At 50.9% G+C, this 71,551-nt stretch overlaps 1 protein-coding gene across 1 annotated transcript; it reads right to left on the bottom strand.

Moving 5' to 3' along the window:
- Positions 1 to 36,342: 36,342 nt before the first annotated feature.
- MAFB (MAF bZIP transcription factor B) lies at positions 36,343 to 39,815 on the bottom strand. Its single transcript, XM_079784219.1, has one exon. The coding sequence runs from the start codon at positions 39,351 to 39,353 to the stop codon at positions 38,382 to 38,384; it is 972 nt and encodes a 323-aa protein (XP_079640345.1). The 5' UTR covers positions 39,354 to 39,815; the 3' UTR covers positions 36,343 to 38,381.
- Positions 39,816 to 71,551: the final 31,736 nt, after the last annotated feature.

Raw genomic sequence — 71,551 nt, 5'->3', positions numbered from 1 at the left:
ACAAGATAGTCATGAGGATGTAAAGGACACCATAGGGAATATAGTCAATAATATTGTAATAACTATGGATGGTGCCACGTGAGTACTTGAAATATCAGGGAATCACTTTGTAAAGTATATGATAGTCTAACCACTATGCTGCACACCTGAAACTAATATAAATAATATTGAATGTCAATTGTATAATTGAAAAATTAAAAAATAAAAAGATGTCCATTTAGATTTGAATTTCAGAAAAACACCAAACTGAGTGTTAGTATGGCCCAGGCAGTATTGGGGGCATACTTAGACTACATGTAAAATTCAATTTTAACTGGGCATCCTGCATTTTGTCTGGCAACCCTGCTCATTAGCCACTCAGTGCAGGCACAGGTGATGTGCCCACATTCCTGACTCCTGTAAGCCTCAGCCTGGCCCTGAGAGGCAGGCACTGTGTTTTCATCTTTGGCCCTAAAACTAGTCTAAAGAAGGGAAGTGGCCTGCCCAGGTTCCCACATTCCACATCTGCCTAGGCTTCCCTGGAGTCTCCCCTGACACACACACACACCCACTCCCCAACCTCCAGTGAGTCCCCAATGCCCAGAAAACAAAATCAAAACCCCTTATGAGATCCTTTCCAGGCCCCACAAATCCAGCTCCCAAGACCGCTCTAGCCTTGTGTCAGCCCGTGGCCCCTGTCACGTGTGCATCTAGCTCCCACATTCCCTACTGTGTGTGTATGTGGTTGTATGGATGTGTATGTGTTCTCCAACTACATCAAACACCACCCATCACCAGCACATCTGTGCTATTTCTTGGCCCCATGCCTTGACACATGCTATTCTCTCTGCCTGGAATTCAACAAACTTACCTTGCAAAATTGATCGAGTCATTCATTCATTTCACTACTAATATTTCTTAAACACCATGTGTCAAGTTTATAAAATCCCACCTTCATGAAACCAATAGTCCAGTACAGAGGTCAGCAAACAGTTTTCATAAAGAGTCAGATGGTAAATATTTTAGGTGATGTAGGCCCTGAGTCTATGTCCCAACTATTCAACTCTTCCATTGTAGCATAAAAGCAGCCAGAGAAAATACAGAAATGACTAGGGATGGTTGTGCTCCAATAAAACTTTATTTACAAAAACAGACAACGGGCCGCATTTGGTCCACAAACCATAGTTTGCCAACTCCTGCTCTAATCTTAGAAGCGGGCATTGAACAAATAACACAAATACCTGATAACTATGAATAACAAACTCTTAAATGCTGTGAAGGCAAAGATGCTGCTCAGAGTTGGGAACCCTGGGCAGACCCCTGTCACTATGCAGCCTTACATCAGTGGTTCTTTCTCTCTGCTCCTACAGCCCCTAGGTTTAAAGAGACATCTGTGGTCCTCAAGGCAGGCTCCCCCTTTCCAACACAGAGCACCACTGATGCTGCACATAATCCTGCCAGAGACCTTCCCCTTCCAGATAACACCCCCCCCACACCCCACCCCACCCCGCATCACTGGCACCAGATACAGTGGGCCGAGTCTGGCTGCAGAAGGGAAGTTCTGCTTACAATTCATCCCTAAAGATGATCTTCTTACCACTCCTTCCAACTGCCCATCTCTGATTATTAACCTGGCCTGAGCAAGACTGGGAATCATATTTAAAAGAGAGTGCCTGCACTCATACATTTGAGTGGGAAGTATCACATTTATTGGCCAGGAGGAAACACACAACCATCTGCAGAGACCCCGGGGCCATATGAAGAGCCGATATTTTCAGCATCCAGGCTTTCATGTCCTCCCTCAGTTCTTCATCCTGCTGAGCCCCACGATGCTTTATCAGGACATGGATCTCTCACACACACACACACATGCATGCATACACGTGCATGCACACACACACACACACACACACTGAAGTTTTGTCCTCTATGCATTCAGCACACAAGCTCACACACACCTTAGGCCCATGTACTGGTATGTGTAAGAACATACATAAGCATACACAAATTCCTGCTTCACACATGTGCCAAGAGTATTCACAGCCAGCAGATAAACTCAGGCCCAGACAGACACATTTAGAGACACACAAACCCTGAATTCTTGACTCACACCTACACTTGCACACACATACATATGCATGAGTGTACTTGTAAACAATACACGTGTGTGCATGCACAAAAACTATACACATGTGTACACACTTGCATGTGCACATGTGTACTTGCGCACACTGTACCCATACGGGCATGCACACACACCCTATACTTCTATATACTGTGAAATCCAGCCCCACCGTGTGTCTTGCAGGAGAAACTGGCCAGGAAAATCACATCTTTGGCATATCTGGGCTGCCAGCTCTGTCTGGGTTCCTGCTGCCAATCTCAGCTCTGAGGCAGCCACAGGAAGTTTCCGTTTCCCTGGCTGCCAAATTCCAGTCACCTCTGACCCCCAGAGAGACAGAAACTGCTCCAGCTTCCTGCGAGGCCCTGAGCTCTGTGACCCACCACTGCAGCCACTGTGGTGCGAGGAGATAAAGCGGGACTCGGCATCCTCGCTGCTGGCAGCTTCCTTGGCCTCCCCTGAGAGTCTGGGCCTGGCATGCTAGAGCCTCCAGGGAAGGACGTTGGGCTGAGTGGAATGTCCCCATTATCTGAAGGATGCTGACAACTTTCCTGCCCTGCTTCCCAACACATCTCTCAGCCTTGAGGAACTCACCACCCCCAGCAGCATGATGCCTCCATGCAGCCAACACCCACTGCCCCTTCAACTCCCAGTGAGTGAGAGGTCAGGTTCCAGCCTCTGAGCCTTCCTGGTGGGAAGCCAGTAGCTCCAATGCCGATGACTGAAGCAGTGATTAGGAAGCCGGTGAACCAACTCCCAGCCTCTCCATTGAACTGGTCAGAAGGATTCGGACTCCTGCAGTGTCCTCACATCAATCATTCATTCATTCATTCATCCATCCATCCAAGACACATGTGCTGTGGCTACGCCTGGTACTGGGGGTTCCATGGTGAGTAGATGAGAGTCACTGGTCCCACTGTGGGATGAAAACCTGGGTGCCAAGGGCACACACTCTCATGGCTCGCTGCGGTCAAGAAGGCTTCACAGAAGAAGTGAAATGGGACTTGAATTTAGAAGGCCAGAGAGGAACATGTGTGGAAGAGCAAGCTAGACAAGCCAACAAATGCAAAGGGCCAAAGAGGCTGGGCCTGGTGCATAAAGGGTGCTCTAGAAATGTCTGTTGAATGAATGAATGAATGAATGAGGAGTCACTTGAGGCTTTCAAGTAGGCAAATGACATTGACTCATACTGATCAGTAATACAACTGTTGCTGGGACTCCACCTCTCACTGAGGGCTTCTCTGCCAAGGGTGGATGGCTCATCTCCCAGAGGTTCCCTTGCCCTATGGACTCCCTGTGCCCCATGACCACCACACACCTACATATAGACACCACATAGATAACTGTTGTCCATGGATGCACCTGTGCACACAGATTCTTGTGCCCATGTGAGAGCCACAGCTGAGCCACCACATGCAGCCCATGTCCCCATGTCTAAGAGTGAGAACAGTGGCAAACACTTTTATCACACTTCCCCATGGGCCAGGCAGCCAGGCACTGTTCTATCTCCTCTGCATTTATTTCCTCAGTTAATTCAGCCCCTAAGGTAGGAACTGTTCTGATCCCCATTTTTATAGATAAAGAACCTAATGCATAGAGAGGTGAGTCATCTGTCCAAAGTGATAGGGTTAGTAAGTAGCAGGGCTAGGATTTGAGCCAAGCCATCTGATCCCAGGGTCCATGCTCTTTATCACCAAAGCAAAGCGTCCCAACCTCCCGCCCCTGCCTCCCTGCCTCCCCTGACCTTCCACACTCCACCCAGCCACCCACATTGTAGTCCAGCCACACTCAACCCTGCTGGGGTCCCCCAAACACACGATTCCTTGCCACACTCATCTTGTTGGCACGTTCCCTACTGTCTTTCTCTGTGGTACATACCTCCTTCTGAGATCCGCTTTTTATGTTTTGTTTTGACCAAACATTTGTTAAGCACAGATTACGGTCCAGGCTTTGTGCTAAACATTCTACATGTCTCAGGGGAGGCCAAGGAAGCCACCAGGACTCTCTTATTCCGTTCTCTATGCAACCTTATGAAGGTTCTGTTATTATTAGCCCACTTCACAGAAGGGTAAAATGAGGCACTGAGAGGTTAGGGCACTTGCCCAAGGTCACAGAGTGCCAGAGCTTAGAATAGACTCAAGCCATCTCAACTCATGAATGTTAATCTCATCTTGGACTTCATCCCGCTCAGTTTTGGCTTCTGTAACTGAGAGGAAATTCTAAGGAGGAGGAAAAGGTAGGAAGAAGGAGGAGGAAGGGGAAGAGGAGAGGCAGAAAAATCAAAATGCAAGACTATTGGCCATTATGAATCCTGAATGTGGGCAGAACAGGTAGAAGGTCCTTGCAAATATTTTACTCATATTGTATTATGAATAGCATGGAAATATTTCGAAATATGGAAAAGTTGAAAGAATTGTGCCAGGACCACCCATAAACCCACCCCCTAAACTTGACAATTAGCATATTACTATACTTGCTTCATTGCCTATCTACCCATCTTGTTGGCCATCAATCCACTTAAAATGGCAAACCCTTGGCAGTTTTCAAATCTGAACAGGTGACTGAGGCTGCGCTCCCTTGGGAAACCCACTGAAGGTGACCCAGGGTATGGGGGTTTGGCTGGAGCCAAAGAGTCCATGCGTGGTTCACATGTACACACCAAGCATGCATGTGGGCAGGAGTGCATACACACGTGCACACAAACACGCAAGGAAGCAAGGACACGAAGACTGAGGGAAGCCCTGGGATTTGGAAGAGAGCCAGAGCACCCTCCGTTGGTCAGTCGGTCAGTTCCTGTCCACCCGCCATCCCAGCGGGGACAGCCAGGCCTCCGGGCCCATCAGGCCACCGGGAGCCCTGGGCTCAAAGTCAGCCTGGGAGGCGGGGTGTTGCCCTAATTGTCCCACTTGTCGCTCACCCAGCAGAGGAAACAGTGACAGGAAACGCCATGGAGGGCTACTCGGCCAGTAATTACTACTTTGAGAAAGGAGAAAAAAATGCTGAGGGGGAAACGGTTCCAACTCAAATAATCTCACTGGGGGATGGGAGGCTGTTTCAAGGAAAAGACATTTTGAAAAGCCTTCAATCAATCTGACAAGCAATTATCTGCTTAGCTGCTGGTACAAATCTCCCCTCCTCCCCCCCAGGACCAGTGGGTGTCCCTCCCAGAAAAACAAGAGCCCCACACTGACTCTCAGCCCCCCCCCAACCCCCACTCCATCCCCAGCAGACAGAATGGTGAACAAGAGATTGAGATCCTGCCTGGGAACCCTCAAGCTCAGGGGGCACCAGTGGCTATGCTGGAGTGGCTGCCTGATTCTTTCCTCCACCATTCACAGGCACATGCACACACACACGCACACACACACGCCCTCTACCCAGTGTGACTGCATGCCCTGCCCCACATTTTGTAGACTGAGCCGGTTTCAAACAATCACTGCTTGCCCAGGGAACATAAGCATGCTCATATTTCATTAAGTCATTCAACAATCATGCTCCTGAAAACAAAATCCACCAGGACATCGGCTGAGAAGTATGCGAGACACCCAGGGCCTTCTGAATGCAGCTGAGGAAGAAAGTCATCATCTCCTGCTTGTGGCTCCTAACTCAGCTGGGGGAAGCAGCTCCGAGGTACTGGCTGTGGCAGGCGAGTGTGAAAAGCAGGCCCCGGGGCCCCCTCAAGAGCCCTGGGAAGTCAGGCAGAGGAGGCCCTTTTCTCCTCTGCCTGCCCCAGCCGCAGCCCCAGCCCTTCTCCTCTGCAGCCCCCTACCCTGGGCTCTGGCCCTCACTCTTGCCCAGAGAATCCTGGAAATGCTCTCTGGTGCAGGACAGCTGGGACAGAGAGCAATCGGGCTGGCTACTGTCCTCCCAGGGAATTCTGAGCCTCCAGCATCACAGAGTGGGGGCCTGACAGGCTACCCCATCCCCACAGCCCTAGGCATTCCCCACTCAGTGCCCCTCTCTGTGGTGGGCCTTGTGCAATAGCACATGTATACAGACTCTGTGAACCTCCCCAACCACCCGTGAGGTACGAATATTCTACGGGGAAGGACACAGAGCTCAGTGGCTTTCCCAGAGTCACACGGTTATGAACAGAAGGGTTGGAATTTAAGCCCAAGTCTTGCTCACTCTAGTATCCGTGCTGTTAACCACTTTGAGATATCCACAGTCTACATGAGATACTCATTTACCCAGAACGAATGTTCAATACATGTCAGCTTGTCTCAATCTGTCATCCCAAAGAAGGTCGCACCAGCAAAGCTCAGGGCCCTGATGAGGAAGCCAGACAAGATGTATGTGAACATCGGTGCCCTTTGCTTTGCACTTGGACCTTGAGTACAATCAAGAACAAATTCCTCTGTCCAGTCAGGTGGGCCCCGCACAGAGTTTAGAACAGAATGACTCATTCCAGCTCCAACGTCGTGGGCCAGAGTCTGCTGGCCAGACACTCGGGCTCTGCCCAGACCTGAGCAGGGAGGCCGACGCTGACCCTAGCAGGCCCTGTCTGCCTTTGCAGCCCCAGGAGGTGGGACCCCTCCCTCCAGCGTCTGCTCCTTGGAAAGGAATTGAGCCCACCCCACCCATACACGTGGGCCCTTGCTCTACCCACCACATTCAAGATAGCTGCTCCCTATGCTCCCTCTGGGACTCACACAGGACACATTATCTTCCAAGGCCATCAGCCGGGAGAGGAATGCCTGTCCACGAAGCGAAATGATCCTGCTCGCCTGGCACAGGAGGGAGGCGGCTGTTCGCTGTCCCGGGACGTTTCAGTTTGCCTTTGGAGTTTGGCAAGACATATCTGATGCACTGGCAGCAGGCATGCTCCTCACTGTCCCCACGAGGACACACCCTCTAGTTTTATGATCAGAACAACTCAAGTACAAGACCTGCCCCACGTTACACCCAACCCAGTGTACGGCGAGGCAGAAACTCCACACCTGCCCCAGAACTGGGGCAGACATCCATTCATCTGTCCCTCCATCTATCCCTCCATTTCATCAGCATGTACTGGCGCCTACCCGTGCCAGCCCTGGGCTAGGCCCCAGAGATGCAGGGACAAGTAAAACCCTGCTCCTTCCCTTCAGAGCCCGAGGTGGAGACAGGGAAGACAATGCCATTAGAAGGTGCAGCCCAGCAGAGTGGGACCTTTGGCAACACAGAGAACTGGGTTCAGAGTCCAGCTCTGTCCCTTCCTAGCAATGTGACCTTAACACGTGATAGTCCTCAGCAAGCCTCAGCCTCCTCCCAGGGGAGTGGGGGTGATGTTGTTGGGGCGACTATGTGGAGAGCTGCTTGCAAAGTGCCAGGCACTGTGCCTGGCACATTGCAAATTTCCCGGTGTGTCAGCGGTGTCATTCATTATTGCCTTCTGTGAAACGGGTATAACAACACCCAGCCTTTACACTGTGGTCAATACCAAATAAGAGAGCAGGTGGGGGGAGTGGTCTGTAGATGGTGGATTGTTTATTTTATCACTCACTCATGCAACGAATGTTCCTTCAGCATCGGCCACGGGCCCAGGCGAGTGTTGGGGAGGGAGAGGGAGTCATGAGTGTCTGGCAGATTCCGCTGCAGCAGCATCTGGAAAGGAGGGTCAACCTCTGATCAAACTGTCCTTGGTTTGGAGAGATAAGAACAGCAATAAAAGTTTCCACACAGCGAGGCGAGGGTGGGGGGTCATTAGTGAACTGGAGAGGTCAAAGCAGGCCTCCTGAGGGAAGGGAGCTACAAGGATGAATGGGCATCCAGAATTCTGCAGTCTGAGTGAGACACATCTTCTCTAGTGAGAGAATCAGTGTGCCTTGGGTGACACAGAGGGATGACCCAGACAGGTGCTGCTCAGTACAGGAACTTGTGGCCAAATTCCCAGAAGCCTAGAGGCAATAACTAGACTCAGGTCAACCTTTGAATCAGAAGGAGAAAAAGGCCGTCTAAGGAAAGCCTCGTGCACATAGGAGATAGACCTGAGCAAACTAAAGGGCCGTGAGGGGCCAGGACATGCTGCCTGCGTTCCCTGAAGTCCCTCAGTCCACAGTGACATCTTCTGCAAGTGGAGCCAAGATTGGAACCACAGTCTGGCTGTCCGGGGCTCTCTGTGAGTCAAACCCACCCGGGGGTCTCAATCTGGGCTGGGTGATGGGCCCGGGCAGGATGGCTAACCTAATCACCTGGTGGCCCCGCCTCCAACGCTCCCTATCTGCATCTGTTCTACCTGTGAAGTTCTTCCAAATCATTCCTTGTCTGCTCCCTTTAGAAATCAGACTCTGTCCACCCACCCCAAACAGCACCCCCTCCCCACCCGGCAAGCATCACATCACCTCCCCACATCCCCAAAGCACTTACCGCTGTCACTGGGACCCAGTACAAGTCACAGGGGAAGCCCGTGGCGGACATCAGCCACATCAGCAACGTCATTAATTGGGGCAGGTTTGTGCCTCTATTGTCTGCTGTAATCATTTGTTTACTTCAACTCTGGCGCAGCCCCAGTTTATTACAATGACTACCGTCTGGCACGGCCGAGACACTTGCCTTCCACGAGCACAGCGGAATGGCATGCTTGTATGTGGTAGCAAAAGACTCACCTTGTTCAATACCACCAAAAAATCAGATCATGTTCAGAAAGGAAGACATACATCCATTAATCATATAACACATGTCTTTGAATCCAAAAGAAAAAAAAAACTAAAATAAAAGGGAATAACACTTTATCTCAAAGCCAACCAAATTATAAACAGTAATACCTAATGCTGATGAGGTTGCCCTGAAATCGCTAAACAGGAAAACTTTGCTGGAGGCAAAGTAAATTAGAACAGCCTTGATGGAAAGTAAATTGGAAAATATGTATCACAAGCCACAAAAATGTTCCTACCCTGAGACCCACGGATTCCACTTCTGGGAATTTGTCCTAAGGAAATGAGACAAATAAAGAGAAACACACTCTGTGGAAACAGAGAAGTTTTCGTTAAAGCATTATTTAGAATAAGGAAAACTTGGAAGTAAAACGCAACAGTACCCAGCATCAAGTTGATGAAATAATGGGTAGCCATTAATAGGATAATCTCTAAGACGGTGCGGCAGGCAAAGGGGCTTTTAGACTGTAACATGAAGTGGGAAAGCAGCGTGCACATTTCAAGTTTATTACCAAGTCCAATATACGCACACTGTGGATGAACATAAAAATCACAGCCCTGGCAATGCTAGCCTGATAGCCTTCTGGGAAGAGTTTTTCCCTCGTTTTCAAAATTTTCAGTTGGGCTGTATATTGGTTTTATAGTTTCTTTTAACTGGAGTAACAAATGGTCATGTTTCACAAAAGAACCACAAACAGCCCTTAATTAGACAGTGCTGCTTTCACAAGACCCTCGGTCTGTCTGGGCCTTATTTCCACCTTCCTTCAGATCATCTGCTCCATAAATGTCGTGTGGGAGGCAGACAGACCTGGGAAGGCTTGTTAGTCTTTGACTCGAGTGCTGGAAAGAAGAATGACTTTGTCCCAAATACTGACTAATGGTGGTTAAGCACTTACTACCCATCCACAACAATCCCACAAAGCTGATAGTATCACCCCCATCTCACAGATGGGACAACTGAGGCTCAGATGGGATGGAGATTTGACCCAGAACAGCACACGTGGTAAGAAGTGGAGGCAGGCATTCAAACCCAGGTCCTTCTGCTCCACGGTCTCTGTTTCATTGTTGTCATGTTTCTCCGTCCATGTGGGTTCTTTTTCTCAAATGGCCATATTTTAAAAGGAGCTGATTCATTAAAAGAAGTTGGAAGTTGTGGCTTGAAGGGAACTCAAGGCAGCCCATTCAGTCTGCCCGGGAGGCCTCAGAAGGGAATGTAGGACTCAGGGGTTGGCTGGCTCTGCTTGAAAGATGAGCAGCACAGCCACTGGCTGCAAAACGCATTGGGTCCAAGCATCTACTCTCCAAAGAATGTGCCTCCACCACCACAGAGACAGGCCCCAAAGAAGAAAAAAGGGCTGACGGGCCCCCGATTGGCTCCTGGTGATGTCATGCCCCACCCAGAATGCCCGTAAACGCTGCCTGCTTCAGGGCAACTTTATGGGGCACCTGGTGTGCACCCTCCCTCCTTGGCAGCCTGGCTGGCATGACGGCTCCTGTCGGCCAGCAGCACCCCACCCGCCCCCTGCATACCCAGCCTCCCTGTCCTGGGTCTCTGGCAGCCTGTAATTACCTGCAGTGCACCTCGGCTTTATGGGCTCCTGGAGCTGGGGACCAGGCAAGAAGAGGAAGTTCCTTGAAAGGGACAGGGGAATCTTCTTCCCAGCAGGGCCTCTCTCCTCCGCAGCCCTCTGAGGGGCTTGGAGAGCAGCCCCAGGCAGTGGCAGTGGCAGTGCCCAGCCTCTGCAGACCTGCAGCACCCTCCCAGCTCCTGGCCCCCCAACCGGCCCCATCAGCACGCACCACCCCCAACAACCCTTCACCTGCTGCCCACGGCTCTTAAAACAAAGTACAAATTGCTCCCTGTGGCCTCCAAGTCTCTGAGTCATCCAGGGTCTGCCTCACCTCCCCAAACTCCCCTGTCCCCCTCCACGGGTGACTACAATGACCTCCTCACAATTCCCCTCACTTGCCTCTGAGCCTCCTCACATGCTAGTCCCTCTGTCCGGGACACTTAACCATCCCTCTCTCTCTGCTCACACCCCTGCCCCCCGCCCCCCTTAGCTGGCTACCTCCCAATCACCCCTGAGTCTCAATTTAGATTTCTCTTTATTCAGGGATCTTTTCTGGACATCTGTTCCATTGGGCAAGGTGTCCCTCTTCTGGGCTCACAGAGTCCCCCAGGTTTGTCACATTTCTTAGTTACCAGGGTCCCCCCAGAAGCAGATGCCACAACAAAGATTCAGGTGCAGATAGTTTATTTAGGAGGTGATGCCAGCATACACTGGCAGAGAAATAGTGAAGCAGCGAAAAGAAGGCAGCCAATGGAGGTTGTGTGTGTTTCAGGCAAGTTACCACTGTGGACAACTGGGGGTTAAATTGGCTGGAGCCCTGGGCTTCAGTATAGAACCCACACCCAGCTGAGTCATCTCAGCCTGGGGAATGAGCCCAGGTATCAATCACCAGCCCCAGCAGTCACGTCTGGGGGCTTTTCCTGATGAGCATAGTTATTTAGCCTGCCTATGAGCACCAAGCACCGGGACCACCGCCCTGCCACCCTCACTACTCTCGCCTCTTTCTTGCTCTCTTATCCACAAGCTTCATGCAGGCAGGCATCATGTTTTGTCCGTGGCTGTATTCCCAGGGCCCAGCACAGTACTTGGCAGATACGCACATTTGGGGAATCCAAATTGTGTTCTACCTAAGGTGGGTCCTCAAGCCCACCAATGATTCGGAGGTCCTATCACAGTGGCCTCAGTTTCCCTAAAGGTCCAGGAGGACCAGCTGGGACCCCTAAAGGTCCAGGAGGTAAAACCACAAGAGAAACCTAGAACACCTTTCATTATTCTAAGCATTGGCCAGACTCCAAAGGTGCATCTTGCCCCTGTCAGTTCCTTAAGTGAGGACAACAGCGAACAGAGTCAGAGGCCCCGGTTCAAGTCTCAGCTCTATCAATTACTATGTGGCCTTGGGCAAGTTGCTTAAGTTTCCTCAACCATTGAAACTCAGAATAAAATGAGAATTTGGAGGTGATTCCAGTGATCTCTGAGTGTGGCACATGGCGGGTGCACAAGAAATGTTTGCAAAACCTAAATCTGAAAAAAAACAGTATGTTCCTCTCCGCCCTCAAGCCCAAGAATTTGATAGAAAAATGCAGGGACTGAAAAAGCCCCCAGATTGCTTCTCCTACTAGCCCCCCAAACTCTGGGACACATAGGAAAACTGAAGCCTATAGACAAGAAGGGATAGGCACCGTATCTTGCCTTGAGGTTGGGGTTGAGACGAGAACCCAGGAGCCACTTCTCTATCTGTCCCTCCACCCCTGTGGAATGGGGGTAGAAGTCCAGAGTGACCAGCTAACCATGTCCAGACCTAAGACCAAACGCTGCTCACATGCACTGCTGTTTGCTCAAGGGTCGGGTCGATGACCGTCTGGTCACATGTTTGGCATTGGAATGTGAATGGCTGGACAGAGGCACAGGAGTGGGGGTGGTTTGGGGGTGACTCTACAATCTGCCTTGCATCACTGTCCCCAGAGATTCTGAGAAATTGGGTGAAAGTGTACCAAGGCTTGGGCCTTGGCCACCTGGGGTCAGAGATTGGGAACGCCCTACTCCAGGGCCACCAAGGCCACCCTGCACCCTCCCAGGACCTGGGAATCCTGGTTGTCTGGCACCCTTGCTTGTCCCCAGCACTGGCCCACTCAGAAGTGGAGGGAAGTTCTGGGCCTTGATGAGCCTGTGAGGTCAAGCCAGGCCAGATCTGACTCTGTGTGTGTGTGTGTGTGTGTGTGTGTGTGTGTGTGTGTGTGAGAGAGAGAGAGAGAGAGAGCCACAGAGACTAGCACAAAAAGCAGCACAGCCACCCTCAATACTAGTCAACATTCACTGTCACCTCCTCTATGCCCAAGGGAAGAGAAAGGAAATGGGAACCTCCCCTGCCAGCGAGGAGCGCAGAGTCCAGGGAGGGAGCAGGGGCCCGGGCAAAATCTAGAAGTGTCTGCCATGCATGGGATGCCTTGCTATGCCCTCTAATTTCATCTGCCCACCAACTTCCTGAGGAAGCAGGGGAGGGTTTTACCCATATTACAGCTGAGGAAAATGAGACTAGGGAAGCTAATGAGCCACCTACGGGAACTCCCATGGGTAGCAGACACCAATCTGCCCTTGCTCACCATTGATTTCCCAGTGATTGGCATATGAGAGGCAGTAAATCTTTGGGGGTTTTATTTTTTTGTTTTTTGTTTAATATATTTTTATTGATTTCAGAGAGGAAGGGAGAGGGAGAGACAGAAACATCAATGATGAGAGAGAATCACTGATTGGCTGCATCCTGCATGCCCCCTACAGGGGATTGAGCCCACAACCCCGGCATGTGCCCTGACCAGGAATTGAACCGGTGGCCTCTTGGTTCACAGGTCAATTCTCAACCACTGAGCCACACCAGCTGGGCCCCAGTAAATCTTTTTTGAATGAATTGGGTAAGTGAATGAATGAAGTTCATAGGCAAGATTCGAACCCAGGTCTGGCTGCCACAAATGCCAGATGCTCCTTGATTTGCAGACATGTAAAACGCTCCAAGAGAAGTCAATGCAAAGTAGCGTGGAGCCAAGACTGCAATGTCAGACACTGCCAGGGAAAGAGGAGTGGCACCAAGAGCAAGAACATTTGATTGAGGTTTTGAAGTGTGGGTAGGAGTTTTCTAAACTGACCATTCATTCCCCAAATATTTAATAAGTATCGGTTGTGTGCCTGGCACTGTTCTAGGAGCTGGGGTCCACCAATGAAGGACATAAGATTTCTGCCCTCATGGGACTTAGATTCAGGAGGACCAGGGGAAGAGGATAGCTCAGGCAGAGGGAACACCACAAGTAAGGAGCAAGGAGGTGTGCCTTGAATGCAGAATACGGGGTGCATTTGGGTGGGATGGGTGTGAAGGGTTGTTGGGCAGGCAAAACTGGAGAAATGAGCCAACGGCCAGAGGGTTGAGTGCCTGAGAGCAGATGGGGATGGGAAAGTGTTGTTGTTTTCTTAACTCATTGACCTAGTGTCTTTGACGGCATCAGTGTTATTTTTTTATACTTGGCTTATGTGGTTTTCTCCTCACTTGAGCCATGGATACCACCACGAAAAATCTGGAACTCCAGAAGTTTTTAGTGCCATTAAAGAGAAAAGAAATGATTTTTTGCTCATTATTCATTTTTTCGCATTTTACATTGACTTCCGTATTGAAAAATATTTATTTCCACATTTGAAGCTGGAATCTTCACGTCAGGTACCCAGACTTCAGCACGGGTGGTTAAGTTGCTTATAAAATATCTGACATGTTTTAATTTCTTTAAATCAATCAATCAATCACCCGTGATGTCTTTGGCAGGAATAAGATAGAAAACAGGCTTTTATTTTATTAGGAAGCGGAGGTTGTCAACGTTTCAAATGGGAGGTTGCCTGACCCACGTTTCTGCAGATTGTGGGGAAAAACTTAAAGCAGATGACGCCAGGGCTGAACTTGGATGTGGCTCTGCGGAGGAGGCAGGCAGGGGGTCTGTGTTCAAATGGGACCCACTGGGGCATGGGGATGCAGGTGGAACAAAGGTGGGACAGCTCCCTCTGCAGTGAGCAAAAAGTGAGGAGATGGCAGCTGACCTCCCCCAGGTCCTGGTGGGGCTGCCTGGCCGGATCAGGAAGAGAATTCCAAGGATGTGGTGGCAAGTAAGGAAGTGGAGGTGAAGGAAAGAAAGGGGGATTAGGCAGGAACCATAAGGGTCTCTGTAAGGCGGGAATGGGGAGTGGGGTGATGGGGATAGAGAACTGGGCTGGGTAGGGACCAGGGTCTACAGAGGCTGAGAAGCAGGCAGGGGCCCAGCACAGAGCTGATCCACAGCCACTGCTCAGCAAATATCTATTAAGTTAATGGTCTTGAATACCAGGCTGATTGCCTTTATTGTTTTAATAGCTTTGATAGGTTGGATGTCTTTATGTGCTCAGAGGTAATTTTGCTAAAAGCCTTTCATTCCTTTATTATTATCTCATTTTACAGAGGAGGAAACTGAGGTTCAGAGTGGCTAAGCAGCTCAGTCAGGGTCACAAAGCTGGCAAGTGCTAGAATCAGGGCTTGACTCCCGTTCCATGTGAGTTCAGCACGGAAGCTCTATCTCCTGGGACTTTGTCCTGCAGCAGAAGGAAGTGCAAAGACCAGGTTGCATCATGGTGTTCATGGGACCTAGGAAATTTTGCTTTAATGGACCCCTTTTTCCATTAAAAGAAAAAAACTTAACATTGTTACATATGACTATTGGTATAAAGAAAAATATACTCCAGGCTGGATTATATTCACATTTTTTCTTCTGACTTTAAAAGCATTAAAACACTTCCATGGACACCTCCCCCCCCCCCGCCCCCCGAAATATCATGTGTTGTAGGCAGGTGCCTGATGAGGAGCTGGAGAAGGCTGGGGGGGGGGGGGGTGGGGGGGAAGGGCCTGGGCGGAGATGCCTCAGGGTGTGATCTCCACCCTTAAAAAAGCCATCAATCCCCTTCCAAACTAAGCAAAGCTGCTCTTTGAGGCATAGTCCTTGGAGCCACCCAGTGGGTCAAGGGGTAGTCCCATGGACATGCCGGACCGCTCCAGAACATCATCCCCCAGGCCGTGACACTCTCCTCTGAGACCTTTTCTCCTCTTCAGCTGGACAGTCAGACGGAAGGCTCAGTAATTGGGGCCTCAGTCTAGGCCAATTCTGTGCACACAGAGAAGCAGCAGGAAAATCCAGCTGCCGGGAGCCCCAGCCCTGCCCTTCCCCCAGCCCTGCAGGTGGAGAGATGCTCAGGCTGCCCTCTGCCCTCTGCCCTCTGCCCTGGGCTTCCTGGAGCTGTCTCCCTGGGAGGAGCTGGGGCCCCATTGGTGACCTTTGGCATCTCTGATCTCTGTCTTCCCTTCCTCCCCCCACCCCCAATCACTCAGGAGCTCATGGGCAAGGACAGTGGACACTGGGGTGGGGGACTGCCCCTAGCCCAGTCTCCCACAGCTGCCTTGCTCACACTCACCCCGCCCCCCAGGCTGTGGGAGCCCCCACCTCAGCTTCCCACAGCCTCCAGAACTTCTCTTCTGGAAATCAAAACCACCCTTCCTGAGGCTCCATGACAATCCCCCATACCAGCCTGGGTTGTTAACTTTGTAAAGGAAAACACCAGTGATTTTCAACTTGATGATATGCCAGGCTCTGTGCGAAACACTATCCTCACCCAATGCCTGTAACAACTCCACAAAGTGGGCACTGTCCTCTGGGTACTCTCTCTGCTGGACCCACCATCACTACCACCTAACCCCTATCTGTTCATCTTTTTTTTTCCAGAGGGAGGGAGAGAGAAATAGAAATATCAGTGATGAGAGAGAATCATTAATTGGCTGCCTCCTGCACATCCCACACTGGGGATGGAGCCTGCAACCTGGGCATATGCCCTGACTGGGAATCGAACCATGACCTCCTGGTTCATAGGTTGATGCTCAACCGCTGTGCCATGCCAGTCAGGCTGTTCATCTTTTAAATCTCAGCTCAAACATCACCTTTTCTGAGATGCCTTCTGGGATTACCTCAGACAAGCAGGCAGAGTGCTGCCTCCTGGGCTGTGAGCTTTGGGAGGGTCTGAATCTCCTCTGGACAACAGCCCAAAACACAGGGCTGGCTATGCTGTGATGATTGTTGGAAAAGGGGGGAGGAGGGATTAAACAGGTCAGAAGAAGGTGGTTGGGAGTTGATGACTGGGACTGGACGGTGGAGGTTAATAGTGGAAAACCGCTTGAGCCTTAATTATTTTGGTAATTAGGCCCAAAATGGCTGGAACAGAAAGAAGAGGGCCTGCATTAGGCCAGATTACCTAACAACTCAGCTGTGTAGACTGCCCCATCATTTCTCACAATCCCCGTGGAGTAGACCCCATGCCCCACCTACACCCTCCCACAAGGCACCTGAAACTCAGTTAAAGCCCCAATGCCCTTCACTGGACTGAGGGGTGGAGGGCTCAGAAAACAGAGCCATCGGACACTCCCACCTGGTGGGCTCCCAGAATTGGGAGGAAGGAGATTCTCAAAATGGGTTTCCCTCCTCATTATACACCAGGCCCTGTGCTGAGCCAGGGAATCAGGTTTAGTTCTCCTGGGACTCCAAGTGGGGGACTGAAGGGTGGAAAATGGGGAAGCCTGCAGGCTAAGCCAGGAATGAGCAAAGACAGAGCCCCACCCCTCCTCCTCTCAGACCCTCCACTTCCCCCAGCTCATCCCAACACCACTCCTATCCCCTCTCCCACTCCATCCCCTCCTCAGCCCCCTCTTCCCTGTCCTCAGTCCCAACCCCACCTCTCCCCCACTGCTCCCCACCCCCTAGCCCTCCCAGCCCCCTCCTCCCACTCCCTCCCTCCTGGGTCTCCATCCCTCTAGGAGACCCACAGTAATAACAACCTCCAAACCAGCCCAACAGGTTCCATCGGACCCAGCCCTGCCCCAGAGGCAGGTAAGGAGGTGGAGCAGCAACCCCCCAGCTGCTGTCAGCCTGAAAATACCAATTATCTCTGCAGTCTGCAGTCTGCTGGCCAGCCCCGCCAGCCCCGCCACCCCAGCTCCGTGGCGATGGGGGAGAGGAGGAGCAGGGGGGGATACCCTGGACAGGGGACCATGTTTCTAGGCCCTGATATCCAGGAACAAGCCACCAAGACACCTTCTCCTCTGGGAGCTGACACATCTGAAGGATTCTGCCAAGTCAGAGGCCACCTTGACCTTGTGTAATTCCACATTGAACCAATCACCTGGCTGAAAGGAGGGAAGTTTCATAAAAGGAGACGAGAAAATTGGGGGGTAGCGGGGTTAGCACTGTTTTTCTTATCAATGTTTTGTTTGAAGTTTTGACATGAACCATGCACGAAAATCCCTTCCCAAGCCAGGGTTTCCAGACTATGCTTTCTCCACCAGGTCCGCTTATGCCCCTGGGCCAATGATAAGAGCTGAGGAAGGGAGCCTTGGCCGTGTGGCTCAGCTGGTTGGAACATGTCTCCTGCAGCGGAGAGTCGCGGGCTGATTCCCCGTGAGGGCACATGCCCAGGTTGCGGGCTCGATCCTGGGTCTTGATACATAACCAAACGCATAACGTTTCTCTTCACATCGATGTTTTTCTGTCTCCCTCTCCCTTCCTCTCTCTCTTTAGAATGGATGAAAAACATGACCTCGGGTGAGGATTAAAAATAAATTAAATTAAATTTTAAAAAGAGCTGAGGCAGGGAGAGTGGTGGGAGCAGTGAGAAGTGTGTGTGTGACTGAGTGTGAACATGAAGAGATGTGTATGACTCTAAGTGTGTGAGCAAATAAATGTGAGCCAGATGGCCTGGGTTCAAATTCCAGCTCCACCTCTTAGCTGTGTGACCTGGGCAAGTTATTTAACCTCTCTGTGTCTCTGTTTCCCTACCTGTAAAATGGGTAAACTTGCCTCCTGGGGTTGTTGTGAGGACGGAAGGAATTTATAAATGTAAAGCACTTAGCAGAGTACACATGGCAGGTGTGACATTACTACCACTAGTATTAGTATTAATAGTATTAGCATTACTATTACTATGACTGAGAACCATGCCTGGAACCATCTGTTCCCCAGTAGCATTGACTGTGAGTGCAGGTGCGTGTGTGTGTGTGTGTGTGTGTGTGTGTGTGTGTGTGTGTGGCCAAGGGAGAGCCCTGTGGATGAATAAATGGATCTTCCTGGCTGAATGGCGCTGATAGATTACAGTTTTAATTACAGTTTTATCGATTGGACTTTCGACTTGGGTCTCATGGGGCTAAAATCAAGGTGTTTGCAGGGGACTCTAGGAAGAATGTGTTTCCTTGCCTTTTTTCACTCAGAGAGGCCGCTGCATGCCTTGGCTCCTGCCCCCTTCCCTCCATCTCCCAAGCTGGCAGTGTTGTGCCCTCTAACCCTGCTTCCCAACTCCCTCTGCCCCCAGTGGCCTGAAAAGCTCTCCAGCTTAAGAACAACCGTTGTGATGACATCTGCCCCACCCGATAACCCGGGGTAATTTCCCCATCTCTAGGCCATTAACTCTAATCATATCTGCAGAGTCCTTTTGCCAAAGTAAGATAACATACCCATGGGTTCCGGGGATTACACATCTTGGGAGGCCATTATTCTGCCTCCCACAAATGGGAAAAGCCCCCCCCCCCCCCCCCCCCGGCCCTAAATGTGTTGCAGTTGAATCGTATCAGCGAGCATCTCTCTTCTGTGTCTCTCCCGGAGCTCTGGGCAGGGAAGGTGCTGGAGGCAGCCAACTGGCAATGGACAAGCTACAGTCTCCATGTTCAAGAGCATCCCAGTTAAAGGTCCCAGGTCCCACAGGTGGCCAGTCTGGGTAACTCCTCTCAGGCCTGAAAGAACAGTGAGGTGTGGATTAGGCACCGCCCCTGACCCGCTGTGGGGACAGCGTTCCCAGTCTGAGCCTCCAAGTTCGCTCACCTGTGAAGCATTCTGAGGACCACACGCAATGACACGCGAACTTCCTGGGACAGCGTTGGGTATACAGTAAGGACTCAATCAGTGCTTCAACACGCCCACCCCATATCTTTGGGACATGGAGGTCAGGTTCACGTTTTCAACAGCGCTTAGAGTGTGTGTGTGTGTGTGTGTGTGTGTGTGTGTGAACCTGTGTGAATGTGTGAGAATGAGTGTGGAAATGTATGTGGAGAACTGTGGCCTGTGCTCCTTCCCAGGGCCCCGAGCTGCCCCCACCTTCCTCTGAAGGCCAAAGCCAGCACCGATAGACCCCACAGTTCTGGGAGCCTGGCCACAGTGAACTGCAGGACATTTCTTTCTAGTCTCCTGTTTTACATTCTGTTCCAGGGGTCATCTCTGCTGCTTTATTATAAAGAACAATGTTTCAAGCTGCAAACCTTTGGAACACGGAGCAGCTGTGAAGGTCAGACTTTGTACTGACAAGATGTCCAAAACATTCTGTTAAGCAAAAGAAGTGAGTTTCATAACACTGGGTATAGGGTGGACCCGTTTTTTGTTTAAAAAAAGAAAAAAAGTGTCCATCTTGCCAAGTTTCAGACACACAAATGCTTTCAAGGCACAAGGCAGAAAGTGGACGACGTGCGACTCTGGGAGAAGCCAGGCCTGGGTCACCCAGCTCCGTGTAAGCTCCACGTGAAAACATTCTGATGCTTGTCTTCTAAGTGGGCGGGGTCTCCAGCCTCTGTGGCCAGTGGAAGGATGTGTTCGGAGGTGGGGGCCTCCGGCTCGCTTTTTTTCTGTTACATTGTACATTTTCCTAATTTTTTAAAACAAGCTTATACAGGTATCCCAAATGCCTTAGTAGTTTTAAGCTCAAAACTTGTATTTCTCTAACCATACAAAATAAAGAGGCAAAGATATAATCAAATATTTGTGTAAAATGGTACCCCAGGAAAATGGGTGATGGTTGTTCACACAGGTATGAAGAGCCCCGGGTACACCAGGCTGTGCAACTGGCCAAGGCCGGTCAGGAAGTCCTGCTGCCCCAGGACTGCCTGGAGAGTCCCTGCTCCGGCCTCAGGGAAGGTCAGCCGTGGCTACAGCCAAGACACAGGATGTTGTCCCAAGTCCTGCACACACACACTCACGGGGCTCTGCAAACAGATCCTCCTTGGAATGGGGGTTTTGAGTTCTTAGCAGGCGTCAGTCTAGGAGAGTGACGGATCCAGCTGCCATGGCTGACTGCCCCTGGCCACCGTGTCACCTTGGACATGCCATTTTTACTGTCAGACCTATGATTTCTCCATCTCCTAAATGAGGATCGAACAGGATGCCTGCCAACTGCCTGATGCAGGGCCTGATGTGCGCTAGGTGCTCAGTAAGTAGGGTTTCTAAACAGGTGAAGCCCACGGGCTCTCCCTAGTCCCTGGGCTCTGGCCAGGTAGGAGTACGTCATCAGGGGCGGGCTGGCCGCCTGCAGAGAGCAGAGTCCACTGGACTTATCAGGCCGGCCTCACTCGCCCCACGCAGGGCTGGCCTCTGTCCTCTGACCACCTTTGCCTGACTACTCCCAGGACATGTGCCACATGATCCCATGGCCCCAAGGCCCAGAGAGCCCTCACTGCCTGCCCGGGAGGGAAGCGAAAGAACACTCTCATGTTGCAGATGGGAAAACTAAGGCTCAGGGAGGCCCTGTAACTTCTATTTGTGCGTCTGCATTCATTCATTCATTCGCTTGATGTTTACATGAGGTGCTAGTGAGGACCAGGCACTGTTTCAGGCTCAGGGAAGGAGGAACGAGCAGCAAACCACACCTACAGTGCTCGTGATGTGACAGAATCAGAATCATGGTGTGTAACCTGTGAAGTCACACAGGACCACCACCACCAATTAGAAGGGTCAGTGATTGATTTGTTGCTCTGCTACTACCATCTTGAACTTGTCAATCATTTTTAAACAAGAGGACCTTCACCTTCATTTAAAATATGTAACTGGTGGAGTTAAAAGGGTCATGAAACCAAATAACGAGTTCCCAGTAGACAAATGTATGGGGAAGAAATTTAAGCAAACTTTGGAGAGGTGGGGTTAATGGTAGTGGGTAATGAGTGTCTGATCCAGTCTGACCTTCCTAAGGGAATAACGTTTTGGCTGAGGCCTGAAGAAGTAGAAACTGGTAAAAAGGTGGAGAGATGAGATGAAGACTCAGTTTCCTAACTGTAAAATGGGGAGAGTGATTCTGACACACTGGACTAACCATGACAAGGTGTCATTCCATTTACTCATTCATTCCATTCATGCATTCAATCATTCAGCCAATATATCCTGAGCACCTACTATGTGGCAGGTGCTGAGCAGATGCTGCAGACCAATGTAACAGTGAAAGACAAAATACACCACACCTTATGACGCGTGTGTCCTAGCTGGGAGATGGATGTTAAAACAACGTATTACACAGACAATTATTTATCTTTTCCTGGGGTTTGTGTGGGGAAGAAGATGTACAGGGTGCTAAAAAGCACGTCATGGGAGCTGGGCTGGGCTGGGCTTGGGGGCAGAGTCCTCAGCCCCATCCAGGGCCAACCAGGAGGAGGCCCTGGGAGAATGCGGGCTGGTGGAGCCTGGCTCTGCATTTTGTTCAACTTTGGGCACAGGACCAGCAAGAAGCTGTGGGCCCTGCTGATTCCAGGAGGCACCATGCCAGCAGCCACCTGGCTGTGCCCTGGTCGCAGGGGCAGTGGGTGGACCTTGGGAGGAGCTGGACCACACCAGAGAGAGGGCAGGAGAGCAATAAAAAGCTTAATTAAAGGGAGACAGCTTCCAGAGGGAGGGAGGAGGGAGGCTGGCCTTACTGACCAGCCACTGTGTGTCTGGTATTTCCATCACATATGTCAGTCCACCTTCAGAGCCATCTAAGGCAGGTGCCTCATGTTACAGTAGAAGAAACTAAGGCTCAGACAGGGCTAAGCAACTGCCCGAGGTCATGCATCAAGTTGGGAACAGAACCCGGTTTCCTCACTTCCAGAGCAGACTCCACTGTCGCCACTCACCTCTCCCACCAGAAGTATGTCCAGGGACTGACAGTCCACCGGAGAGATCTCCCTCCAAGCCCAGAACCAGCAAGGCTTATGTTTTTCCTGAGCTGCGTGTTTGTTCTTTTAAAAGTACTGTGGGTCTTCAAGTTGATCTTTTTTCCCTCTTCCCATTGACTACTAGGAAGCCCAGAGTCAACTCGGCGGACTTTATGTCACATGTGAACTATATTTTACTTCTGGTTCAATATCACTCTTACCCTGCTTTTTGTTTCCCGCCTTCCCATTTTCACTAACTTGCAGTAGGACTTGGCTCACTCTATTATACCAGCCTCGTTAAGCCATGTTAAACCTCCTCAGCATTCTCTCCATGTCTGTTCCATCCTCCTCTCCCTGCAGAGAGCCTTTCTCTGTTCCTCGTGAACACGAATCAGGTGAGGCTGCCCCACCTCTCCATTCTCACCTTTTCTCCATTCCAGCTCCTACCACACCCTGACCAGCACCCCGGAGTCCAAACTCTAATTTCCTGGCACATGGATGCTCATTGGCCCAGCTTGGGTCAGGGGTCCACTCCTAGTTCAAGCAGCCGTGGCCATGGGCTGGGGCACATAGCACTAATATGGCAAAGGAACTCATCCCCGCAGGATAATACCCAAACCCCTCACCCTGACATTGGAGCCCCTTAGGACCTGTGAGCAGCCTCCTGCACCTGTCTCCAGCCACTCCATGCTCTGGAAACTTTCCTGATACCACCTCTCAGATTCCCCCAGGCCGATTCCTCCCCACAGTCCTTTCCCCAGCTCTGTCTGTCTCTGCTGATGACCAACCCATTGCTGTCCCCTCCCTTTCCTAAGCTTGCCCCTCCTGCCCACCAGTTCTCCTGCTCCTCTCTCTCCCATTCACCAACATGTCTTGAGGACGTACAGACCTCAGTTCAAATCCCAACTCAGCCACTTAGCAGGAGACACGCCTCTCATGAGCTGCCGCCTGGGAATATGGACACACAGTCCCTCAGAGTGACTGTGGGACTGTGTGGGAATCGGGGCGGTCTGGGGGGCAGAAGCGTGGAGTACAGAGCGCGTCCCTAGTGTTTGTGGAGTGAATGAGCGATTCGTGTCTGAAGATGATGTTTTCATTAATGCACATACACACTCCACTCCCGACTGCTGGCGGTGGCCCGTGTACTGCTCATGACCATCTAGTTCCAGGGACACCAGGAAGAGCGTGGTAAGCAGCCCCTGCCCTCTGACTCTGTGACCTGTTTCCAGGGGGCAGAGGTGGTGAGCTCACACACAGCACAGCGGACAAGCCTCTGCAGACCCTGCGCTCAGGCCCCACCCCCCCTCAGCTTCTCCCCAGAGGAACCCTCACTGTCCCTGCTTTCAGAAGGCCGTGTCTGGGAGCAGATCTGAGCCCGTGTACCCCCTTCCAGCTTCTGACATCTTCTGTCTGCTGGAATGGGTAGGGTATTGGAGGGAAGGCAGAAGGGGCCGTATTTGCTGACAATCACCTGCTCTGGGCCAGTCACTGCACTTCCTGCTTTATGTGCATTTTCTCATTCACTCCTCATTTCCCCCTAGCACCTGGCCAGCTTAACATGATTATACCCATGTTGCAAATGAGGGAAGTGCGGCCCAGATGATGGCCTGGCCTCCCCCGGCCACCCAGGTGGTGGAGCCAGAGTTTCAGACCAGGACTGCCAATCCGCAGAAGCTGGGGTCCAGCCAATGCAGCAGGGTGAGGACCCCACCCCAGCCCCAGTGAGAAGCCCCTGCCTGGGTCAGAGGAACGAGGCTGGCCCCTGCTCTCCTCAGGGCTGGATAGGAGGCCCTTTGCAAAGAGGCAACAGTGGACAGAGGCCAGCTGTTCATACCTCCAGGCTCGGGAGGAGCCAGGTGTCATCATCAGGAGGCCAGAGCTCCTCGGGAGGGCCAGAGGGCAGCTGAGAGCGCTTTGTGAACAAAGGCACCAAGGCAGGAGGCTGCACGGCAGGACTCAAACTCGAGACCAAGTGCTACCCTGGATAATGCCTGGAAACTTCACAGGGCCCTTTCCTAAGATCTGAGCATGGACTGAGTGCCTTCAAGGTCCCTTCACCAGCAGATCTTCCTCTAGAGGACGAGGTGGGCACCAACAATGGCTGACAAAGTAATGACCATGGGAATGAAGAGGAAGATGATGATGGTGATCACGGTGGCTATGATGGTAACAACCATAACAGCTCCCACACAGCACACTACGTATGTACCAGACACTGTTCTAAGCACTTTGCGACACAACCACCCTGCGAGACGGGTACAAATATTATTGAACCCATTTTACAGATGAAGAAACTAAGATAGGGAGCCGTGAATTAACTTACCCAAAGTCACACAGCTAGAACATGTTGGAACTGGCACTCTGGTTTCAGTCTACACTCCTACCTGCAAAATTACCTCTGTTAGACATAATGCAATGAAAATCGCTGTCAATATTTATTGAGCGCCCGTTACACTTCAGGGGCCGTGCTGAGCCCTTTGCATGCATTAGCTAACTTGCTAGTAATTCTCACAAGAGCTTTAACTCCTCAGATTTCATTTCATTCATCGGATACAAAATCTGGAACCTTAAATTGAAAGTAATCTGTCTGATATCACAGGGCCAGTAAGTGCAGAGGGGACCGGCAAACCTGGGCAGCCTGACTCCTCTGCGCCCCCTTTACCCACGGAGGCACACTTTTTCTGTGGCTGTGTACACAAGTGCACACACACTCTTCCCTGAGCCCAAGTGCACGTGCACGCATGCATATCAGGACACCTTCACCCCATACAAGCTCACCCAAAACCAGCTGTGTTCTCAGCAAGTTAGGGACCCAAGCCCTCGGTCTAAGAGGTTCTCTCTAAAAAGTGTTTCCCAAGGTGGGGGGCAAGTTTGCATTGCAACCATGCCAGAGAAGGCTGGCAAGCCCTGGCAGCCAAGGCTCCCTGGGTTCTGAGCATCTGGAAAAAGCCGGTGGGGGTGAGAATATTCGCACACAGGGCTGCAGCTCCAGCTCCTTTCTCACAGTGTGCTCGCAGCTGTAAGTCCCACTTCCCGGGCCTCCTGCTGGGATTGCACAAGTCTTCCAGGGCCTGCCTGCCAATCAATTTCAGCACAAATGAGCCAGAGATCCTGGCCAGAGGACAGAACCGGTTAGACCTGCTTGACTGTCTCCCAGCTGCAATGCAGGAGTCTGGGCTTGCGGCAGGCTAACCCTTCCACCTTGCTTCCAGGAGCATTTCCTGAGTTCCTGCCTCCTTTCTGCAAGGCCTGGCCCGACAACTGCCGGAGCCCAGCGATGACTCAGATCCAGCCCTCTCTGCAGATCTCACATCTTCCTGGGGAGACACCACCGGCCCAGCTATGCAGGCCCCACTCACACCACCATGTACTGCACCCCACCAGCCACCAGGCATCACTGACGGGCTCTATTTAACAGATCCCTCCTGAAGCCAGCAGGGGTGGGCAAGATGCTCCCCATTTTACCAAAGGCAATTGAGGCTCAGAGAGGTGAGGTGACTTACACCCAGGTTTCCTGACTCCACAATCTGAATTCCTTCTAGGCCCCCACTCCAGCTCCAGGGAGTGTTTCGGGGGAAGGAAAATGCCTTCCTTTTGGCCTCTGTGTCCTCATAGCAGCTGCATGAGGAGGTTATCTGAAGAGGGTGGACTGTGGGTGACAGAGAACACCACAGCAAGCAGCTCAGGCCCAGGTGTGAAGGCTGGAGAACCAAAGTCTGGTCAGAGCACAGGATGGGGAGTGAGGAATAGAGAGGTAAGGGCTCATGGTGCAGGGTCCTGGAGGTCAAGCTAAAAATTTGAAATGTACCCTGGAGGCAATGGGGAGCCATGGATGGTCTCTGAGCAGGACCAGTTACCAATACCTCAGAAAATTAATTTAAAAGCAATGTGCCCCAACAGAGCACAGATGGCTCAAGAGGAGGTACAAGGCGGTTGGGGGGGGGGGGGAAGGGGAGCAGGAGGGGGCTTTTCTCCACTGAATAAAATCCCAAAATAATTTTTCAGCCAGTTACAAATTTTGTCTCACCTCTCCTCCAGCCTCAGAAGAGCGTAACAGTTGAAAACATAAACTCCAGATTTAGACTGCCTGGGTTTGAATCCCAGTATTGCCACTTACTGGTTGTGCATTCTTGGGCAAGGTACTTAACTTCGCTGTGATTCCATTTCTTCATCCAGAAAATGGCGATAACACCATCCCCCTGCCTCCCAGGGTTATTGTGAGGCTTACATGAGTTAATACTTGTAAAAGTGGTAATCCCACGGTGCCAGGCACTGTGAATGTGTTTGTCAAATAAGGACCTTCGAGGCCACAATCCCTGATCAATCTATCAAAAATGAAAATAGGTTGAGTCTGCCCTGGCGTGTTCTTACCAATCCTATTCTGGGTCCTAGTAATCACCATGCCTTTGCTACCCACAAACCATCCCTTTAGTAATATGCCCTGGGAGAGTCCCAAGAACCAACTTCAGGCTCCCAGATCTACAATCTGCAGAATAGACTGCATAGCAACAATTTCCTAAGTTTCAACCTAATGTTCTGCTTTTTGAGAACAGAACCTTCTGGCCCTTCTTGATCTCTGGTGTACTCTCCTCCCTCTTGCAGACAGAGAGAGGAAGGTGGCCACCCAAGAGAACACAACAGAGCCATCCGTTTTTAGAGACTCGGCAAAGGAAAGGCCTTTTAGATCTATGACGCCTATAATCCAATTGATATGTGACTTCTCTACTATATAAAATTATAAAACCCAGAGAAAGGTCACTGTCCGTTGACCTTGAAGGAGACAGAAGCTGGGCAGGCCGACAGACAAACAAATATGGGTTCCTTTCAGATATCATCTGATGGCCCGGGTGGACTCTTCCAGCGGCCTCTGCACTTCACTCCTGCCCTTTGACCTTCCCCAAATTGCCTCAGAATCTGAGCTCAGCATCTTGGTCAGCCGAAGCCACAGTTAGGCGGAACTGAAATTTGGAGCACTGCTCTCTTCTGGGCAAAGACAAACCAAGGACTTGTTGCTTTTGCAAACACGACAGTGACAGGATCAGAGATACGGGGGGGGGTGTTTTTTAAAGAGGGCCCTGGTAGTGTGGGGCCTAGAAGAGGAGTTAGAGGAGTTTAGAGGACTGGTGTTGGAAAAGCAGCCAGGAGGGTGCATCGGAGAGACGCTATGAAAGTAGAATGTGCCCCCAAAGAAATAAGCTTATTTCCCAAGAATTGGAACAACAAGGACTTTAAAGAGTTGACCTGGCACAGTGATATTAGCAAGCACACATCCTTCCTAGCCCTGCTTGGAGATAGGAGTCCCCGACTCTATTTACCTAGCTCTGAAATGGACCTAGTGACATTAACCTGATCCCTTCCAGCAGGAAGGAAAGAGCCAATGAGGAAATGCAAGGGGGTTGGGGTTGCAGTGGGGTGGGGTGGGTTGGGGTGGGATGGGGTGGAGGGCTGCTCACAGATGGGCTTTGGTATCCCAGCCCCAAACTCCGGGTTGCATTCAGCTGTTAGAGCGCCTCTTCCTGAATCAATGAAACAGAACACAGGAGTCTGGAGAAGACTGATTTTGAATTGAGGACACTGAATACAATCTTTTCGGGATGTTTATAAAGTGTTTACCAAGCAGCCTGCTCTCCAAACCCTAGCAATTGCTTAAAACAAGAGAGCTGTTGATTTGTGAAGTGTTTTCCTTTTTTTTAAAAAAAAATCATCACAAATGTTGGAGTTAGAGACATTATGTTTCAATAACTTGTCAGGGGGGCAAAGTATTTAGGAGGCTTTCTCAGCTCAGAAAGCAACAGGGAGGAGCTTTTTTTCCTGCACGAGATTAGAGCAAGGGACAGGGAGGGCGGTCAGAAACAGGTGGGAAGCTGGTGCTTTCCCTGCCCTCAGAATCCCGACAAGACCCCTCTCTACTCCCCCCGCACCTTCCACCTTTTTCTCTTCAAAGACCCACCAAGAATCTAGGGAGAAGCAGTGAGACTGAGCCCTACTCTGCCCCCTCTCTCTCTCCACCTCTGCTGTCCCACCCCAGTGCTCCCCGGCCTGCCTCTCATATCAGATGTCAGCGTTTCTCCTCACAGACACAAAAATGTGTCTGAAAGTTCACCGCTGAGGTATACACAATTTTGGAATGATAACAAACACCCTTCTTAAAAAAATTATTAGCAGTATATTTTTAAGGAGTATCAGAAATCTATATGGATGATAGATGATAGACAGATTATTGATAGGTGGTAGATGATAGATGATAAATAGATAGATGATAGATAGATAGTAGAGTGAGCAAGCCAGGACCTCAAACACATGCTTTCACAGACATTACCCCTTTTCTTCTTTAAATATATTTTACTAAATACATTTATTCAACCAATTACTGGGTTATTGAGGTCCTACTAAGTGCCTGGCAGCATTCCTGGTACTTAGGAATATCAGTGCACAAAACAGTCATCAGACATTTACCTCTCAAAGCTTATATGCTGGCAAGAAGAGGCAGAACATATGCAATAAATTAATAAATGATCCAGTGTTCTAGGGTGATGGGTGCTATGGGAGGAAAAAAGAAAAAGAAAAGAAATATGAGAACAGAATAAGGCAGGTCAGGAGTGAGTGTCCAAGGAGGAAGAGGGGCCAGCTTGACAGATCAGATATGAATGAGCCTTGTCAAGGCGGTGAGGTCTGGGCAAGGACTTGAAGGAGATGAGAGAGTTTGCCACAGCTTTCCCTGGGATAACAATGGTCAGGCAGAGGGCACAGCTCAAAGACCCAACACGTGTTTCAGAAACAGTAAGGCAGTCAGTGTGGTGGGAATAGAGTAAGTGAGGTGAGAAAGTAGAGGGGGGGGGGCGGGGATCAGAAGGACACAGAGATCCTATTACTTATTATATAATTAATTAAGACTAAAAGATATTTAGACCTAGAATGTTCTTCCCCTACCTGTTTGACTTGGACAATTCCTATTCAGCCTTCAGATCTTAGCTCAAATGTCACTTCCTCCAGGAAGCCCTCCCTGACCACTCTTTACCTGTCTATGTCAGCTTCATTGTAGGAGAGATGCTCTCAGAGGGCCAGGTTGCTTTTCTCCATAGCAGTTAACTCCTTTTGAAAGTGTATACTGATTCATATGCTATTCTAACTGCTGTCTCATAATCTAAGATTGTAAACTCCATGAGAATTTGTGTGTGTGGAATGTATTTGGTTTTACTCATTGTTGTATTGCCAGCACCTAGTACAGTGCCAGGCATATGGAAGACACACAACAAATACCTGTCAATGATTGAGTGACAGGACTGGAAGCAGAATCTTCACTGAGCACTGGATTATAGAGCTGTAATTCAAGAGGCTCCTGGGACCCAAAATGTGGTAGATGGGAGCAGCTCAGAAGCTGGAGTCCATGATGCAACAAACCTGGATCAGCCCAGGATCCCCAGCCCTCTCTGGAACCCACCTCCTCACCCAGGCCCTCCAGGATAACTTCTGTCTTCAGGGAGAAGCCAAGTCACAGATATTCACAAAAAGCCTTTGCTCTGCCCCTTCCCCCCCCCCCCCCCCGCGCCCCACTTTCCCTGCAACCTTGCACTGGCAGCAGCATTGAAATGCTCCCTGTTGCTTGCAAAAGTATCCTAGGAGTGGGGACCAACCTTGGCACATTTGTTGGGATGCTTGGCTAGGTGTAGAGAGGGCCGTGTGCTCCCGCATGTATGTGGACGCCCTCATGGAGCAAGTCCAGGATCGCACAGCCCTGGATGTGACAGGTAGCACGCTGTGGTTGCATGATTTACAGGGACTGGTGGGGAGAGGTTTGTCTCTGCTTTGAGAACTTGAGTGCTTCCTATAAATATGTATGGCAGTCTGGGCCTCCATTAACCCCACCACTGCCACATTCCACTTGTTACCTGGTGCTTGTGTGAATGAATGTGAAAAGCAGTGTTCCGTATAAAATGCGTGTATGTTTGTACATGTGAGCACATGAAGATGTGCATGGACCCATATGCATTTTATGAGTGTATACATATGTAATTAATTGTTTCGATGTATCAGTCCATATAGGTGTGTGCATAATTGTGCACATTGCATTTTTGTGTAAATGTATGTGTATGAGCATTTGGACATACATACACATGGGCATGGATATATGCATGTGGGTACATAGGTAATGTATGTGTGTGTGTGTGTGCATATGATTATGAAAGTGCATACAAGGTGGGGCAAAAGTAAGTTTGCAGTTGTGAGAATGAAAAACACAAGAGTTTACTCTTGTATTATTATTTATTTACTATTGTATTATTTCCCAAATGAGCAACTGTAAACCTACTTTTACCCCACCCTGTATATTGCAAATGTGTGCATATGAATTTTGCATTAAATGTGTGTACGTTACATGTATGTGAGCATGTGTTCAGACTGTAAGCACATCTCTGTGCAGGTCCAAGGCTTCAACAGCACACCAGAAACAGCTTTGGTTACGCTATGGGTAATCCCATCAAAATTGCCTCACCTAGAGGCTGCATCTTCTGTAAACTCTTGCTCTGGTAATTATGGTACATTTATTGGAAAGATCAATTGAGAACAGATGAAAGGTGAGAGGACTGTTGATTAATTACAAACAGCACCTGTGTCCCAAGCCAACAATGCCCAAGTGGGCCTCCCCCCACCCCTTTACACACACACACACACACACACACACACACACACACACGCATACATGAGTGCACAGAACAAACACAAGGCCCCATCATCCATCTCTGTGCCTGGGCAGGAAACCCTATGGCTGGGGGCAGGGGGAATTAAGTATACCCAAAAGAGAGTGACTACCATCTGCAAGGGGAATTAGAAAGGAAACTATCCCCCAAAAGTGCTGTTTCACCTCTCCATACTTTCCCCAAGCTCTCCCCCCACCAAGTACTTCAAATAAGGATAGCAGGCTTGTGAAGTTTGGGGGCAAAATGCAAATTCTGGCTTCAGATACAGGTTCAAGTTTTAGATTCTCCACTGGGTGACACAGCGCAAGAGATGACCACTCTGGGCCTTGTTTCTCCAACTCTGACCTGCGTGGATAAGAGTAGCCCACACTTCGGAGAGTTAAGTGAAATGTCACACTGGCTGCACCTCCTATGCTCTGTGACCTGCTTGCCCCTTGTCCATGGAAAAGGACACGTACCAGGCTCAGGCTCCAGGACACAAAGGAGGGTGATGCGACTGTCAAATTACAGCGGGAAGGTTAGGGAGAGGTGGGGAGATAAGAGATCAACCGAAGGACTGTATGCATGCATATAAGCATAACCAATGGACGCAAAACACTGGGGGATGAGGGCATGTATGGGAGTGGGGGGGGGGGGCAATGGTAATATATGTACACATATAATACCTTAATAAAAAAATGGAGGGAAAAAAAAACAAAGGAGGGTGATGCGGAGCCCTGTGCTGGGAAGTGCAGCCCTTTGATGCCCACTCAGGACAGGCAGAGCTGAGTCCCCTGACCAGTCCCGGCCCATGGCCTCTCCTCAGAAGGACACAGGTGCATGTAACCCTGACAAGGGTCAAGGCAGTGAATGTGACAAATCAGAAGAAACCAGGGGAATGTGAATGAGCTCAGGGCAGCCTGGGCTCCTGATTTCAGATGGCATCACAGGCCACACTTAAGGCCTATCTCACCCTCCCCAGCTCTGAAATGGGCAGCCTCTAGCTGCCCACTCCACTGTCCATTTCCGAGAAGAAATGCAAGCCCTGATCATATACACAGCTCCAAAAGGAAAACACAATATAAATATTGGGTTTGTGGACTTCAGCTCCTCGCTCACACCGAAACTGGCTTCTTCCAGAAAGTATCCGGTCTCCTCCTCCCCCTGCCTCTGTGGCTGCCCCTCCAGCCCGAGGACATCATCCCTTTTTGATACCAATAAAAAGGAATGTGTAATGAGCGGCTGCTGTTTTACATGAAAGTCACTTCACATGCAAAGAATGCAGAGAGGCAGCTAAAACGGAGCTGCTTCGGAACAAATCCTTATTAATAATTTAGGGGGTTTTCCAAATTGGAGTGGCAACTTACCTCATATATTTAAGTTCTTCCAAGTGAGAACAGTTAGCTCTGATTTTCTTATCTAAATGTGTCTTTTAAGATAATATGTGTAGGACAATGGAGAAGGGTAATGAGATATTAAGAAGACGTGTAAGGCATGGAAATGCGTGTAGCACAGGGTGAAGCTGTGCAGAGTCGGAGAACGGGTGCTCCCAGGCAGAAGGCAGTGCTCTCTGTGGTCTGGACACCTGCTCCCAGGGGGGGAACTATATCGAAGGATGAAATTCCAGCGTAGGGCGACAGCTGCCTTCTCCCTCAGCAGCCTGTCCTCTGAGCCAGGTAGGCGCCACCCTGGGAAGCCTAGGGGTGGCTGCTTCTGAGAACCAGGTGCACCCTGGACACGGGGCTCTCCCACTGGAAGTGGGCATGTCTCCCGAGACTACTGTGTTGGGAGCAGCTCTTCTCTTTGACTGGCTTCTTTTAGGAGGGCTGCTGTTGAAAAAGACCATGTCTACAAGACTCGCCATTTGGGGACTTTTATTTTGGTGGGGGGAGGAGAGACAAAGCAAACCTCTAATCCTCCCTTCCTTACACAACAAATCCAAATACTACTATCTCTGGGATGGGAGGCCAGGCCACCAGACAGCAGGCTGGAGCGAAGGGGTTGTGCAAGAAAGCAGTTCAGGGGTTTTCTTTGTGAAAACTGAAGGGCTCAGAAGTGGATTTTGCATCTGAAAGCCTGCAAGAGAACAAGTGGAATCTGTAAACCCGGCTGTTTCCAGGGGCCTGGAGAGAAAGAACTTGAGGAGCCGGGTGGGTAGCTGAGGGAGTGGGGGGTTGCCAGGCAAGGCGGGATCTGTAGCTCTCGGTCACAGAGTCCGATGAGGGTCCAGGTGGAGCGGTGAAGCTGGTCTGGTTCATGGCAGCTCCCACAATGAGGCTGATTGGAGGAGGCCCAGGACAGGCACAGCGCCCCGGTGCAGGGTGGTGGGCACCTCTGACAAGGAGAGTGGTTGCCCTGCCACAGAAATGCCCAGCAACCCTGGACTGAAGGAAGGCTGGCTGGGAGCGAATGCCAGAGGGATCTGGGTCCAGGACCCATACCCAGCTTCCCCAGAGGTCTCTTTTCAGAGAACCGGGATTTGCCCCCTCTCTCGCAGTGGGGACCTCACTCCCGTCAATCCCCAGTCAGCCCTGCCACAGGCTCGCTAGGAAGGATGGAGGGAAAGGCTGGATAGCTGGACCAGCCTCTGGCTCCGGCACGGGAGCTGTGCAGTGGTTCCGGGGACACCAGATCCTCATCTTCCACTCTTCACTGCACCCCACACTTGCCAGCCACCTCAGAACCTCTCCCATAGCTTTGAACCTCTCCCATAGCCTTTCTTGAGAGGCAGCGCCTGGGTAAAAGGAAAAGGAGAGAGGGGAGGGGGGAGGGAGTGTAGGGAAAGGAGGGAGGGAAGGGGAAAACAGAGGGAAGCAGTTTTCTGAAATGAAGAGTTTACAAAGGAAAGGGAACTGGCAAAGTAAGGACTCCAGGAGAAGAGGAGGGAGCTGGTGCCTCCACCCCTCCGCGGGCGAGGACCCTGGGCTCCTGGGAGCTGTGCCCAGCGCCATCCCAACCCGTCTCTCTGAGGGTGGTGAAGCCCATCCGGCCCGCACAGCTCCCTGCACACCCGCGAGAGGCTGGGGGTCGCAGGAAGTGGCCTTCTCATCCAAGGGGGCCAGGGCCGCCCCAGTGCAGCCTGGAGCGCAGCCATGGTCTCGGGCCTGCGTGCGTCCGGGTGTCTGTGAGTGTCTGTCTCTGCGTGCCGGCGTCCCCAAGTGCAGGCGCCAGCCTGTCTACGTGGGACCAGTGCTAGCCTGGCAGACTCCGGTGCAGGGAGATTTTCCCTGGGGTCCTGGAGGATTGCAAGGAGGCCGCCAGCCGTGGGGAGCGGCGGAACCGACCGGGAGCACCGGGCTGCCAGGCGCCACCGGGGTGGGACGAGCCTGGGGTTCTGTGGACGCTGTTCGCTTTTTCCTGAGCTTAAGGGTACCTGGTCTTCGGTCTTCCATGGGGCTGGATGGCAGGCTGCGGGGGCCCTAGACGTGGCCAGGGCATGCTTGCTGCTGGAGCCCGCCCTAGAGGGTTCGGCCTCCTCCTGGGCGCTGCCTTCACCGCCTGCCTCTCGCCTGCCTGTACCACCGCCGGTTGGTGCTCAAATGGTGGCTTGGTGCAGGGACTCGCAGTGCCTGCGAGGGCATCGCTGTGGGTGCAAGGTGTGCATGTTTGTGTATCTGTGCGTCAGTGTGTCACCGGGGCTTGCTGTGGGATTGATTGTCAGCTTCTCAGAGACGCAACTGGTCACTCCCAACTGGCCTGAGCCACCACGGCCTCTGGATGCAGCGTGATGATGTCCGTCACTGGGTCAGTCTGGGTCTCTGCGCTCCGAGAAAGGAAAACCAGCGCTTTGGCGTTTGCGACCCTCCCCACCCAGAGGCCTTTCTCACAGAGCCCAGGTAACTCTAGAGGTGGAGGATGCCAGTCCCCCTGAGATGATTCCTGGATGAGTCAAGCCCCCACCACTGGGAGTTGCGGTCATTACCATGGTCTCCGGAGCCTCACAGCAGCGGGGTTTCTCCCAGCGCTCGCTGGCCAAGACCTCTTTCGCCCCAAAGGGGGGACGCTTGTACATGTGAGCATATTCTCATCAAGATGTGTGCGTGTGCACTGGCACAGCAATCACCCAACTGATCAGACCCCCTTGCGCCTTCCTCCGCAGGCATGCAGCAGGTACCCCTCAGCCAGACTCGGCCTCCTCCCCGACCAGATCACAGCCAGCACCTCTTCCCGCCACATACCTCTTTGGGTTGGTGAAATAAACTTGGAATTTAATTCAAACTGAAATCTCTGACTTCTCTCCTACTAAACAACTCCAAAGAGCCATATACATGTAAATTACTGCTGATATTATTTGTATCCTAACTTTTTGGGACCCCCTCCCCACTTTTCCAGACCCAGCCACCACCCCCACCCCCAGGCCTCCAGGGACCTAGGTCAAAATCTCTTCTCCCCTTCCACTTCCAAGGCTCTTTGCAGCTTTCATTCCTGGCTGGGGCGCTGCTGCTTGGGTCTCTGCACCTTCCCCTCGGGTCCGGAAACCACATTAGGAACTCCAGGCCAGAGAGCTGCAGGGCTGGAAGGCTGAGTCTCCCAGGCTGCAGACACTGAGTCCAAAGAGACCAGAAGTCCCTCACAATCAGCCATTGCCAAAGAATCAGGGGACTATTCTCGGGTTTGGGTGAGGGGGTCCTACTGGGACTCTCAGAGGTGTCTAAGGCCAACCCTGAGTTATAAATGGGGTTGCCAGGAGGCTGAGAGAGGGGTTGGGGGGAAAGGAAAGGTTCTAGGGCTGCCAGGCTGAGGTTGGAGCTGTTGGAGCTGCTGCACCAGAATGATGCTCCAACCCCCACCCCCCTGAAGCCGGATTTGGGGAGTCTCTGAAGTCCTGATCCGGCCATGCATGCTCTTCGGTGAGGCTGAGGACTCGAGGCCTGACTCACAGGTGCATCTTGGGCACAGAGGGACTTCTTGTCTGAGGGTCTTCTACCTGGTGCTGGATTTCCCCTGCTTCCGTAAGCCCTGGGGGGAGAGAGTAGGCCTCCTCTCTGAGCGGGCACTCTAGCTCTGGGCTGCTCCCCTTGGTCCCAGGGCGATGCACTGGGCAGGACAGAGCTGAGCACCTTCAGCTCAGGCAGGATGGCCAGAGTGGCAGGGCTAGGCTGAGCCCCAGTGCCAGAGGGACCCTGCTTCCCCATCAGGGTGGCAGCTCCCAGAGTCCTGGGCTCTGCTAACCTCTACTTCAGAGTGGGCAGGCTAGCCGGCTGGCCCGATGCCCAAGCCTGAAAGCCTCGAAAAAGTGCCTTATGCCCCCTTCCGCTCCTGACTGGGGTGGGGTCTATACCTAGGGTGAGAAGCAAAAAACATGTTTGAAGCCATGCACACACACACACACACACTCTCACTCACTCCAGGGAGAGATTTGCCTGCACTTGGTCTGTTTCTCCATTGGCCAGGGGCATTGAGAGTGCCTTCGAAGCTGGTGCGAGGCTTGAAGAGGCAAGAGAAGAAAGTCAAAGTCAGGCGAACACGGAGTCCTCTAAATAAACACCATTTCCGTGCTTTTAATAAGCAAAATAGGAAACCATTTTAATAACCAAAAAACAGAAACCAGTCTGAATAAAACTACAATAGACTAGGTTTTAATATTTTCATATCATAAGCAGGGTTTGAAATTGATCCCTTATTTTACATGAAATAAAAACAATTTCTGTTGCGGCAAATTTGATTTCAACACAGTTGAATCCGTAAAAACCAAAGCTCGTTTCTGATGCAGGACGAATATCCACAATATTTAAAACTGCAAGCACCATGCGGTTCATACAATCTTGTTATTACTGTTAATTTATCAACTAATACAAACTCAAAAAATGCATCCGGCCAGCAGCGCCAGCGATTTCAAATGGGAACTAAAAAATACACTTTCGTTTTGGTATTTTTGTCAGTGCAACTTAAATCCTTTTACTGACCTGCAGGAAAAAAAAATGTAATAATAAAGAAAAACACCCAGATCTTCCCTATAACTACTATACAACTGAAGGGGGGGGAGGGGAACACCACCAATAACTCGCCTGATAGCTCAAAAGCAGGGAAAGAAACACACGTAACATGTGAAAGTTGCAAAATCACTTGCCAGTGTTTGCGTTTCCAGTACTTTCTGAGTGTGGACGTTGGTTTAACACAAGTTCAGGTCACCATTGGGCAGTGTCCGAGCTGGGGAAGCCGGTCACCCTAGGGGCACAGCGGCTCCAGCAATCAGTAGCGGCCTGGAGGGTTGTGAAGGGACCCCAGGGTGATTCTGATTGCAATTAAAAAAGCAAACAAGATGTTTTCCTTTCCTTAATGTTAGGGGTGTCAGTTTAGCCATAAAATACAAAGTGGAAGCAAGGAGCTTCCTGGCCTTTGGGGTTTGAAACTCTGCAGGTGCCCTGTCCTGGTACTGGGGTTCTGGGACCCCAGTCCTCTTTCTCTCAAAACCAACAAAATTGAAAACTAAAGCGGAAGGGGAAAGAGGACCCAGTGCAGGCAGGGGAGCGGAGAAAACAAGCAACTTCCAAAAGTGCCCAAGACAAAGTTGATTTCTGATGCACAATGCCCACAACTTTTTTTTACTTACAAAAAAAAAAATGCCATAATAATAAACCCAAACAAAGACGACACTCGGTTTGCTGCCACGGTCTCTGAGCGGTTTGGCAGGCGGGTATTTACAAGCCGACAGCCGGGACTGACACCCGGCAAGCAGCCACCGGAGTTTCCAAACTGCGTTCCCTTCTCACTCAAAGAAACAAGGGGTTATGATCCATGATCAACAACATGCTAAAGTTAAACAAGAAAATGGTACAAAATAGAAATTATTACCATACATGTCCAGCATGCAGGATTAATATTTTTAATGCAGATTTTCGTATTTTTTCTATATAATCGAGCAGGCAATAAAACTGATGATTTTTGCGCGCAGAATGTTCTAACTGAGGCCCGTGTCTCGGGGCTGAGAGCCAGTGTTCTCCGGACCTGGAGAGACAGGTCCGTCTGTCTTTCCTTCCTCGCCTCGCGCCTGCCAGGACGCCAGGGTCCCTCTCTCCTCGCAGCTCTCTTCCCGGCCGTGAGGTAGCGCCCCGGCTTAACGCACAAAGTTCAGAAAGCCATGAGTCTCCTGACGGCCATTGGCGACTCCTCAGGACTACGCCTCGTCGCCCTCCAGCCTGAAGAAAAGTTGCTCCGGGACTTCCCACCCCCTCGTCCCTCTCTGGCTCTGCTCCAGTCTAGGAGGCGGCGCTGGCGCGCACCGTTCTCGCCTTGGCCAAGGTCCCCTGCCTGCCCGCGCGCCCTCCCGTCGCCCGCGTCCCGCGCGCCCTTCCTCCTCTCCCTCAAGTCAAACAGGGCAAGGCTGGGGCTGTGGCAGGGACAGGGTCCAGGGGAGTCTGGGGCTGGGAACTGGGGACGGGGAGTCCGGGCCAGGGCAAGGGCAGGGGCCGGGATGGCCACGACTCACAGAAAGAACTCGGGAGAGGAGGGGCTGTCGCTGGTGGAGCCCGCCTCCCTGAAGCCGGAGTTGGCGAGTTTCTCGCACTTGACCTTGTAGGCGTCTCTTTCGCGGGCCAGCCGGGACACCTCCTGCTTAAGCTGCTCCACCTGCTGAATGAGCTGCGTCTTCTCATTCTCCAGGTGGTGTTTCTGCTGGACACGTTTATACCTGCACGACTGGGCGTAGCCCCGGTTCTTCAGGGTCCGCCGCTTCTGCTTCAGGCGGATCACCTCGTCCTTGGTGAAGCCCCGCAGGTGGCGGTTCAGCTCGCGCACGGACATGGACACGAGCTGGTCGTCGGAGAAGCGGTCCTCCACGCTGCCACTACCACCAGACGCCGTCGCCGCGGCTGCCGCGTGCGGCCCAGGCCCGGGGTGGCTGGTGGGCAGCTGCTGCGTGGGGCTAGCAGCATTGGACGGCGGCGGCGACGCTTGGTGATGGTGGTGATGGTGCTGGTGAGCGTGTGGGCCCAGCTCTTCGTGGGTCACGCCGGCGCCCGGGTACCCATGATGTGGGTGTGGGTGGTGGTGATGATGGTGGTGGTGCGCACCGCGGAAGCCGTCGAAGCTCTGCAAGGGCTGTGGCACGGGGTGCGAGCCGATGAGCGCCTCCACCGCGTCCTCGGGCGTCAGGTTGAGCGCCTCCGGGTTCATCTGCTGGTAGGTGCTCGCCATCCAGTACAGGTCCTCCAGGTGGGTCTTCTGTTCGGTCGGGCTGAAGCTGGGCGACGAGGGCACCGAGCTACAGGGCGTGCTGAGCGGGGTGGACGACACCGAGCCGGCGGGCTGCAGGCGCGTGCAGGGCCGGCCCGGGCGCTCCGCGCGCCCCAGAGGCTCCTTCTTCACATCGAACTTGAGCAGGTCGAAGTCGTTAACATACTCCATGGCCAGCGGGCTGGTGGGCAGCTCGGGCCCCATGCTCAGCTCCGCGGCCATCGCTGACGCGAGGCGCAGCCGCCGCCGGGAAACTTTGCGGCCGGCCGGGGCGCGCCGAGCCGAGAGCGGGGGCGAAGAGCGGCGAGCCCGGGAGGCGGTGAGCCGAGGGCGCAGCGGGCCGGGGCCGCCGGCCAAGCCTTTGTCTGGAGACGCGGTGGCGCGCCGGAGAGTCCCAAAGCTGCCTGCGCCACCCCAGAGCTCGGGACTGTGGCAAAGCCGGAGCCTGGGCGAGCGGGGAGGGGTAGAGAAGCGAGCGGGGCGCGCAGCTGTGCGAAGGGGAGGCGCGGGGCAAGCGACTGCCGCTCGCTCCCGAGCTCTCTCGGTCTTGGGTTCTCAATTGCAGCCGCTCACAGCCCGGCGGTGCAGCTGTGCTGAATCTGGCGCCGCCGTTTCCTTTTATCGCCTTCTGATGTCACTGGAGAGTGGGGGCCCAGGCGGCCCAGCCTGCTGGCCAATAGCTGCACGGCCCCCGCAGCCCCACGGCGCAGGGCGGGGCGCGCCTGACAGCTCCTCCGCCCCCCGCGTCAGCTGACTGGAGGCCTGAGCCGCGGGGGAGGAGGCTTAGCAGAGGGCTGGAGCCAAGTAGGACCGTGGGCCAGGGCCCAGCCCCCCACACCCTCAAAGTCCCGGCCCCCTCCCTCTCGCTTTTGGTGCGCATTCCCCCTCTGGGCCAAGCAGCGGCTTTCTCCACTTCGCGGGTGCTTCTCCCTCTTTTCCCTTTGGTTTCCCCACCCCCTGTCCGTGTCACCCCCAAGGAGGCTCAGAACAAGCGCCAGGACAACACCTCTCGGGTCCTTTGTTCCCAAGCGCCCCCGCCCAGTGGGGGACGCTCCGTGTGCTGCGCGGCTGTGGTCCGTGTGCCTGCCGTGTGTTTCTGCAGGGCTGCACATATTTGTGTGTTGAGGGGTGAGTTGGGTTTCCAAGAGTTGTGTTCAAATCCAACTCTTAGCCTCAAGGGAACCTCCTCGAGCCAACCAAGGGCCGTTCCCCTCCTACCGGGCGCGCTGGCCTAACCCTGAGATAGAACTCCACTGGCCCCACCGCTCACTGCGCCCACCCCTCCCACAAATGCACAAGATGAAGGGAGCGGGGAAAGAATCGGACAAACTGCGCTGAAAATCTTTCCCCAGCCAGATGCACGGAACCCTGAGCTTCCGGAGGCATGGGGCTCAGGCCGGACCAGGACGATGCTCCAGTGCTCCGGGTGGCTCTTGGCTGCTGGGGAATCAGCCTGTTTTTGTTTGAACGTTTTGTAATGATTAAGCAGATCCCCGGCGTCAGCCGGCCACCAAGAGGCTCAAACAGGCATAAAGTGCGACCCCAAGTGGCCACTGTGCGCAAAGGCGCACCGAACCGCCTGGCCCGCAGCCGGAAAGATTGGACGACGTCTGGGACCCAGCTGAGTCCTCCTAAGCTGCCCGACCCAAACCAGCCCAGAAAGTAGGCTGAGTGTGCACCGGCGCCCAGGACGGTTTCCCCTAGAGTTACGCAAAGGTCGTCGAATCCGCACTTCGGACTCAGCCACGAGTTCCCTGCCGATCATCCCCCATGAAACTCTGCGCCCGGCTCTAGAGATGAGCGGGTGCAGGGGCGGATGCCGATGGGCCGTTCCTAGTGCGGGAAGGTCCTAGGCCGGGTTAAGCCTGTGGCGGAAAGCGTAAACGCCGCAGCGAGGGGGTCCAGGGTTGTCCGAAGACAACTCCCGGAGCGCAGACGGGAAGCCAGGCGCGCACCGCACTACGTATACACACAGTTCTCGGGCACCGTGCACCCTCCCTACCGGGGTCCAGGATGGCCTGAAATCAGAGGTTCTTCCCAAGACCCCAGCCCGGGCTCAGAAACCGGATAAATCTTAAATTCGCTGTACCGGGAGACCCGACCCGTCTCCCGCGTCGCCTTCTGCGCTTCCGCGTTGAGTGCGCACAGCAAAAGGCAGGAGAAGCGCGCACTGGGTGAGTGTGTCCGAGCTGCTGCCTGTGCAGGACCAGCACGACGCTGCGCTTAAGTGTCGTCAGGTGGGCCTCACCCATGTGGATGCACCCCGATTTTTTTGATTTTTTTTTTTTTAGCGTTAGAAGATAAAATATTTACCTTCAATTAACCTGAAAACTATTATCTTGCGCCCTCAGTGAGGCGGAGGTGGGATGTGGTCTTAGACCGCCTGTTTTAAATAAAATGAATATCTTTTAGCTAAGACTTGAACTGAAAGGTTGAGTTCGGCAAGGGCAACTGTAAAAGCTGTAAGAAACCGTCTTCAACCCTCTGCGAGAGCGCGCTCTCCGCTCTCCGCTCCGCAGAAACGGTTAGGCTGGGTCTGGGCCAAGCCGCTGCCCCGCCCCTGCCCGAAGGTGGGCGCTCGGGACAAGCATCTTCCCAGTCCCTGTCGCGTTTGCACACAGTGACAGCACGCTCGGACCCGCGGCTCCGTGGGGGAACGTTTCGAGGCCATCCTGGGTTGGCCGTCTTGGTCTGTGCAGAGGATGGCTCCGTCTCCAGGCGCCCGGGCTGGACAAACGCACTGGGCTCTCTCTGAGCCACTGAACTCCAGCCTGGAGCTCCCTCCTTCCCGGCTGCGAGAGACCCGCGGCTAGAAGAGCGCGCCTGATGCTGTGGACTTGTGTGTACACCGCGGAGGCAAAGCCAGTCTGTGTCCGCGCCGTGTCCCTGGTCGCCCTGATCCTCGCTGTCGAGGAATGAAACCCGCATCTCAGAGTGCGGCCATCGAGGCCCTAGGGGTTCCTCTGTCCAGACTCTGCAGTTCCGAACGTTCCGCTTTCCGCGGGCGTCCTGCGCCGTCCCAGGGCTGGTCTAGAACTCGGGCTTTGTCTGGGAGGCGCCTTCTCTTTGTCCCAGTGCCTGTCTCCGTTGCAGTCAGTCCTATAGCCTGGGCTCTGACTGAGGTATCTCAGTCCATCCCTAGGTCCACCTCCCCTCCCCAAATCTGTTTCCTGGTCGCTCTCATAGACCCTCCTCTCCCACCCCACCCCCAAACACCTCCACCAAAAACTGCTGGAAACGGGTGACAAAGACTGCAGTTTGATCGGGGAGCGCAGGCTGCTGCGGGGCACTGGATCTCACTTCACTGCCTTGCCTCCCTCACCGCGGCTCCTGCTGCGCTCTGCTGCTGGGTCCCGTGGCGCACCCCAAACCTTAAGGCCACCGCCCTGGACACCACAGTCAGCCACCTCCCCGTGCCTAGGGCCTAAGGGGATCAGAGTGCTTGGCTCTCCATCAGTGGGTATACAGCTGTACCCAAAGACTACACCCCATCCCTAAAAGACAAGCGGGGTGGGGTGGGGTAAAGTGCGGGAAAGAGGAGGGATGGTGGGAGAAGTGGAGAGTCCCCAGTGGAGGCCGGGAGACACAGGAGGGGTGCGCGCACTCCCAAGCCCCCTTTGAAGGGAAGCCGGGGAGGATCTGTGGTGTCCAGAGCCCTCTAGGGAACATTTTGTTATCTCTAGTCCCCAAAACAACAATTTGAAGTTTTGACCCTAAAGGGAGCCCCTCTCCAGGTTGGGCCAGCGGCGAGGCGTCCTGGGCGCACCACCTTGGCACTCTTGAGCTACTGCTGGTGACAAGGAGGCTCTGCGCGGTCAGAGTCCCCACGGAGGCTCCAGACGCTCGGTGGGGGTAGACAGAGAAGTTATTCCTACAGGGGGCAAAGGACCCACCGCCAGCCGGTTCCAGGTTTCCGCAGCTCCGTGCGCGCCCTTGCAAAGCCAACTAGCTAACCCGAGAGAGGCGCCCCCCTGGTGCTCGCACTCCCCGGCAACTCCAGGCCAGCACTGCGCTCCCGCAGGCGGTTCAGCCCTGAGTGCCCCGTATGACCGTCCTTTCCTGAGGGCTGCAGGTATTTGGTGTGGGAGTGGGCGTCTGCGTGCATGGGTGTGGTGGGAAAGCTGGGGAAGGGGTGTGGCGGGGGGGAGGGGGGAGGACACAGGGCACATGGAAAGCTTTGAATCACAGAACCCACAACTCCGGAGCCTCCGCACCTGATGGGTTGCGAGGTTGGACTATCCGGCTGGCCAAGGGTTCCAGGGTGTCCAACCAGAGAAGAGCCTGAGTCAGGGGACCCCCAGAAACCCACCTACTTGCCTTTGCACCACCACCCAGCTGTGGGATCCCCTGTCATCTCCACAGAGCCTTGAGGTCTCTGCCTCTTCCCCAGGCCGAGTGGGGGTGGGGTGATTCTGTTGCTCCCACTACAACTGAGCTTCCCAAGGTCTGTGGTCTGTAAGAAGCGACAGGATCTTTTTCTCTCTTCCTCTTCCTCTTCCCCAAAGGCAGCCGTCACTTCCACTGCTCCCTGCCCCACACAATGGCCATTAGAGCCAACCCAGCGCTTCAGAAGGAATTCTAGGGAGCTCCAGTTACCTGACTGCAGAGCCCTTTTCTGGCTCGCTGCTGGGGGATGGGGGGCCTCCCGCTCACACATGCCAGTACATACTCACAGATATCCTTGGAGTGGGAATCTATTACTGCAACTATTCCACCTGCTGCCTTTTACTTTGTTTTAATGTGAATACTAGACATTTTTAAATTACATACATTGGCTTACATTCTATTCCTATTGGATAGCGCTGTGTTAGCCACTGGGCAGTGCTGCCTCCAATACAGAGGGGACATTTTATAATAATATTCATTCCCATAGGTATAGGGACCAGCAAAGCACTTATCATTCATTTTTTTCCTGAATTCTCACAACTCTAATAGGTAGCAACTATTATTATCCTTATTCTATGAAGACAGGTAGGCAGGTAGGTAAATACAGATGTATAACCATGTCCTAAGAGTTTTGTCAATTAATCCAGTCTTTATGTTTGCCCTTTGAGTGAGTGGGACTGTCCCCATCTTGCACGGAGAAGGAGGCTCTGAGACGTCAAGTAATCTTTTTAGTTACGCGGTGGCCATAAGCTGGAGCTTCTGGCCCCAAGTCCAGTGCTCTGAATACTACGAGGCTTGTGATCTCTATCGGGACAGGATGGCATTCTGAGCACCCAGGTGTTGGCACAGATTCCACAGCTGCTCTCTGGGTCAGGGCTTCCAACTCTCCACAGACATGGGTGTTCTGTTCAGGGCACAGTGAGCCTCTGCCAAGTGCCAAGAGGGCTCAAAGATAAGGGCAGTGATTAGCATGCCTTCTTGTCCATGGCAGTCAGGCATCCTGGGCTTCCCCTCATTCTCTTTCCTCTTCCCTGACCCTGGGGCTGGAGTGTGAGAGAGAAACCAAGGCAGGAGGCAAGGCAAAGGAGAGAGAATTTGCAGTCCTCTCATTCTATCCTTTACCCTTTATCTCAGATCTCAGCCTTGATCCTTGGTCCTGCCTCTGGCCTGAGTTTGACCTTCAGCCCCCATTCACTCATTTCTTAAATATGGGGTGGGGGGGAGGGAGGGCAGCATGAGATGGCTCAATGCTGATGAGAAGGTCACTGCCATTCAAAGCCAGTGAGGGATGACCAGCAGGGCTCCCTTCCCACCATTACCTCCCCAGGGCCCCAGGGCCAGTGTTAGAGACTCTGAAACCCCATCACTGCTCCCCAGGACTGAGGCCCTCACCTCCCATCACGGGTCTATCCCTCAACCTCAAGATCTCAGTCTCTCCATCCATTGCCTTCACCCTCACCCAAGCCACCCCCATGTTTGCTTAGATAACTACAGGGGCCTTGGCTCGGCCTCTTCTCATCTCCATAGGGCAATGGAGCCAGTGTTCATGTTATATGAACTTGATCATTCTACCTTTATCCCCCGCTCCCCAGCTTAACTACAAATTCCTTGGATACTTGGACAAAGAGCCAAACTCCTTAGCAGGGCTTTCAGGTCCTGAATGATCTGCTCCTGCCAACCTACCCACCTCATCTTTCACTGCATCCCCCACCCAATGCTCCACACACACTCCCCTCTGTAAGTTCTTCCACAGCCCACGCTGTGTTCTTCCCCAAGGCTTTGCACATACCATCCCCTCTGCCTAGAACCAGTCAGTCTCTTGGTCTCAAGGAGGTGGTCTGTGGCTCTTCCCAGGCCTGAGAGGGACTGGGATGCACCAGGAAATGGGGGTGGAGAGCAGAGTGCCAGGTCCTGGGAAATCACACACCCTGGAATCACATGGCAGGGTTTGCACGGATATCTGTCTCCTCTCCAAGGTGGATCAAGGTAGACCTCACATTTCAGAGAGGCCATATGAGATAACACAGGGAAGGTCAAGGAAACGCTTTGGACAGCCGGTCCAAATGTTTTCCACTTGAGAAAATGTATTACAAATACAAATTCCTGAGCCACAATCTGACGTGTTAGAGCCCAGGAATTTGCATTTTAATAAGTCCCCTAGGTAATTCTGACGTTTGAGGTCCAAGAAACACACTTTGAGAAACTAGATGGAACGTGACCAGGAGCTCCTAGAGGAAGACACTGTGATGGAATTGTCTCCGTGTCCCCAGTGCCAAGCAATGCCCACACAGGGAGGAACTCAATTACAGTGGTGGAAGAAGGAATGAATGAATGAATGAACGAATGAAGTTAACAGTGATGCTTCCTTGCAGCATGATATCTTAGAACCCTCAGGCCTTTCCTGCATGCCCTCCAGCTCTCTCTTCTCTCTTCCTTAGCAATCATTCCCGAACCTCTCCATCCTCCTCAGACCAAAGATCAGCTCAGAGTAAATCAGGACTGGGTGATCCTGTCCCACTGGCCTCCTGTCTTTCCTTCTCCTCTATCTGGATGCTCTTCAGGGTCCTAGGGGTCCAGCTTCCTGCCACATGCTCATCACAGCTTGGGGAGTAAGCTTCTGAGTACAGGGGAAGTGGGTGGCACCGTCCCACCGCTGGGACCTGCTGCCTGGGGCTGATGGAGGGGATAATGCAGTTTGGCTGTGCCCCGAGCCAGGTTCATTTCAGCCAGGAGCTGCTGTGGTCACTCAATCTCTTTCTTCCCTTTCTTCTTTTAAAAATGAATTATACAAGCCTACTTTATCATTGTAAAAAAATGCAACAATGTAGTTTTAACATCTATGTCTAGAGCTACAGCTTGCTTTTTATTTTTACTCAGCAAGTTCTGTGTCAATACATCCAACTCTGCTTCTTTCTTTTTAACTAATGCATGGCAATTCATCCAATGGATGTGCTGTAGTTTTTTACTCTGTCTTGTATTTATGGACATTTAAGCCATTCTCAATCTTTCACTATTGCAAACAATGCTGCAACGAAGAGCTTTTTACATGCTCTTTTTTGCATGTGTGCAAGTATTTCTCTGGAATAGACAGAAAGAGATGGAATCCCTGGATTAAAAGATGAACACATTTGTAATGTTAATACTGTCAAATGAGCATCTAAGCAGATTGTCTCTATTTAATTTCCCATCCGAAATATATGAAGGTGACCTACAGCCACACAATGGGTTTTATCAGGTAACTTATTTGTGCATCTATTTATGTCCATTCTATGGCCAGTACTGGGAGAGGAGGGCACAGCGATGGGCATGGCTTCTGTCCTCCCCTCCAGGAAACTGCAAACTTTCCCACTGCCACTGGAGAGGCGGTGTGAGGACGATGCATCCACCATGTTGGCAGGTCCCCAGCAAGTGAGCCCTTGGTTCTATGGGGGGGGGGGGGGGGGAGTTGGCTGATAAGGCTGAGGAGCAGAGGTGACACTTAACTAAGGCTTTGAAGGCTGAGCAGAAGTTTGTCAAACAGAGAAGTGTAGGAAGACCCAGCCATAAGCCCAGCCCAGACAAAGGCACAGAGCAAAGGCACCATCTCAGGCTCTTGGGGAGCTATTTCAGAGAGGCTGGCCATAGAGCTGCAGGCTTCAGCAGGAGCCAACACTTGAAGGGCCTCGAATGCCGTGCCAAAGAGTGGGACTCTTGTCTTGAGAACTAGATCCTCTCCACATGGACAGGTATCTTTTTTGGTTCACTGTCAAGCACATAGTAGGTGCTCAATAAATATCTGCAGGCATGAAAAGGAGCATCCCAAAGGCCTTTACGCAACATGCTTAATTCTCTTTTGCCTCTCACGGAGACAAGGTACACTCAGCATCAGGGACCATGAGCCTGGCTCCAGTCTGGATGCTGGAAATACAGCACAGACAAGCCAGGCTGAGGAATCTGGTCCTGGGTCTCAGCCCCCCATCCCGGCCTTGTGCCAGGTCCCTTTCACCTCTGCCCGTTAGAGATTGCTTTTGGTTTCTGTGTTGACAACCCCTGTTTCTGTGTTTGGAGCGGCTGTTCAGTGCCATTTCCTGATTTAATATCAGAGCAGCACGGAGCAAGGATGCACAGTTAGCAGTTTTTGCTCCAAGTATTTTTCAAGTTCCCTTTTGATGTAAGGGTTGGGTTTACAGCTTCCCCGATCTTGCCGAGCTGGGAGGGAGAGATGGGGGGGCGGAGGCGGGGGGGGGGTGGCGGGAGGAAGCGGAGGTGGGAGGACAGGAGGAGAGGACCCAACAAAGATTCATCCAGTCCAGCCGAGCTGAGACTCCAAGTTCCTTTTTAGAAAGGGGATTGTGGAGAGATGGGGGTGGGGGGTAGGCCAAAGGGTCTGCCAGCAGGTGTGGCCTCTATGAAGCTCTTTTGTGTGGGTGTAAAGATTTACACATCTTTGCATATATGTCTCTGTCATAAAAACAAAGGACTAAAAAGCTTAAGTAACCTAATGTGATGCAATTCAAAATGCCATAAAATGAAAACAAAACTGGTTCAAAGAAAAATTTAAGATGGCTGCAGATCCCAGTAGCACTCAGGTATTTTGACTGAGCATCTACTATACACGAGGCCGTCTGCAGAGCTACGTGCTGGGAACAAAGTGAGAGGCTCATCTTCTTGTGTTGGAAACAGATTTTTTCACTACACTGTGGCCAACGCAGTGATGGAGGCAGGCACGGGGGCTGCGCGCCCACGTGCACACATGCACGGGGGGCACACACACTTGGAGACGGGACATGGGGAGAGACTGGAGTCATGAAGGCCTTGACCTCCCACCTATAGGCGGCCCCTGTGTGACTACTGCTGGGTCTCATTTAGACCTCCACGGCCACAACCTCTGGGACTCTTCCCTTTGGGTCTTCCGAGAAGCAAATGCCAGAACAAGGTTAAGCACACAAGGGGTTTATTGGGGAAACACCCGTGAAGGATAAAGGAGGAGGGAGCAGGAGGAGGCAAGGAGAGCCTTCAGACCACAGTGCAGGCCTGACGTCTCTGAGAGGAGAGGGAGGAGGAAGGGGATGGGACTGAAGACTCAGACTACAGCGCTGTCCCAGGAAAGATTCAGTCACCTGTTGGGAGCCCCGAATTTTGGAGGAATTCACCACCCTCCCACCCCCGAGATCAGTCATGGCTTAAGGGTGAATTTCCAGGGCCACCACGCCCTCCTTATCTCGCCCAGTCATGGCACACTTCCCCATGTAGTGAAATTAACAGCAGTAAGCACCTCACCAAGCATTCTCTACATGTGAGGGACTGAGCCTCATTTAGCTTACATCAGCTCACTGAGTCCTCCAAGGTAACCTTGCAAGATAGGAGGCATTATCATCACCCGCGTTCTATAGACAGGGAGGCTGAGCTCAAATGATTAAGTCACTTGCCAGGGACCCCAGCTAGCAGGTGACAGACAACGGCGTTGACGCCTGTTTGAATTTAATCACTGCACTGGACAGCTTTGGAGTGGCTAAGTGGGAGACTCATTTCTCTGTTTGCACCCATCTCTCTTGCTGCTGATCCCTATGATTGACAGCACAGACTTCAAGAAGACCCCTCAGGCCTCATCAGGGCTGATGCCAGCCCATTCCAGGCTGACTGTGGGGCACCAAGAGCCTGCCAGGCAGGTCCAAACAGAAAGCCCACTGAAGTAGGCAGTCTCCAGCAGCCAACATCTGTCCTTTTCTCAGGCATCACCTCCTCCAGGAAGCCCCCCTGGCTGATCCATGTTTCCACAGCACCTTATACTGACCTCCATCAGTGCGTTTATCACACTGTGCCTAGAAATATCTGTTACATCTGTTTCCACCACTAGGCCCAAACTAGATCTGAGTCACGTTGGAGTCCCTAGCACCCAGCATATGGTGCCTGGCTCTGAAGGGGTGGCAATACATAGGAGGGACACTTGAACAAATGAAGGCTGGTCCAGGACATCAGGGAGATACCCTTGGAGAGCCTGGCTCCCTTGTGAAAACAAGAGCTTTGGCCTTCAGAAGCATAGCCTGCACTCCCCAGCCTGGCCACCAGGGGCTCCAGGCAGTCTTAACACCAAGCTGGGCTGCTTGTTTCTCTGAGCCAATCAGTGCCTCCCTTCCCAGTCCCAGCATCTCCGCTGGGGCCAGGCCCAGGCTTTCCAAGGCCTCAGCATCTGCTCAGCTGTCAGTGGCCCAGTGGGTAGTCCCAGCCAAGGAGGAGAGTTATTTTTATTTATTTCTTCTTAATCATGAACTTAATTTAGCTGCTAATCAGGTTACCATGGTGACTTGCACTGGATTTATAGCAGTTTCCTAAAGTGCCTTTTTCACACTCTTTGGGTAAATGAATAAAATTTGGGTGTTGAGCAAAATGCATAAATATTGGGTGCCCTAGGAAAAGGTCAGATACTTCAGTTGTGTATTTGCCTTTGACTCTGCCTAACGCACTTAAGAAAGACCCGCCACTCTGGGCAGATCCCACGTGCCTCTCTTCTGCCCTCCCTATTACCACCAGTCAAGTCTGAAATTCTGACACTGCTTTCAAGGCCTGTTCCTCTATCCTCACCTCCCTCACACTCTGCCTTTCCGTTCCCCTGTGCTGTTCCCTGCACGCTCGTGCTCTATGCCTTTGCCTGTGTTGTGCCTGGGTTAATTTCTCACTCCTCTATCCTGGGAGTGACGGTGGCCTGGCTTATTTTGGTATCATGCCCCTCCCAATGTGGTATTTGAGAATACCTGGGAGCGCTCTCATTGGTCCCACTACCACCGTGGCAGGGGTGAAGACTCTCAGGCCAGCCAGCCCAGGAGAGCAGGGCAGGGAGGCGGGAGGGAGAGGAAGTGAGGAGCCAGCGATTTGACAGCTGTCTGTTTCTTACAGTCTGGAGGGATCACCTAGTGTTCCATACCTGTGGTTGTGGGGGACATAGTTCATCTCCCTTCACCCCATGGGCTCGAGGCACTCCTGCCTTAGGCCAACTAGAAGCCCCCACCCTGTGCCTCCCAGAAGGGACAGCGTCTCCAGGCTGGAGGCCACAATTCCCAGGTTTCCCCTGGGGACCTTGGGGACGGCTGCCAATCAGTCCTGGGATCAGCCACAGTCCATTAGCGAATGCCCAGGGCCCAAGGCGCCAACGGAGCCACCAGCATCGGCGCCAGATCCCACTCAGGGAACCCAAAGCCACCTTCAATTATTGTCTTGGACTTTGTAATCAGACAAACTGGACCCACAGACAGTGGGCTGGCTCACTCGATTCAGAAAGTCCCCCAGCCACCAGCCCTGACCCCCTGAGCTTACCAGTCACCACTGTGTGAGCCTCCCCAGTCGCAGGAGGAACAGCCTGGCCCACTCTGTAGCCTCTGAGGCTGTGTGAGCTCATTGAGTGGATGCTCCTCTCTGAGCCGCACTTCCCTTATCTAGGAGCTGGGCTACAGTCAGGGCAAATGTGCTGGCATTACTTCTAGCCCTTCTGAACTTGAGGTCAGAAGAGCTGGGTTCAAATCCTAGTGCTGCAGCAGCCTTATTTGCTTTAAGATTGAGGCCAAGGGAAGCCAAGGTCAGTTCCCAGAATGCCTTTAGAAGAGTGAGGTTAGCAGGTCTATACTAAAATGGTGACCAAGAAGAGAATGTCTGTGATATGCCAGGCAAACCCTTAAAGGCTACAGTGACTTTGGCAGGCATGCTTGTCCATTTTCATCCCCTAGGAATTCTTCCCAAAATGAACATGACTTAGGGGTTTGGGGGTGGGTGGGTAGAGGGATGGTCCCCTTTAACTGAGCATGGAAGGATCTAGGGATCTAGACACAATAGCCCAAGGCTTGAGAGAATCTGAGTTCTAACCCTAGCTTAGTGGTAAATTTATGTGTGATCTTGGTCAAGTCATTGAACATCTCTGGGCTTCGGAAGTGTTTTTCTGGGAAGATCAAACCCCACCCAAATGAGACTGGGACCTTATATTCCCCAGATTCCTCTCTAGTGAGTGAGTCTGTCAAGCTGATTCTGGCACATCTCACAGCAGTAAAAGGCAGAAATTATGACTTTGTAAAGCTCAAAGAAGAAACCCTTTTTGGCCACTGGGGGCTGCCTTACTCCACCCGCACCTTAGTGCAGAACTAACAGGTGCCCACTCCCTGCAGTGATTTGACAGCTTCTAGCACAGAGGAAAGCAGGGGACTTCCCATTGACTTGGTGTGTGTTACACAGTGCTGTGCTGAAGAACACAGGCTCTGGAGTTCAACTACCTGGGTTCAAATATGAGCTGTGCTGTCGTCCTTGGGCAAGTTGCCCAACCACTCTGTGTCTCTTCTCCCTCACATGTGTAATGAGGCTAATAGCACATTTACCTCATAGGACTGTTGGGAAGATTAAGTGAGCTAATCCACACTACGCACTTAGTGTTGTGTGTTGACGACCAAATATTATTAGCCCCATCAAACAAGGAAACTGAGATGCAGAGAAATGAAATCTCTGATCTGGGCCCAGTGCTTTAAATCAGCGCCTTTGCCACCAGACCTTGCTGTTCGATAAGATCAATGTTCTCAACTGACTTGTTTTGCAAAACAAGTTCTTACAGCAATGGAAATAGAGAAGGGAGTAGGGAGTTCATTAAGAAGGGCAAGGCGAGCCACTGATCAATCCTAACATCGTCAGAGGAGAGGCGATTAGACGTTAGGATGTGATGCAACAAGGTGCGCACACACCCTCCACGAAGGCTTCTGGCCAAAAATCGAAGGTGACTGATCAGGCCTCTGGATCTGACTGCTAGTTTCCAGGAAACACGGGGGACAGAGGGACACGTTAGATGACACCACAAGGAGGCAATCAGCCAGAACGTGAAACAGTCTGCAGGATAAATGACCCAGATTCATCAAAAACAAATGGCATTTTAAAAAAGGAGAAATGACATTTTAAAATGTGGGGAGAAGGGGGGACTGTTATTATAAATTAAAAGAAACTTAAGAGACATATCAACCAACAGCAATGTTTGTGGCCTAATTTGAACAACCTAAATGTAAAAAGATATTTTTGAGACAATGGGAATGTTTAAACATGAACCAAATATTAGATATTAAAGGAACTGGACTTTTTTGGTTAGGTATGATTATAGTATTATACTTATGTTTTTTATGTTGTTGTTTTTTACCCTCACCCTATAATATGTTTATTGATTTTAGAGAGTGAGGAAAGGAGAGAGAGAGAGAGAGAAGAGAAAGAGAGAAAGAGAAAGAGAGAGAGAGAGAGAGAGAGAGAGAGAGAGAGAGAGAGAAACATCAATATGAGAGAGAAACATTGATTGGTTGCCTCCATAAGCACCCTGACTGGGGATGGAGCCCACAACCTTTGGTTGTATGGGACCACACTCCAACCAACTGCGCCACTCAGCCAGGGCTATTTTAACATTTTAAAAGTCCTTCTCTATCAGCAGTACCCCCTAAAATATTTATGCATGAAATGAGATTATGTCTGGGATTTATTTTAAATCTCTAGTGAGGGGGTGGAATAAGAAGTGCCCAAAGGTTTATTGTGATTCTCTAATTTTAGGTCTGTTTGAAATTTTTCATAATAAAAAGTTAAAAAAAAATGAGGGGCAGAAGATGGAGGCAGATTGCTAGGTAGGAAGAGTTACAAGTTTCAGAAACACTGGTTGTGAACAAGGTTTGGCCCCGTGGAAACCAGACCTCCAACCCCTCGGCCATCAAAAAGTGGTATGTCTCTTACCCATTCTCAGGCCACCTGAGGGAAAACAAGTTTTTGCACACTCATTCATTTACTAACTCACTTTACAGTTCATTCATTCACTTGACTCATTCATTCATCCATTCACTCAGTCACTCTATAATTCATCCATCCTCCCATCCTTCCTTCCATCCATTTGTTTGTTCAATCAACACACCTATTTGCTGAGAGCCTCCAATGTGCCAGACACCAAAAGTAATCATCTCTGTCCTCGTGGTGCTGAGAGTCAGGAGTAGGGAAGGGATTCGACTTGATCAATCTCCCATCACACAAATATACCTTCATAAACCATGAAAAGTTCGAGGAATGAAGTCAACTGAGTGCCACTGGGGAGTTTAACAGGTGGGGACATGACTTGGTATGGGGAGAAGGATGGTCAGGGAAATACTCTGTAACATTTAAGCTGAGACTTGAACGATGAGGAGATGGCCACGTGAAAAGCCCAGGGAAGGGCGTTCGGGCTCAGAGAACAGCAAGAGCAAATGTGCCGGGGCAGGAAGGAGCCTCCTGGGGCAGCAGGGACTGTCAGGAAGGGTAAGTCCAGGAGGGTTGCTAGAGCAGAGGGAGGGGGCAAGGAGACTCCATAAGACTCTGTAAGTTGGACAACTGCTGCTCTTGAACCAAGGAAAATTTCCCCCCCATAAGCAGAACTTATCATGTAGAGACGTGGGCTTTGGGCCAGCTGACAAATGCTCCGGCAAGTTATCAAGACAAGTATTGGGAAAGTTTGTGTACGTGTTGTCTAGTGAAAATGCTCTACTTGCTGAAAGAATGGGAATCTGGAAACATGGTGGAGAGGAAGGGAGGGAGGCTGCCCTGGAGCAGAGAAGAGGCAACTACAAAGGGAATCCGTGGAATCGCTGAGTAAGGAAGACTCCCCATTAGAGATTTTAAGACCCACGTTGAAAAGCAGGCCTGTGCCCTGCTCAGCCCCAGCCAGCCCCGCCAGGGGAAGGAAGTCCCAGCCAACCATGGGGACAGTCGCCTAGTGATTTATGGCCCTGAGACAAAGGCTCCCAAGGATAGGCCCTGTGAAACTCACACGTGTTATTGGAACAATTAGAGCCCATCCATCTATTTGAGTCAGCACAGTATCCGGAAAATGGGCCTGGAACAGGACTGGCACAGGCTGAGCACCAGCTCTTCACATATGACTTTCCACAAAGCCGGGAGCTGATGGCTATGAGCCCCATTTCTCAGACGAGGAAAAGGAAGCGCCAAAAGATGACTCGTTCAGGGTCACCAGCTAAGAGAATCAAACTCAAGTCCCTTTGACTTTGATCAAAGGCTATACTCTTTTTAAAAAATATATATTTTTATTGATGTCAGAGAGGAAGGGTGAGGAAGAGAGAGACAGAAACATCAATGATAAAAGAAAATCATTGATTAGCTGCCTCCTACGCACTCCCCACCAGGGATCGAGCCCACAACCTGGGCATGTACCCCCACCGGGAATCAAACCATGACCTCCTGGTTCATAGGTCAAAGCTCAACCACTGAGACACACTGGCCAGGCAAAGGCCATACTTTTTTTTTTTTTTTTTTGTCATATCTTACTGTCTCCCTGGCAGTTCCTGCAGCTGCCTGGGGTGGCTGGTCCCTTGGAGGCTACAGTTTTCCCAGACTGGACCACTATTGCCCATTCAGAAAGACTGGGCTCCCAGTTCCCACTTTACCCTAAAAAACACACACCAAGCTGGAGTATCTAAAGCCAATAGCAGCCTACTCTCCTGCAGAAGCAGGCGCTCTCTCCTCCTCTGGAGCTGCATTTCTACAGGGACTTGCTAGGGGTCGTGAGTGGCAGTCCCCTGCCTCCCATCTCTATGGCTTTCTGGCCGTCATGAGAGATATGGGGGAAGTAGCTCCTGTGAATGATTCCAGTCCCTCCACTCGGGACCGCCATGTCTGACTCAGCGCTGGGATCCTAGCACGGGATCTGGCCAAAAAGGCACACAGCACGTGTTTGCTGAATTAAAGAATGGACCACTGGCACTGGAAACACTGCAGCTAACCCAACTTGAGAAAGAAAAAAAAAAAAGATGATTTATCAAATGATGTGGAGATGGGGGAATGCTTAGAGTATAATGTTCATTGTAAAAAGCAGACTACAAACCCATATAACAAAAAAAGGCCACATAAATCCAGTATGACGATAAATCGCATAAAATAACATGCATAGCAAACCTCCGGGATGAAAATGTAAACGAAAATATTAACAGTCACATCACTGTGCAGTTGGCTTATACGTGGTTTTATTTGCTGCTTTAATTTTTTCCAAAATGTATTGAAGGAACATGTACAGCTTTCCAAAGGATAAGGAAAGGCCATGACTAATTTTGTTTAGTAACATAGTTTTAAATAATAAAGTTTAGGGCACCGCCTGCCTCTCTGAACTCAAGAGTCAGCTCCTCAGTGCCAGAGAGCACCTTGCTATCCTGTGCGCTCCGGAAGAGCTCCCCTGGGCCCCAGAACCCACACCATGGCACCTGCCCAGGGCCTTAAGGTGGAGAGCGTGGGTGCCAGGCCTAATAGCCATCTGCCAAATCCTCACCACGACCAGTACATTTCCACGACTCCTTTCCCCATAAGCAAGTCAGTAAATCAAAGCGCATCTCATACACAAGGTGGGCCCTTTCTGGTAAAACACAAAAAAACTTAATCTTTGGTCCAGAAGCAGTAGATTGCGGCAGCAAGTCAGCAGCCAAAACCATTAATCTTTGCCGCGTTCCCCAACTGGCCCGAGTAGTAAAGAAGATAATACCCCAGCAGAATCAGTGACCCACTACAAATTGGTCCTGAAAGGTCCACCAGCATAAATAGACTTTTGCTGATCCAACACTTGTTAGGAACCCCAACAAAGAGACTATTGGCTCATCTGATGAGCCGCTTGCAATGGGCCCTTGCAATGGCTGGTGATGGATGACCACCCTCCCTTGGAGGGGAAGATGCAGCTCCTGGTATGGGGCCCTTTCTCATCTTAAATTTGTCCTCAATAAATCACAGGTGCAGAGGAGCCGGCATCAGTTTCATTACACCTACATGCTCCAGTATCAATCACGCCACCATGGAGGCCTGTCTGGGCACAGTTCATTTCAAGTGGCTTTTTCTGTTCTGATTCTGTTTCTACTGCAATGCGTGCCTCCAAGGGGCTGGGGACCCAGAGAGCAGGAGGAAGTAGCTTCTCCCAGAAGGCCTAGGCGTCCTTGGCCTCAGCAACTATCCCCTCCTCCTTCTCCATTAACTATTCCCCCGATGAGAGCCCCTCTGAGCTCTGTACCCGATGGCTGTGCAAAGACTTTGAATCAGAAAAGACTTGCTTTTAGGTAATGGCTCTGATATCTGCAAACTTGGAGCACTGCTGTCACCTTCCTTTGCTGAGGTTCAGTTTCCTCATCTGGAAAACGGGGCTAATAACACCTACCTCTGCGATTGAACACAGCACCGTGTGTAAAAGAGCCTAGCACAGTGCTGGACACAAAGTGGACCCTCAACTGTCAGAACTGACAGTAGTCCCATTCCTGCCTGTGCTCATTCCTGGCTTGGATGCCTGCTAGAGAGACAGTATTCTGGGATGGCTGGCTTTGCTTTCCTTTGGTGCCCAGGCCCATAAGCAATCAGAAGCTCCCTGCTTCCTCTTCCTTGTGCCCACCTGACTGGACCATTCAGAGTGCCAGCAAAGGTACATCAATTATAGCTCAGAATTTATGAAGATGCTGCCACGGCTCGTTTTTTGTCTTGTTCTTTTCATTGTAGGCAGTTAAAACACACTAAAACTAAGGACACCAGGGAGCTCTCAGACCTCTTCTTAATGCACATAATCGAATACTGTAATGTCATTAAATGCATGTACAAGGCTCATCATAAAAGCTGTGAACTTCTTTTTAAAGAATCCTAATTGAGAATAAATGGTTTCTTTTTAGGCAGGCCCTCAGCCAGTCTGCCTATGGCCACCAGAGGCAGGACCCACACACCCCTCCTAGCCTGCCACGGGCCTCCTCCCCTCCTCCCCTCCTCCCCTCCTCCCCTCCTGCCCTCCTCCCCTCCTCCCCTCCTCCCCTCCTCCCCTTCTCCGGAGGCACAGCCCAGCCCAGCCGCCTCTGCTGTGGGTGGAGTGATCAGCCCCAGTGGCAGTCCTGTAACTCATTAACCAAATGAGCGGACCTTTGAGCAGAAGAGAGAGGAGAGCAAAGGCCCCTGCTCCTAGCTGGGCAGGAATGTCAGACAGAACAAGCTTTTCAAAAAGACACTTCCTTTCACTCTAAACCTTCAAGAGATCTGGAGTGACAGGACCATTTATTTGCAGAGGAGCTGGGGAGGAGACGGAAAGGAGAGGCAGGAAGAAGAAGGAGGAGGAGGAGAGGAAAAAGGGACAGGACGGAGAGGCAGAAAGTTCGGAAAGCAGGCAGAGGAAGATAGAAAGGGAAATGGGACAGGCTTTCTCCAAGCACGGGGCACACAGATGTCCATCAGCACTGCACGTCTGGAGGAAGAGTTGAGGGAATCACACATCCATGCAATAGTTCTCTGAGAACAGAATATAATAGCAATGATGATGATGACAATGAGTACATACTTCGTGCCCATTCCTGTGGTTAAGCCCTTTACAATCACAAACTCACTTAATCCTCCTAACAACCCTATCAGGTAGCTACAGCATTCACTGATCCTGAAACGTACACTTTCTTTTTCCCATTTTAACACCTCTAAAACTGAGATGCTTTTTACAATCCCTGTCAGCCTGACAGCAGTCTTGATGTCACTGTCAGATCTGGGAACACACATCAAAATGTGCAGAATGGGCGCTGGCCAGTGTGGCTCAGTTAGTTGAGCGTCATCCCGTGCACAAAAAGGTTGCTGGTTCAATGCCCAGTCAGGGCACATACCCAGGTTGAAAGCTCGACTCCCCAGTAGGAAGCATGCAGGAGGCAGCTGATCAATGTTTCACTTACACATCAATGTTTCTCTCTTGTGCCCCCTTCTTCTTTCTCTAAAAATAAGTCTTTAAATGGGTATCTGCAGCTTAAGATTCCAAGGAAAAGAGAGGAGTGGTCTTTAAAGAAGTGCTATTACTAATGTTTGCAATGTTACAGAAGATGCTAATATGTAGAAAAACAAGGACACCAAGAATCCTGAGTCAATTTCTGAATATGAAAAAGTTTTAGGAATACCTTAAACTCATTATTTCACTTTGATTTTCCTTCATATTTATCTACAAAGGCCTTATGATAAAATATATATCTAAATAAATGTAAGAATTATTTCCATAAGTATAAAATTAAAATTCTAAGGGGTAAGAAAGTCTTATAGTTTAATTAGCTATAATTCTATTTTTCTTAGCATGACATAAAATAATGGTGCAATATACAATCACTGGCTTCTTGGCCTAAGTGAGATATAATACTGTCCCATCTTACAGATGAGCAAACTGAAGATTAGGCACTATCATTACTTGCTTGAGGCCACACAGAAAGTAAAATCCTCCAGATCTTTCTGATTCCAGAGCCTATGTTCCCAGCCAGTATTGCCATTATTTTCAAACATCTCCAGAACCAGATCAACATAGGTTCAAATGCCAGCTTTGCCACTTACTGGCTTTGTGACCCAAGAGAGTGACTTCAAGTCTCTGACCAATAAAGCAAAGAAGCTAAGAAATCTGCCTCTCAAAGTTGTAGGGGAGAAAATCCTTATGTGAAAAGGTTCAAGAAAGCACCCAGGAGTGGGGGCTGAATGAGGGTCAGCATTTAGGCCCATGGCACATCCAAGAACAACCCCTTAGCCTGTGCACAGCTGACTAAAGACTTGGGCAGCACCAGAAGCCAAGATCTAGGGCTGCAATGGTTGGTGCTATCTTAGGACAAGCCAGACTATACACACTTCCAGATGCCTGCCCAACGCTCAGCCCTCCCCTTCCTACTAACAAAACAACAGCCCTATCATTAATGTATTACTGTTATTATTTATGTTTATCGAGTGCCCACACTGTGCCAGCAATGTCCTAAACCCTTACACACATTTGACCCCCGCAATAACCCCCTCAGTGGGCAGGTTACAGTTGATGGGGAGATGCAGAGGGTTGAAGACACACAGTGCTGCTTGTAGATATCCCAGGCCTATGCAGGGAGCAATACACCCAGTGTCTTAGGTTTCTTTGGAGCTGGGGTCCAGCGATGCATCCCCATTAGATAAGAGATTTAAGTTAAGCTGACTTTCTAAAGTCATAAAGGATGCCCTACAACCCCCAATTAGAGTAAAACATGTTTACTACAAAAAAAACACACTTGGAAAATACTTTGTAACGAAAAGATATGACCACACAGAATCCCATTGCACAGAGAACACACCCTGGTTCACATTCTACGTTTCCTTCCCTTCTTATTTCTATCCATATCACACGATTAACATTATCCATGCAATTTTATACCCTGCTTTATTTTTGACTCAGCATCAACATTTCCCTATGTCATTAAGAAACTCTGATGTCATTTTAGTTGTTTGCACGATCTCATTGAATGGATAGGCCATAATTACTTAACCATTCCTCTAATGCGGGGCATTTAGCCAGTTTCCAATGCTCTAGGGCAGACCTGTGCCTCACGCTTTGCCTACGTTTTTATTTCTTTGGGTTAAATGATTTACAATAGCATTACTGGGTCAAATGACTTGCACATTTTTAAGACTCTTGCTAAAGACTGTCAAATTGCAATTCATATTTGAAAATGTCTGTTTCAACCCATCCTTGCCAGCATTGAATATTAACATTCTAAAAATTCTCTGTGAATTTTTGATAAGTGAAAATTTTCTCTGTTTTGAATGAACATGTTGTGTTTACTAGTAAACATGAACTTTTTTCAACTTTATTACCTGATGAAACCTGTGAATTCGTGGGGCTGCTGCAGAGCAGTTAAGAACACATGTAGAGCCCTGGTCGGTTTGCTCGGTGGTTAGAGTGTTGGCCCACGGACCAAAGGGTCACGGTTCAATTCCCGGTCAAGGGCACATACCTGGGTTGCAAGTTCAATTCCTGGCCCAAGTCAGGGTGCAAGCAAGAGGCAACCAATCAATGTTTCTTTCTCTCTCTCACCATCTCCCCTCCCTTCCATTCACTTTTAAAAGCAATGGAAAAAACATCCTTACTCCTCGGGTGAGGATCTAAAAAAGAACACATGTAGATCAAGTTGCCTGGTTTTGAACCCTGGGTCCCCACTTACAGTATGTATGACTTGGGAGCTGACTAATGTTTCAAAGCTCCCCTTTTCTTCTTTTAATAATGGGCGAGCATATTAACACTACCTCCTAGGGTCTTTGTAAAGCATGAATGAGAGATCCCATGTAAAGTACACCCGCTATGGAGTAAACGTTCAATAAAGATGAGCTCTCTGAATTTCTTCTTCTGTAAATGCATTTCTTCTCTTAGAATCTTAATATCAATTTTTTTTACACGAAGAACATTAGCCCTTTGTCACAGTTGTTGTGACTATTTTACAATCATTTCAGTGTCCCTCCACTTCTAGTGAAGCTGCCGGGAGGGGCTCGTTTCTGTTAAGCACAGGTGTAGCAACAGGATGGGGTTTGATTTCCAGGGCTGCGCCTCAGAAGACACGACTACAGTTTGTGGTGCTGCACTTCCAATAGGAGAGGTAGGAATAGACGGGGTTACTGTACCCACAAAGCAGAGCAGGAGCTGGGACGCACAGCCCCGAGGCAGTTGATGCCGAGCACCTGCCACTTCCCGTCCCGGCAGGAAACCGTGGAGCTTTCTGGAGCCCAGTCTGTCTCAGCTCTGAAGACACCCTCCCCGTTCACAAGGGTATTTCCGTTAAAAGCCAAGACAAAGCCTCCTGCTCCAGGTTCCCCGACTGGACATCACACCGCTGTACACTCGGTATTTTTCTATCAACGAGGGTTCGGAGGAGTGAGAACGCTTTCGTTTTCATTTTTTATGTCTATTAAAAATAAACATGCTGAGAAGCTGCCTTTTCGTCTCTTTATCAAGCCCCAAACGACGTGCAGCCCGTGTGGACTCGGCATTGACGAAAGCAATCAGCACGATTTATAAGGCGTCAGGAACAAACTCAGTTAAGGGCAGGCTTCCCCTCCATTGATCAAAACAGGTTTTAGCACAATGATGGGCAGCCAAGCAGGCAGGGCGCTGTCCCCAGCCCACCCCCCTGGCACCTGGTAAGCCCTTCTGCCAGGAAAGCTGAGAAACCACCTCTTTATGGGTCGGCACAAATGAGACGCGTTTCATGCTGAGTCAATTTAATCAATACTTTGCTTGCTTTGGAAACTTGGGGCATTTCAAGAGAGCAAAGCTATGATATGCAGTAAAACTGCTTTAAATTCTAATGAGCTTCTCCGTGCTAATTAGTGACTTTGCTAACTGGGAGCTTTCTTTGTTAGAAAGCACATCCTTGCCTTGGAGTGAGCAAAATGTGAGCCTTTCCTCTCTCCAATGTACCTTCCTTCTTTTATTGTCAAGCCAGAAAGGGGGGTACTTTGTTCCTCTCACCCCTTTAGAACTAACAGGTTTTTTAATTTAAGTGACTAGCATTGCATTTTGCCTCGTAAAAACCAGAAAGTGCAATAGATCAATTTCTCCTAAATCTCACCTGTCACTCTCTGGGCAGGTAACGGTCAGGGAAGCCCTGGAGGGTAAACGCATCGCCTAGCCGCTGCTTGCGGAAGAGAAACAGCCATGTGCCCCCTCTGGCCCCCTCCCATTTCACGGTGAGATTTGGTAATTTGCAAATTGAGCAGCCATCATTATTTTCCGAGGAGCAAGCAGGGTCTCCACTCCCCCCTAGGAGAATGTGAGCCAATCATTTGTCTCGGCAACTCGAAGATTCTAGAGCACTTGAGAATTCTTAGCCATAAAGCTGATTGCTAACGCAGGAGTGGAGGGAGAGAGAAATCTCTTTCATCTGGGAAGGCGGTGAGAGAGGGTGAAGGCAAGAAGGAAAAGACAGAGAGCTCACGAGTGTGGTTATCAGCCCAAATCGGAGCTTTTATGTGCATGGGAATTAGAACTTGGATGTGTGAGTGGAATGTCTCCCTTTTCTGCCTGGTTTTTGTCGCCGTCCGTCTGGGTGTCCCTGTCACGATCTCCATCTCGGCTCCTCTGTCCTTCCTGAGCATTTGAGGAAGATACCCTGCCTGGAAATAATTGCCTTCAGACCCCTGAGTCCCACTTAAAAGTCCTCAGGACTGATCGAGATAAACCCCATCAGGCTTTTGTTTCCACTCAGAGTGCCCCTGCCATTTATTAGACGAATTAAAGTATCAATTTCTGTTTAAACATTAACAGGGTGATGCCAAATATTAGTCAGTTCCTAATAATTTTGAGGGATTAAAAAGATAATAAAAGTAATAGTCCATTACATTACCTACTTCAGCAAGATTGTAATGAACGTAATAAATTCTGGATCAGGGTTATAACAACTTCCATCTACTTAAAATGAATTTGTAGGGTTACTTTCATTAACTATGTACATGGGGAAAATGATCTGACATATTACTTTAAAAGAGCGGTGAAACCGATTAGGAGAAAATATGCTTTCCCGACAGGGATGCGGGCGACCCGGGACAACCGTGTCTGTGGGAGAGGGGCCGGAGCGGCCAGACAGCCCGACTCTGTCCTCGCCTGCCGGCTTGCTACTCGGAAGAAATTAATGACAGACTCAGTGCCGGTGAATGAGGGTGGAGGAACCTTTTATCCCCCCTTTCTCCTCCTCCCCCCCCCCCCCCCCCAGGTATATTCATGCCTGCTAATGAACCGGGGCTCGCTCTGGGAACTTCTGCAAGGAAATAAACCCAGGCCTGGCCTTTGGGCCCCCAGGGGAAAGCCGCCGCATTAAAGGGGCCCATGCCCTCATCGCTGGAGGAGACAAGGGACCGAGCACTTGGCTGCGCCACAGAAATTACTGCTGTACCTCGAATGCCCGCTTCATTTATCAATTTCATAGCAGAAAAACCCATATGACTGCCTTGTTCACTCACACGCTAAATCTCGTAGCAGAAAGCTCCCCACCGCCAGTCAAGTGTGTTATGCGCGGGCCTGGATAAAGTAACTTGAAATACCACTAATGATTTATACTTAATTGAACCTCTAAGTGATTAAAGTGGCAGTAATGAATGAATAACACCCTCCTGGTTCCCCTGCCCCCTTGGCCCAGCGTCTCCAGGCAGAGTGAGCCTCGCCTTGGGAAGTCAGCAAGGACACCGGCGAGAGCCATTCTCTCGCTTTCCCCAAGCCGCAAGTCTGGGTCCTGGCTAAATTGCTCTCACTTGCAGTAAATGACTCCATAAGCACCGTATCAGACCATTGATCCTTTTTATTAGATTATCCAATTGTAAGGTTAATGCATTTGCATTTGGCAAACGAAGACAGCCAGCCTGAATCCCAGGCGGGGATGGGTGTTTAAATGGACACTCAGAGGGGCTCTGTCAACATATTGATTTGTTGGTGGCAGCACCGGATGCGGGTGCCTCTCCTGGCCCCACGGGCTAAAGGATATGCCAGGGGAGTACACTCCAGGGCTGTGTCTTCCTTAGGAGAAGCCCCCCTGACAGCCAGGAGGCCACCTGCTACCCACTCCTCACCCCCAGGTTAGGGGCGAAGGTGAGCAGTTCACCTGGGGCCTGGAACCTGGCTGCTTTCTCTAACAGAGGGAGAGCCAGCACCTAAATCAGTGACAAGGACACCGGCTTCCAAGGCCAAAGAACACTTTCTTGAACATCCCGGAGTCAGACTGGGGCAGCCATCTCTATCCAGGATTCTATACCCAAAGTGAACATATTCTTGGGTCTTCTAAAGGCATTAACCAAATGCCATGTAAGTGGTCTGCCTTTGTAACGATTTCCTAGTAAGTAAATTTACAAGTTGGAAAAACATACTTTGTTGACCTAAATGAGTTCTACACTGGACAATATAATTGTGGTGTGGAGGAATTGGAAGTTAACCAGAGAAATCACCCCAGAAAACCATGTGCTTTTGTAGATGGGGACACAGAGGCCCAGAAAAAAAGGTGAAATTGACCCAGGGCCCCAGTGGGTTCATGGAATAAGCTCCCCAGTCTTCCACCTTCCAGATCAGCCTCCAAGAGGAAGGCAGCACTCCCCTAAAAGGTGGCTTTGAGGCTGCGACAGCAAAGAAACAGTCTTTTTATACAAATGTCCTAAGACACAAGCCATATTTCATATTCAGCTGCATAAACTAGGTCTTTGTCTGGGTTGTCCTGTGCAGTAAGAGTCGCTATAAGTACTGCTTACAGGATGGATTTGTTCAGCATCGTGCCTCCCAGGACAGGGAGCTGGATTCCTCATTGCAATTCAGGGCGCATTTTCTGCTGGGCACGCGCCCAAGGCAGCCCAGAGGCTGGGGAGCAGCCCCTCATGTGCGCTCATGTCCCAGCTCAGTCACCTAGGGGACATGTTATCTCTCTGAGCCTCAGTGTCCTCATTTATAATAATCCCTCCCTTGCCAATTGTTTTGGGATTCAGTGGGATACTATATGTGACAATGACCAGCACAGCACGGCTCTGGTGCTTACCCATGTAGGGCTCCTCACCCATAAGTTCCCTCCCTTCTGGTTTCCTAGGAAAAGGGTGATCCCCTGGGCCTTACTGGCACTAACTGATCGAGAACAGGTAGCTGGGGATAGCCCACACCAGGGAAGGGAACTGCTTAGCTACCCAGCTGTCTCCTGCTTTGTCAGAGAGGCCGAGACCCTGTCTTCCCTCTCACCTCCCTCCCCTCCCTGCTGGAGGCTGGAGGCTGAACCTTCTTTGAATCTCTACGCAGACCCTGCCTGAATCTCAGAGGGGGCTAAGAGACCGTGAGAACGGGGTAAGGTCATTCTTAAAACAACAATCTAATTCGCTAACATTTTTGGAGCACTCTCATTTATCAAGTGCTTTGTACATGCATTTAACCTCATCCAGTCCTCCCAACAACACTGTAAGGCTCAAATGGCTATGCCCACTTTACAGAAGCAGAAACTGAGGCTTGCAGAGGCCACAGTGACACAGCTAGGAAGGGACAGAGCTGGGGTTTAAGCCCAAGCCCATCAGCCTCGGGGATCCGTGTTCTGTCACTGTGCCCCACGCTTAGGACTCACGGTATCTTTGTGACAGAGGACAAGCCAGAGCTCAGCAGAACCTCAGCTTCTCCTTCCCTTTCTCACCGCTATTCCATTAAGCCCACAGCCCAGGGGCAGGCAAGGGGTAGGAAGGCATTTGTCCAGAGAGAAAACAGAGCTTCAGATATGAAGGGGGTGAAAAATCACTGAGTGAGCAACAGTTCACCTTGGTGAGTTATTGAAAAAATGCCAAGGTGGCAAGTCCAGGTGGTGACAGGGCTCGGGGGCCCACAGGAAGGATGCCTATCTGATTGGGAGTGTGATGCGGGCAGATGCTCCCTGGAGATAGTTAAGGCTGATCTATCTGGGAAGGAGGACAAAGAGGCTCTAGCTAGAAAAGGCTATTTGTCCAGAGAGTTCCCAGTGTGAGAGCTTGCCGCCCAACAAGCTTCAGGCCTAAGCAGGTCACATTTCTAATCCCCATGGCCCGACAGTCATAGCCTCCATTCTAGGCAGGACACACAGAATACCAGCGGCCGAAGAAGTCACAGAAAATCACAGACAGACTGTCTGGAAGCAAACCTGTGCTTGTCTGCAGGGCTGTGTGTGTGTGTGTGTGTGTGTGTATTTGTGCATGCATGATGTGCAGGACAGTGCCTCTGTGTGTGGTGGTGTCCCCCAGAGAAGACAAGAGTGGATGGGTGTGTGTATTAGTGACTGTGGCTGGGCACAGTGATGTCCAAGTGACTGTCTCTGCATCTATGGACCTGTGAAGGGGTTATGGCCTCCATGAGCAGTTTCATGGCCACCAGCTGAGGTCAGCAATGGTAGGAGAACAGTTGGCCCCATCAGGAATGTGACCATTCAGAGAAGTATAAGCTGTGGGACCTAGGAGAGAAGGTCTGCTTTGTTTTGAAGAATCAGGGAGAGCTGCCTGGAGGAAGGGTCATTTGCTCAGTAGTATCATCTTCCTGAGCGTCTAATCAGACAAGCCTGAACCTGAATTTGTGGAAATCTATATTACCAATCATAGTCATATTTGGTTTATTGCCACTAGAGCAGACTGAGATGAGGACACTGCCCAGGCCACACAGCATGATGAGCCAAGGCAGTTACCAGGTATTTCACAGCCTGGACTGACCTGGCTTTTCATGAACAAAAGAAGGCCAAATCCCTGCCCAAAGCTGGGCCCTGTCCCTATGAGCTGAACTGGCGTGGACAGCAGAGCTCAGCTCTGTGGCTCTGGCCTGCATACTGGGGTCCCTGAATCCCACTTCTAGCACCACCACCTCTCACTGCTTTGAAACAAAGCCCTTCCAGCAACCTGAACCTCAGTTTCCTCATCTGCCAAATGGGGATATGATCCCTCCCTTACCTGAGTCATGCATGTGGAGACTGCAGTCCTGATCCTTAGTAGCTGTGCAACCTGAGCAAATCACCAAGTCCCCGAGGCTCTGTTTGTTCATCTGTAAAACAAGGATAATAACAGCAAATGAGATCATGTAGAGGAAAGCACTTTAATTATTTTTTTAAATAGCATTTGAAAGAAGTTACCTATGAGATGGAAAAGCTCAGCCGGTTCTCAGCTCTTGGCCCCATCTGCCACCCATGGCTGGGCATTTCTCAGAAGATCTGGGTCTCTGGGTGTTGCCTTCAGGGTAAGGAGACCCAGATAGGGGGTCCCAGGGCCCCAAGGACAGGAAGGCCTGGGATGGAGTCTGCTGGCCAGAAGGCACTGGCCCGTAGCTCCATTGCTGCACGGCAATGATTCAGGAAAAGGCTGACAAGGATATTAGCAGTGTGGATTTTTTTTTAATCCTGAGCCCAGAGAAAATGCACGGTCAGGAATAAAGGCGCCCAAGAGAGCAAGGAGAAAGAGAAATAATCAGAATTAAAACCAGCGGGCGGGCAGCAGGAGCAGGGGCAACCCAGCCTCACAGAGGGTAGGAAGCCCCTCTAGGACCCCAAGCTGGGGAGGCAGCCAGGGAGTGGACAGGCCTGGCTTGGCGCATGAGGGGTGCTGCCTGCCCAGCCAGGACCTGGGCGGACTGGAGCCCAGCGAGCAGGCACAGTGGAAGACAAAGAAGCCATCGGCAGGTGAGTCCAGCACCCCCTAGAGCTGCCGTGCACCCCTTGGGCTCCTCCAGCCGCAAGGTAGTGGAAGGGTCCTGGCCGAAGCCTGGAGAGCTCTGCTCCCTGTTGTTCACGGGGCTCTGGATGTGGGCACTGAGGTTGGGGGGCTGCCAAGAGGCTGCTCAGATACTGCAGAAAGGCTGCAGAAGCCTGGGCAGGCGGAGGCCTTCATGCCCCCTCCCTAGAAGCTGAAATGAGATGAGGATGACAGAGACCAGGGCCCACGAAAGTCACTGCAATGCTCTCCCTGGCAGCCGACTGCGTGTATCCAGGTATTCCAGGAGGTGGTCCCCTGCCTGCTTTCAGAGCAGAGAGGACTGGATTTTGATGAGCTGGGGCAGAGAAATCCACTTTCATGGGCAATGGAACTGACATTCTTCTTAATTGAAACCTGCTTTTCACAAATCATGTTAGACTATCAGATTGCTTACGAAAAAACCTGTCCCGAGAGAGAGAGAGGGAGAGAGAGAGAGAGAGAGAGAGAGAGAGAGAGAGAGAGAGAGAGAGAGAGAGAGAGAGTTGGGGGAGGACAGAATTAATGCATCAGCCTTTGATTCCATTTCAGATTCCAAATTAATGGAGTATAAATTAATGACAAACATTTGTGATGTCCTGAAAGTCCGATGCTTCTCCGCACCCCCACCCCCTCTGTCCTCGGGCAAAATGCTTCCCCTCCCTGAGCTGCTGTTCCATGAGTGAGTGATACAGAGGAACAGGACTGCATGTCCCCATGTCACCCTCATTGGTGCACCCCTTTAGCCTGGCCTTATTCTATGAGAGGCCTCAAATCGAAGCTTTTGACTGTCTGCATTAACATCACCCTTCTATGGAATTAAATTTTGCATGTGTTAAAAGCATTCATTTGCTGAATGCAGCACTCACTACACACAATTTTGATGACACCACTTGGGCCTCCTTTTCCCCCGATATTTTAACACACCAGCGTCTCCCATAAATGGAAACATCGGGGCCTCAGTCATCCTCTTATTTCTGAACCCCATTCCCAGTTCTTATCACGTAGGTTTCCTTTGCTCTCGAGTTCCTAGAATAGGTTCAATTCTGCCAATTCAAGGTAAATCAAGATCTCATCATTCAGGTGAAGGAGAAGCAGGTATGATTCCCTGGAGCCTTGCCGACTGTCCAAACCTCTCTGTGAAAACTCTAAACTACACTTGCTGACTCGGAGAGCCCGGCAGACGTTCCGAGAAGCACCGTGAGCTCTCAGCACCCCTGTCCCCATCAGTAACTGAGCAAACACCTCTGGCTTTGGTACTCCTCCCCAGGTGCCCGGTCAATGCAGGAGTCCCCTGGCCCCTCACCTCACAGCCCACTCTCTATGGGTCACCTATGTGAGCATCAACCCCAAAGAAGAGCCCCCCAAATTTAATTTATTTCTACCTAAACAAGTTCTTTTATCATAAAGCAATAAATTTGTCTTGGTGCTAGCAATTTGTTGCGGGTGACATAACATTGCAAATTGATTAATCGCTACTGTACGCTGCAAAATGAGAAAAGCAAGGAATTATTATGAATAGCGTTCGTCTTTTACGGGAGGGATTCATTATTCAAAAGTGCTCACTGGTGCTTACATGTGCCCTCCGTGCAGATTACATCCATTTGCAGACTTCCCACATCATGCTTACACAAATCAACAAACGTGCATTTATTAAGACATAGAATGAAAGCTATTTAAAAGTGAAAAATGGCCTTTTGTGTTACTTTTCTTCAAGGAAGGCAAATCAGGGTGGGGTGATCCTGGAAGGAGCCCCACAGTTGTCACGTGAGAATCTCCGGGTTCTGTGCACGCTGGCTCGTGCTGGAGCTACCCAATCGGCCTGCTCTGCCATTGGCAGCCTCCGGATCTGAAATGCCCCCGTGGTGGTTCTGGAAGCCTCGCTCTGGCTCAGGAGACTTCAGCAGTCCACACCACTGCCTGCCGGGGAAGTGCAGCAGCCAGGAGCGCTCAGGTCTCTGAAACCAGCCTCCCTGCCGCACTCAGCCTCCCTCGCTTGGAGGAGCAGGAAGCAAATATTAATTGAGCAGCACTCTGCACCAGACACTGCCCTGCATGCTTCATTTGCATTAAGTCCCTCCCTTTCCCTGAACTTCATAGGATTGTTGTAAGACCTACTGAAATCACTCACACACATAAAGCTTACAGCAAATGCTCTCTACGTGACAGTTGTTACCTCTAGTATAATCTCATTTAAAAATGTTCTCAAGGTCAATATTCTTATCACCATTTTGCAGAGGGGGAAACTGAGGCTTAGAAAGGTTGCCAAATTTGTCAAGTCACACAGTGAGCAGTGAGCAGTGAGCAGTGAGCAGTGAGCAGTGAGCAGGACTGAGTTTCAATTTAGGTCTGGCTCCAAACATTCGTGCTCTTTCAAGCTAAACCACCTTGTCCTCAACAGTCAAAATAAGGTGTGTTTGCTTCCTCTAACCTAACGGGGGAGGCCACACACCATCCACACTGCAGCCCTCACTCTACCCAGAGGTGTCAGAGGGGACATCTGAGAGGGTCAGGTAATTTCATGGCCTTCCCCGTCTCTCCCTTTTCTGTCCCCCACACCAGTAGAGGCCCCATCTGTCTCTAACTCTGGTCTCCTCCTCCTCCCTCCACTTGTCCCATAATCGCAAACTCTTCCCAAAGGAAGCTCACTGCCAGCCCCAGTGAAGGCTAACAGGCAGCTCACAACTCCAATATTGATTATTCTTGCTCAACTCATAACTTCGTTTAAAAATAGACCGAGGTCTCAACTTTCATATTCTAATTGGATTTCAAAGCAACTTTTATAAAATGAAAACGCCTTCATTATTTCTCTGTTGCTTATAGTGCCATTAGCTACTCCCCAGCCAGGCCAAAGGCCTGCTAATCCCTGCCATCGCCCATCAGAGGAGAGTAGTTACTCATGCTCCGCTGAGAAACCTGCTCCGAATCACAAACCTGCCTCCAGGTGCCCAGAAGCCAGGGATGGTTGGGTTATAAGCCTGGGCTTGTGACCAGAGCTGAGAGCCGCCCCAGTGAGGAAGCGTATATAGTTTTTCGAGTATAGTTTTTCTCAAAGGGTGTTCCTCAAACCATTTGCACTGAGATTACCCTTAAATATATGCAATTTCTGCCCCCACCCCACCAGTGGAGAACCACCTGGAGGTGTGGCTTGGTAATCGAATGTTTGATAAAATCCCTGTATGATTTTTCTTTGCATGCTAAAATTTGTGAACTATGGTCCCAAATATTTCCCAAACTCGCTGCCTAGTTTTCAATACCATCAGATTAAATCATTGATCGCTGCAAATTCTAGTTGACTAGTTCACACCCCTCACTTTATGAAGGAGAAACAACCTAAGAAGGTGTTCACTATCTTGAGGCCCAGGTGGCTCCCTCCCCATCAATGGCCCCCACCCTAGTCCCTTGGGGCAATCCTGATTCTCCCAGTAGGACTAGTGTGCCCAGGCTGAACTAAGCCCTGGTTCATTTGCTGGGTACTCCATAAAGCTGTTCCATGGGCACAAGGAGAGACCAGACTTGCTCTGCTTATAATGTTCAGGGCCCTGAAGTTACCAAGTACCTCTGTCCCTGGCAGCTGTTACCACAGCCTGTCATTATTTTACACACCCTCAAGTACAGTTCTCAGACCTTAGTATGCCTCAGTCACAGTGAGGGCTTGCTGAGACACAGACTGCCGGGACTTCTGACTCAGTAGGTCTGGGGCGGGGCCCGAGAAATTGCATTTCTAACAAGTTCTCAGGTAATACTGCTGATCCAGGGACCAGATTTTGACACTCTAGACTTTAAGATGCATGTTATCTCTCAGGCATCCAGTACATAATAAATAAGTGCACATTTCTGTTTGCAGAATGAATGAGTGAGTGAGTCAATTATGTGAACTGCCTGCTCGAGCCCTCTAACTGGGGCTCCTCACTCTACTGCACTTCATCTGCGATTAACCAACATCTGCCAGGCATCTGTAAGAGTGCCCAGGAGGAGTATGTATCCTGGGATCAGGCTGTGGGCTCCCAACTGCAAGATAGGACTGGTGGCTTCTCACACTCACAGAAGCAGACCTGGCTCACCTAGGAGGTCAGGAAGCT

Source organism: Cnephaeus nilssonii, assembly GCF_951640355.1.
Source record: "Cnephaeus nilssonii genome assembly, chromosome: 11".
NCBI lineage: Eukaryota > Metazoa > Chordata > Mammalia > Chiroptera > Vespertilionidae > Cnephaeus > Cnephaeus nilssonii.
The sequence above is the reverse complement of the archived record's forward strand: the minus strand, read 5'-3'. Positions and strand labels throughout refer to the sequence as shown.

Bases quoted from the DNA above. Each gene is read 5' to 3' on its own strand.
- MAFB (XM_079784219.1), bottom strand. From the start codon at position 39,353: ATGGCCGCGGAGCTGAGCATGGGGCCCGAGCTGCCCACCAGCCCGCTG.